The sequence below is a fragment of the Rhinoraja longicauda genome, chromosome 2 (assembly GCF_053455715.1).
Source record: "Rhinoraja longicauda isolate Sanriku21f chromosome 2, sRhiLon1.1, whole genome shotgun sequence".
NCBI classification, from domain to species: domain Eukaryota; kingdom Metazoa; phylum Chordata; class Chondrichthyes; order Rajiformes; family Arhynchobatidae; genus Rhinoraja; species Rhinoraja longicauda.
Genome location: NC_135954.1, coordinates 41,727,973 through 41,790,193, shown reverse-complemented (window position 1 = coordinate 41,790,193; position 62,221 = coordinate 41,727,973). Strand labels below are relative to the sequence as shown.

The following is a 62,221-nucleotide window of genomic DNA, read 5'->3' as shown; positions in this document are numbered from 1 at the left end:
AGTCTCCATTTATTGAAGTTTTTAAAAAGTAAATGGGTTTGTCACAAAACTAAAATTTAAAACTAAAGTTAAAACTTGAGTTTAAGGTTGGATGTACAACTATACTCATTAACTCCCAGATCTATCCTCATAATCTTTATATTTGTAATTCTCTTTTTTCTTTGCTTTCTCTCTATTAGTTTATTGTCTTTTTTTTCAGTCTCTTTTCATCTTTATTTTTTCTTTAAAAATTTAAAAATTGAAGCTATGTAAGAATTCTATAACCAGTTTGTCGTTTATTATTATTTGTACATATGCTTTAAAAAAAAAAAAAAAATTAAAAAAAAATAAAAAATCTGGCCAGCTCCTGCCTCATGCCTCTATAATCCCCTTTGCTATACAGTAATACTGACACTTCCGATTTTCCTTTCTCCCTCTCAATTTGTATAGTAAAACATCATATTGTGATCACTGCTTCCTAATGGCTCTTTTCCCTCAAGTCCCTTATCAGATCAGGTTAATTACACAACACTAAATCCAAAATTGCCTTCTGCCGAGTAGGCTCCAGTACAAGCTGTTCTAAGAATCCATCTCGGAGGCACTCCACAAACTCTCTTTCCTGGGGTCCATTACCAACATGATTTTCCCAGTCTACCTGCATTTTGAAATCTCCCATAACCACCATAGGATTACATTTGCGACATGCCGATTTTAGCTCGATTCAACTTGCACCCTATGTCGAAGCTACTGTTTGGGGGCCTGTAGATAACTCCCATTAGGGTCTTTTTACCCTTACAATTCCACATTTCTATCCATACTGATTCTACATCTCCTGATTCTATGTCACCCTTTGCAAGGGAGTGAATATCATTCCTTACCAACAGAGCAACCCCACCCCCTCTGCCCACCTGTCTGTCTTTTCTATACGTTGTGTACCCCTAAATGTATAAACACTGCTGTAATTTCTACACGGTGAAACCAAAATGTATAAAAATAACTTTTAGTAAAATCTGACAACGTGCACTTTCACCACGTGATTTTTTTCTATTACAAATCTCAAATTGTGGCGTACATAGGCAAATAAATAAATGATGGGTCTTTGTCCCAAACAATATGGAGGGCACTGTATCTCGGTACATTGAGTCATGTAGCACGGAAACTGTCCTTTGGCCTAAGTCTTCCATGCCGACCAAGATGCCCCATCCAAGCTAGTCCCATTTGCCTGCATTCGATCCATATCCATTCAACCTTTCTTATCCATGAACCAGTCTGGGTCATTGAGTCTTTTAAATGTTATTGTACTTGCGTCAACAACTTCTGGCAGCTCATTCCACATATTCACTACCCTATATTGTCTATGTATGAAAAAAATTGCCCCTTAAGCTATTAAATCTTTCTCCTCTCATCTTAAATCTGTCCTCTGGCTTTATGATTCCCCTATCCTGGGTAAAAGACTGTGCATTCACACTATCCTTTCCCATCATAATCTTATACATCTCCATAAGATCACCCTTTAGTCTCCTGCTCTCTGAGGAATAAAGTCCGAGCTTGCCCAATCCCTCTCTATAGCCCAAGGCCTCAAGTATAGGTACCATGCTCTTAAATCTTCTCTACACCTTTGCAAGCCTAATGAATATTATCAAATTTAACTTCACTTATCACTTAGGGTGGCTGTACCCTACAATATGCCCCAGGCAATATTGTTTACCAAATCTCACTCTTGTTCACAAAGATTCCTATCAAAATTTGACAAATATCACAAATCAAAGGCACAATGCACATAAAGTAAAAGGTGTTTGAATATATTCACGTCTCAGTCTTATTTCAATGATCGGACTTCATCAGTACCTCTTTCCAGATGAAATATTAGGTATTTACACCCAGTGACAGGACTTTGGCATCATTTGTTCTCCTACCAAGTCTACCAAAACAAGTTTTATGGTAATTTTTCTCGGTGCTGCTTATACCATGCATTACTAAAATTGGTTTTATCCAGAACTAAAAGTGGTCAAAGCAAAGCTAAGTTTCCAACTCAACTGAACAGGTATGAAATTTAAATTTTCATTCCTGCCATTTTTTGAAACTTTCAAATGCAAAACCAATATCTTTGACATCTGGGAAAAGCATCATATTTTATTTTTCCCATTCGTTCAATACACCTCTGATATATGGTTTATTATATATAAGGAATATATTAGCAGACCTCCCAACATTTGATTTTACAAATTCATAATTTTGATGTCCAAAATTCAGAATTTTACAAGAAAATTCATAATATGGCACGTAAATACAACTTTTCAGCAAAAAGAAAGTATGCAGGCCAAATGCACATACGCGTTTGCGCTACATTCATGTGTGAAAAACGACTATTATTTCCAACAGTCTGTACTTCTTAGACTACATGTACGATGTCAGGCCTATCATGAGTATATTCTGCTATTTATAGAAAGGTTATTGAACAGAAACACTTTTTACAACACAAATAAATTTCTCTTTTGTTTTGTTTTTTCTAATTTGCTTTTTACTTATACATCCCAATTCTCTAGGTATTGAATAAAAGAACAATGGTCATAAAATGTATGACTAAGTTATGAAGAGTTCCATTTAAAACTGCACATACCTAATTTCATTGAAGACATACTTACTCCAGTGGTCTTTAACAGCAAATCATAACGGTCCACCCCCCTCCACACCTACTCCCCCACCAGTACCCTCTACCCCACCCCCCTACGCCCACTCTACCCCCACCCCTCCCCCCTTTCCCGCCTCCACTCCCTCCTCCCCACCACCCCTCTCCTCCCCCTTTTCCCCCCACCCCCATCCCACCCCCATCCCACCCCACGGCGAGGCTAGGCCAGTGGCAAGGAGGGGCCAGTGGCGAGGCCGGGGCATGTGTTTTGCGGAAAAATGTGAGGCGAAATTGGTATGGCGGAAATGAAATATGAAAGCGGAAACTTTCCGCCAAATTCGGAAGGGTTGAGAGATCTGTATTAGTCTACTTTCATACTTGACTTCCTTGGTCTTAAGTTCACTGCTTTAATTTTCCATTTTAAGCGCTTAATTTCCTGCTTTTGGTGCCTCATCTCAAAAAATATACAATTAGTGTAGGAATGTACAAATACTGGTTTAAAGAGTCAGAAATTGCAAGATTAATAAATTAAACTTTTTTGGAACAATTTATGCAGAACCTGTAATATTTTGACAAACTATAACCTCTTCACATGTGTCCCCTGCCTTCCCCAGCATTTTTATCAAACCCAAGATCTACACACTCTCTTGTAGTGTACTTAATGGTAACTGTAACTTTAAGAACTGAGTACTAAAATGGTATGTGTCATGTGATATATTCAATATCTTATCGGTCTCATGACTGTGTGTGAGTATGCGCAGTGTACTTTTGTAAAATAAAGGCCCACTCTGGCAATAGCATGTCCCGAAAACCTGTGCATTGTTTCTACATGCTGAAGCTGTAATATCTTACAATGACGACGAAGATCCCATAGAGTTTGTGAATCAACCTTTAAATTCAGTGCAGGACTGTTTTGCAATATACAGTATTGTTTAACATTTTAAACAGCAAATACGGAGCTGTGTCACAGGCGTTTGCAAACTGGATACAATAGGCTGCATATCTTTCTATGCGTGGGACTGTAGTTTAAAACAGCAGGTGTACAAATCCTCTAAAGTTTGTCAGGCTATCTTTGTGTTGTGTCAAGATGGCATCCTTGGGATACATAGGCCGACTTTTGACAAGAACCATGAAGCCTTTACCTCGTACTGTGAGGGAACGGAAATGTTTTTTATTTCAAATTACATTATTGAAGCTGACGAAAGAGGATGATGATCAAATGCAGGTAAGAGCACAAAACAGGGCCATCCAGGAACAAAAGAAAGCCATTCTATTAACTAAAATTGGTCCTGAAGTTTATGAAACTCTCACCAACTTCCTAGCCCTAGAGAAACCAAGGAATGTTTCATTTGACTGTTCTTTCAAAACTTGATGCTTATTTCAACCCCAAGCCCAGAGATTGCAGAAAGTTACAAATTTCACACAAAAAAAACAGAACTACGTTATCTCATTGACGAAGTTGGCTCTACACTGCAATTTTGTGACATTTCTGGATCGGGCTTTGCACGATAGATTTGTATGTGGAATGCTGGATGAGCAAATCCAATCAAAATTATTGAACACATCAGCCCTTACCTTTGATTCGCATGCAAAATTGCTTTGACCATGGAGATTGCATCTCAAAGGGCACATGAGTTTCGACCAACAAAAGTTCTTGAAGGGAATTCAAAATTCAGTATGTCAGTGACTAGCTAGTTTCTTACTGAAATATCGTACGACGCCACAATCTACCACAGGGTATACACCAGCTGAATTTCTCAAGGTTTTTCTGTGAAGGTCGGAGAGAAGCAGCAGCCAGAAGCAGTGAGAGCGAGTATTGGCTGGAAGTAGGTGAGTCAGAGGGAAAGAAGATTTAAAAAGTGCGCCAAAGGCCCGGTTCAAGTGTTCTCTGTGAATGTCGGAGAGTAACAGCAGCCAGAAGCAGTGAGAGCGAATATTGGCTGGAAGTAGGTGAGTCAGAGGGAAAGATTTAAAAAGAATGCCAGAGGCCCAGGTTTGAGTAATTTACAAATTAGCCCTAAAGTAGTTGATTAGGTAACAGATAAAGTAGTGCAGCTGTAGCAGTGGCCTCGTTGGGAGCGATGAAGTACCTTGGGAGGTAAAGTGTGAGTCTTTGGCCTAAAGAGTCTTCGGCGAGGAGGCGACACTTGATCAAAATTTGTGCTTTTGTCCACTGAAGCAATGGCACGTTGGTGCAGCGTGTTTCCTGCAGGATGTGGGAAGTCAGGGACACCATTGGAGCTTCCGGAAACTATACCTGCAGGAATTGTGTCCAAGCACAGCTCCTGAATGAACGTGTTGGGGAACTGGAGAAGCAGCTGGATAACCTCAGGGCAATCCAGGAACACGAGAGTTTCCTGGACAGGACCTACAGTGAGGTTGTCACGCCAAGGATACAGGAAGAGCGAAGGTGGGTGACTGTGAGAAAGGGGAGTAAACATGGAGTGCAGGAGACTAGTTGCTGTGTCTAATGAAAACAGGTACAGCCCCTTGGGAACTGTCAGGGCAGACTACGCTTCCAGTCTGAGCGGAGGACTGGTCAATGGCACCAATCCTAGCGATGAGACTCAACCAGTGAGACCGACATTGGGCAGAGTCATAGTGGTGGGTGATTCCATTGTCCGAGGTGCGAAATGGAGATTCTGTGGCGGCAGGCGAGACTCGAGGATGGTCTGTTGCCTCCATGGAGCCTGGGTTCAAGATGTCTCGGACCAACTTCAGAACATCCTCGAGAGGAAAGGTGAACAAGTGGAAGTAGTTGTGCATGTGGGCACAAACGATGTTGGGAAGAAGAGGAAGGAGGTTCTGCAATGTGAGCTTAGAGAGTTAGGAAGAAGACTGAAAAGCAGGACTTCTTGGTTATCTCTGGATTGCTTCCTGTACCTCGTGCTGGTGAGGGCAGGAACAGGGAGATAGGGGATCTGAATATATGGCTGGGGGGCTGGTGCAGGGATTTTAGATTTATCTATCACTGGGATCTCTTCTGGGGAAGGGGTGACCTGTACAAAAGGGACGGATTACACCTTAACTGGAGGGGGACCAACGTTCTGGCAGGCAGGTTTGCTAGTGCTACACGTGTGGGTTTAAACTGAATAGCGGGGGGAGGGGTTAACAAATTGAGAGTATAAAGATGGAGTTAAAGGGGAAGTGAGTACAGGAAAAGTTGCAAAAGACTCCCGAATTAATGGGAAGGAAAGTTCCAGAAGGGATAAGAGAGTAAGGCCAGGGCCAATAGAGACCGTTGTAAGAGGGGAGGTGAATACCGAAGTTAAAGTGTTGTATATGAATGAGCGAAGAATAAAAAATAAAGTGGATGAGCTTGAGGCTCAGTTAGATATTGGCAAGTATGATGTTGTGGGAATTACAGCGAAATGGCTGCAAGAGGACCAGGGCTGGGAACTGAATATTCAGGGGTATACGTCCTATCGAAAAGACAGACAGGTGGGCAGAGTGGGTGGGGTAGCTCTGTTGGTAAGGAATGAAGGGGTGACATAGAATCAGGAGATGTAGTCAGTATGGATAGAACTGAGGAATTGTAAGGGTAAAAAGACACTAATGGGAGTTATCTACAGGCCCCCAAACAGTAGCCTGGATATAGGGTACAAGTTGAATCCAGAGTTAAAATTGGCATGTCGCAAAGGTAACGCTACGGTGGTTATGGGAGATTTCAACATGCAGGTAGACTGGGAAAACCAGGTTGGTACTGGACCCCATGAAAGGAGTTTGTGGAGTGCCTCCGAGATGGATTCTTAGAACAGCTTGTACTGGAGCCTACCAGGGAGAAGGCAATCCTGGATTTAGTGCTGTGTAATGAACCGGCTTTGATAAGGGAACTCGAGGTAAAAGAGCCATTAGGGGCCAGTGATCATAATATGATAAGTTTTAATCTACAATTTGAGAGAGAAGGAAAAATCGGAAGTGTCAGCAATACAGTTGAACAAAGGGGGCATGAGGGAGGAGCTGGCCAGAGTTGACTGGAAAGAGACCCTAGCAGGGAAGACGGTGGAACAACAATGGCAGGTATTTCTGGGAATAATACAGAAGTTGCAGGATCAGTTCATTCCAAAGAGGAAGAAAGATTCTATGCGGAGTAAGAGGCGACTGTGGCTGACATGGGAAGCCAAGGACAGTATAAAAATAAAAGAGAAGTATAACATAGCAAAGATGAGCAGGAAGCCAGAGGATTGGGAAACTTTTAAAGAACAACAGAAGATAACTAAAAAGCAATACGGGGAGAAAAGATGAGGTAAGCTAGCCAATAATATAAAGGAGGATAGTAAAAGTTATGTGAAGAGGAAAAAAAATAGTTAAGACAAATGTGGGTCTCATGAAAACAGAAGCAGGTTAATTTATTATGGGGAACAAGGAAATGGCAAACGAGTTGAACACGTACTTTGGATCTGTCTTCACTAAGGAAGACACAAATAATCTCCCAGATGCACTAGTGGCCAGAGGACCCAGGGTGACGGAGGAACTGAAGGAAATTCACATTAGGCAGGAAATGGTGTTGGGTAGACATGGGAAGCCAAGGACAGAAGGCGATAAATCTCCAGGGCCTGATGGTCTGCATCCCAGGGTACTTAAGGAAGTAGCTCTATAAATCGTGGACGCATTGGTGATCATTTCCCAATGTTTCCAATGATAGCAGTAACAGGATCGGTCCGAGTCAGCATGGATTTACGAAGGGGAAATCATGCTTGACTAATTTTCTGGAATTTTTTGAGGATGTAACTAGGAAAATGGACAAGGGAGAGCCAGTGGATGTAGTGTACCTGGACTTTCAAAAAGCCTTTGATAAAATCCCACATAGGAGATTAGTGCGAAAAATTAGAGCACATGGTAATGGGGGTATGGTTATGACATGGATAGAAATTTGGTTGGCAGACAGGAAACAAAGAGTAGGGATTAACGGGTCCCTTTCAGAATGGCAGGCAGTGACTAGTGGGGTACTGCAAGGCTCGGTGCTGGGACCGCAGCTATTTACAATATACATTAATGACTTAGATGAAGGGATTAAAAGTAAAAGTAGCAAATTTGCAGATGACCGACAGTTCATCTGGTCCTTCCTCAGTCCAATGATATTTTACAAAAAAAAAGGAACATCCCTGATTTGCTAGTTTTTTTGTCATTCAGGGATGTGTGTGGAATGCCGTTTTAAAAAATACAAAATTGTACAACAAAAACATTTGAGAATTAAAAAAAAATTATATTACTGTTATTTGGGCCTGATGGCCACGCCGGAGACCTGGGTTCGATCCTGCCTACGGGTGCTGCTTGTATGGAGTTTGTACGTTCTCCCAGTGACCTGGGTGGTTTTTCTCCGAGAACTTCGGTTTCCTCCCACATTCCAAAGACGTACAGGTTTGTAGGTCAATTGGCTTGGGTTTGTATACTTGGTATAATTGTAAATTGTCCCTCGTGTCTAGAATAGTGTTAATGTGCGGGGATCGCTGGTCGGTGCGGACTCGGTGGGCCGAAGGGCCTGTTTCCGCGCTGTATCTCTAAACGAAATCAGAATTGTACAAAAGAAATGGGCACTTCATCCCAACGCATAATGCCGACAGTGATGCCTATGTATGCTAATCCTATCTGTCTGCATTCGGCTCACATTCTTCTCCACCTTTTCTGTCCAAGTACCTGTTCAAATGCATTTGAAATTATATATTCACATATTCTGTCTTAAATTTTATTTTGTAAAGTGGTCAGTATAATTACACAATAAATTGTTCTGCCGCATTAACAAAGATATTAGTGCCTTTACTTCTTTATGGACAACGAATTATACATTTCTGCATTACAATTTTATCTGCAATTCCAAATAATTTTGTTGAACAGTGGGTAGTTAGATTAAATAAACTTTTAATGATAATTATAGGTAATGGAAATGTGCCCTACAGAATTCACAAATCCAAATCAAAAAATTTGAGATGAGGTATAAAATAAGCTCTTATAGATTTTAAATGGGTAAAAAAAACGCAAAAAAGTTTTGCCAACTTATGTTTAATTACTGTTTGAATATACCCAGAAATTGTCAGAAGGCAGGAGGTAAATGCCAGCTATTAATCACTGTAGTTGAAGAATAGACTGAAAATGCTTGTACTGGTCAGCAGCCACCACTGGCCCCTCAAACTGAGGTCTTGTTGGATTGCTCTTAATTAACTGCAGTGGGTCACATTGTCATTGGCTTAATATGTACAAATATTCCAGTTCACGCTGCAATATTTGTACACGTCATAAACTTGATCCACGTTTAGGTTTAATTGTTTAGTCCCCCAAATCAATCAAATCTCTAATAAGCTTAGTTTAAAAAAAAATCCTAACCCTTATCCAAAGACACTAGTCATTTCAAAGTAAGCATAGCACTCTTGCTCAATTTTATCGTCATCCTACCAGCTGGGAAATTATTCTGAGGAAAAGGTACTGCTTCTAAACGTAATTATTGACATTGAATTATACAGAGTGCATTATTATTATTATTGAGAAAAAACATCCTTCAGGAACACATCTTCACTTATATAGAAGGGTCTCGACCCGAAACTTCACCCATCCCTTCTCTCCATAGATGCTGCCTGACCTGCTGAGTTACTCCAGCATTTTGTGTCTACCTTCACTTATATAATATGGGTTTCAATGAAAAATGGTTTCATGTTATGGGGGAAGAAAATGCGATATGCGCAATTTTCTAGGAACATCTTCCGCAACATGGAGTCAAAGCCACTTTCACATATTTGAATAACGGAGTAATTCACAAATTATTTATCAGTGCTGTGTGTGTTAATGGCTAAAAGATTCTATGAACTTTGCATCTATTTAAATACTAATAGCTAAAATTGCAAAGAAATCTAGCAAAACAAAATTTAAATTAACAATATTTTAAAACGGGTATCAAAGTATCTTTTAGTGTACAGCATATTTCTTACTCCACAAAATCCATACAACTTATTTTGCCTCTACCTGGACGATAAATGTGAAATTGTTAAGAGCTGATCACTGAGTTAGTAATTAAAGAAAAACATTAAGAGTGTAGAAAACGAGACAAATGATATACCAGTTGCTTGAAATAAAATTCAATTCCAAATGAAACAAACTATGAGGCTCTTAAATTTGAGATATCTGAAATTAAGGAATTGTACGAAGAATGATGAGCTCAAGGTTTACTTCAGGTTTTAGCCATTGAGAGATGTTTACTAATAGAAACATTCAAATAACAATTCAAGGCTGATTCACTTATTTTCGCAGTTAGTGCTCACTGGCTATTGACCAACCTTGAAATGTTAATTGAAATGAAATATCGATATGAAATGGTCTAAATACTATAAATCAATGAGAACTTTTAATCAGGCACTCATTTTCTTCTATGTACTTTTGATTAATCACCTTCAAAACCTAGCTCTTTACCTAGGGGCTATAGCTCATGCCAGTATAATTCCATTATTTCAGTTTTCAAATACTTCCTTTGTTCATAGTCATCAACTTCCCATTCTCTTCATTATCCAGGGCCACCAAATCAAACAGCCATGCTGGGGATAGAAAATGTGCCAAAAAGGAGTCTACTGCCAGGCTGAATGGCGAGTTCAGCATCACTACTAAAGGAAAAGTCATGAAGAATCACTTAGAAGCATGCAGCATGAAAACAGACCCATTGGGCCACCAAGTCTCTGCTGACCATCAATCACCCATTTACGGTAATCCAAAGACAGAGTGCTGAAGTATCGCAGCAGGTCAGGGAGCATCTCAGGAGAACATGGATGGGTCACATTCCAGGTTAGGACCCTTCTTCAGGCTGATTGAATGGAGGGGGAAGGGGGAAGAAGCTGGAAGATAGTAGGGGCAGGACAAAGCTTGGCAGGTAATAGGCCGACACAGGTCAGAAGGATGAGGTAGATTATTTGATAGGCAGATGTTGGATAAAGGCCAGTGATGAAAAGATGAAAGGTGTGTAACAAAAGAATTAAAGAGCTGCAAATTGTGAAGCTAGAGGAAGGAATGTAGGTGCAATCATGAAGGAATCATGTATTGTCTTCCCACTGACTAGATAGCACACAAGCACTGTTCACTGTATCTCAGTACACATGACAATAACCTAAACTGAAACTAAACTGGAAGGGGAGGAGAAGCGGCGAAATAGATGCGAGTTCAGATAGGGAATGGGGGTTATATGGGGGAAGGAGGAAAAGGGGAAGGTTTAAGTAGTTACCTAAAATTGGAGAATTCGATGTTCATACTATTAGGTTGCAAACTACACCAATCCAATTTCTTTTTTCCGAAGTTCTCCCCACATTGTCAAAAATTCCTCCCAGTCTCTACCACTCAGTAAAGGTACAGTGTTCGAGTTGGCAAAGTGGGCTGCTGGAGGCCCTGAAGCAGCTCAGGGTTCAAGTAAATCAGGCGCCGCTCCAAATGGCTGAGTGCGTGGAACGGATGCAGCCTGCAGCGGCAGAGCAGTAGTGGAGGACATCAACACATCATCCGGCCAGGGCCAACCCTGCAAATCCGATGGCAAGACAAAGGGCCTTAATGGCCAGCTGACACTTAATATTTTTTTTATTTCGGACTTCAAGGGTACAAGATTGTGCCTAACATGGCAAATATTGTCCACGGACTCAGTGTGGTCTAGTATCTTACACCCTTATATTTAGTATGAATGTGCCTAATGTATAGCAAGATTGTCACTGAACTGTATGCAAGAAAAATTCACTGTACCCAAGTACATGTGACAATAAAGTACCATTGAACCATTACATAAGGTGCAATTTAGAGGTCAATTAATCATTCAACCTGTATGTTTCGGATGTGGGAGGAAGCTAGAGCATCTGGAGGAAATCCAATCACAAAGAACATACCAACTTTACACAGAACACAGGTTCAGGATTGAACCCAGATCATGGAGCCGATTGGTAACAACTCTACTAGCTGTGCTACAATGCTGCCTTCCAAAAAGCTATGGTCCATTGGCAGATTTGGTTCTTAAATTGGGTTTTTTTCACTACCTATAACTTATGTTCTTAAAAATTCCAAAAATCCACAGGTCTAAAGTCTTCGAAGCATCGTTTGCAAGTTATGCAAGCCCGTTCTTTCAATAGGATGACTTAATACCCTCATTGCAAAACATGCAGAATCCAAATACCAATTTTTATCAGTTTGAGTCTTCAAAAGGGCATCAGTGGACTGGTCAGAAATTGTACTACTAGACAAAAAAGCTATATATATCACACTGAGGTGTCAGTTCTTGTCCATTTACTAATTTGAAGAAGTTTTGAACAAATCACTAGTATTACCATTATACGTGTGGTAACAACATTTCAGTCAGAGCACACTGGTTCACAATGAGGAGAGATTTAAGGTGGTCCTCAGGGACAATATTTTCACTCAGAGAGTAGTCCACACCTGGGACTAACTGCCAGAGGGAGCTATACAAGTCTAGTTTTGGTTTAGTCTAGTTTATTGTCATGTGTACCGAGGTGATTGACATTTAGTGCAAGATAAAGCCACTAGAGTCCAATCAAAGATAGTCTGAGGGTCTCCAATGAGGTAGATTCAGGACTGCTCTCTAGTTGTGGTAGGAAGGTTCAGTTGCCTGTTAACAGCTGGAAAGAAACTGTTGAATCAGGAGGTGTTCTATACCTTTTGACCAATGGGAGAGGTGAGAAGAGGGAGTGGCCAAGGTGCGACTCGTCCTTAATTATGTTGATGGCCTTGCTGAGGCAGCGTGAGGTATAAATTGAGTCGATGGAAGAGAGGCTGGTTTGTGTGATGGTCTAGGGTGCGCTCACAATTCTCTGCAATTTCTTGCGGTCTTGGATGGAGCGGTTCCGAAACCAAGACTTTTTGGACAGATATGGATTGGATGGTTTTGGACAGTTAAGGGCCAAATGCAGGAAATGGGACTAGCCCAGAATACCAGCTTGGTAGCAAGGACAAGTTGGGTGTAAGGGCAGATTTTCATTCTGCACAGCTCTATGATTAAATCCTTTCATTTTGGGCTCTATTATATAAATCTGTAAAATCATGAAGGAATTCAGTAGGATAAACAGGAATTAATCACTTCTTCCCTCCCCATTTGCCGATGCTTGAAATTCAATCGTCACTTTTAACATCAAGAAATTCAGGGAATATTTTATATAAAAGCAGATGGTTAGAATATTAATTCCAATAATATTGAGTAGATCAAGTAAATAGCAAACATACGTTTATGAGGCAGTATGGCAAATACAAAAAACGAAAATGAAAAAGCTATTCTGCAACAATTAGATGAAGTTTGAAGAGATTCTCATGGAGCAAAAGCACGTTTTGGAGCAAATGACCTGCTTCTTTTCCATAATTTCAATGCAGTTCCAAATAAAAATTATATCTAGTTTCATAAACATTTACGCATTTGAAGATTCACCACCGAGATTAAAAACAGTTTATCTATACAACACATTTTAAATATAACATGCCTTTACATAATCATCTGAGGCTTGACGTTGAGATCTGTGCCTATTCATTGGCATATATGTCCATGACTGCGTTTGCACCCCACGATCAACATAGTTCTGAAAAATAAATGTTTAAAGCAAAGCATTTATTTTTGGGTGGAGTGTAAAGACAAAAGTCCACTTTCTGGAAGTAAAATACTTTCAAATAATGAATTCATTAAGGAGCGTTTGATCCTCAATGGGACAGAGGCCACTGTTTTATATTTAATAATCTGTATTGAACATGCTCTTCACAGGGAAAGAAACAGGTCATTTAGTCTGATTTGTGCCATTAGGTATACTCCACTTGCACATTTTCCTCCTCTTCATCTAACTAATCAAAATGATCTACTGAGAATAAACTCCAGATGCTGGAAATCTAAAACACAAAACAAAAAATGCTGGAAGATCTCAGCAAACAGTTCTCTTTACAAATATATATTCCAATACTACTTCAAGGTACCTTCAATTTGCACCTACCACTCTTGACATTCAATATCAGGAAAGCGTGACAAGATGCAGAAACATGCCATGTCATCTTTTGAGTTTGCTTCACAGATAGCAATAGCAATTTTCCTGCCTATATTCCTAGGATTTCCTTCATATTCAAAATCTATCAATCTCTGTGCTAAATGAATTCAGTGGGTGTCTCTGGAATTTGCTCCTGTTGTCCATTTTGGAACAAAGCTGCAAGTGATAGAGCCATAGATAAGATCTAAGATGGCGCGGCCAAGTCCAGTCGCCGTCGTGGCAGGTCCGCGGAGAATGTGTGTTTTTTTTAAAACTTGTATGTTCATTTTAAATTTATTTTTAAGTACTAACACACTAGCACTAATAACGTATAACCGGAAAACTCTCGTGAAACTAAACCTTAGCGTAAACGTAGACTTATTAGACACTGTACTCACCGATCCGGCGTGGCCGTCAAAGATCAAGAGAGCGCGCCGCGGCAACAACAATGGGAGCAAGGCTTCGAGAAAAAGTCAGAGAAAACTTCGAGGAAAGCGGGGGGAATTCAGAATAGGCTGAGAGCCCAAGCCTTCCGTCCACCTCTGCCCAGCATCCTTCTGGCAAACATCCAGTCCCTGGAGAACAAGCTGGATGACCTCAGGGCGAGGATCAGATTCCAGCGGGACATAAGAGACTGCAACATCTTTTGTCTGACCGAGACATGGTTGACCCCGCTGGTGCCGGATCAGGTGATCTGCCCAACCGAGTCCTTCACTGTTTTCCGTGCGGACAGAACGGAGGAATCCGGGAAATCCAAGGGTGGAGGAGTTTGCTTCATGACCAACAATAACTGGTGCAACCCTAGGAATATTAAGACGCTTTCTCGTTCCTGCTCGCCGGACCTGGAGCATCTGACTATCTCATGCCGTCCATTTTACCTTCCCCGGGAGTTCAGCTCGGTGATCATCACAGCTGTCTATATTCCACCGCATGCGGACACCGACATGGCACTGTCGGCCCTGCACGATGTGTTGTGTCGACACCAAAACTAGAACCCTGATGTGGCTGTGGTGGTGCCTGGAGATTTTAATAGGGCAAATCTCAAAAAGGTCATGTCTAACTTCTGCCAACACATCACGTGTGTCACCAGGGGGGGAAAGAACTTTGGACCACTGCTACACGCCGTTCAGGAAAGGCTATAAGGCCGTTCCTCTCCCTCCTTTTGGAAAATTTGACCACGCTGCCATTTTCCTACTGCCAGAGTATAAACAACGGATAGTACGGGAAACGGCGGTGACGAGGGACATAAAGCGGTGGTCTGACCATTCAGAGGCCATGCTGCAAGATGCACTGAGCGATGTTGACTTGAATATGTTCCAAGCAAGTTCCAGAGACGTCAATGAGTTTGCGGAAGCGGTTACGGACTTCATTGCAACAATAGCCGATAACATCGTCCCCACTGTAAGGGTTAGTATCTTTCCTAATCAAAAACCCTGGGTGGACAGGTCTATTTGCGTTGCCTTGAATGCTCGCACCACTGCTTACAACTCCGGCCTGGCATCAGGCAATATGGACAACTACAAGGTAGAGTCCGACCGACTGCGAAGGGTGGTGAAGGACGCAAAAAGGAGGTACAGGGACAGGATGGAGTCGCAGATGGAGCAGCAGGACACCAGGCGTCTTTGGCAGGGGCTACGAACTATAACTAACTACCGGTGCAGCCCCCCCCCCCCCCCCCCTCAACCAGAAGTGCTGGCACCTCCCTAGCTGATGACTTGAACTCCTTCTACGCACGATTCGAGAAGGGCAACATTACCCCTAGCTCGCCGTCTAAAAACAACACGGCCAGATTGCTAAGACAGACAAATTTGTTTATCATTGGCAGTTGCTTCTCATCACCTACTCCAAACCCAATCTGATACTTCTGGTTTGCCAACCACCTCGTCATGAATGTTGAAGTTCAAATCTCAGTAAACACTGTGCCTTGTTACTCAATGCTTCCAATTGGTACACAATATGAGATTATACAGATTCAGCTGAAGGTGGACCAGACATGATAAACAATGTGGAGAAAACTTCTGGCTAACTGAGCTGCTGCTTGATTACATGGAGTCCACATTCTCCAAAGCACTCTTTCAGTTGCATACCAGTGCTCTGCTATTTCTGGTAAGTCTGTCTTGCCATATGTACTCAGGAGTTGTGATGGTATCTGGGATATTAACTAATGATTGGTTTATTAAGCCATTCAAAATGTTCAAGATGATTTTTTGTAGACGGTGCATCTTCTGGCATTTGTTAAAAGTATGAAGGAGAGGACAGCAAGAATTTAGAGAATTCGAGAGAAAGTCATTCTTCCTTATATGGAATAATCATTAGATAAACAGAACTCTGCTTCAATGCTCTCTGACAGAAGCCTTATCATTTGGAGGCATGCAAATAAACAAATGAATAGCACTTAAGTGGCCATAAAAGTAACCAACCAAAAAACAAACAGTAAATCTGTCAAAACTGCTAGTTAATACAAGGTTGTTTGACCAGAAATGTTAACTCTCCATTTCTCTTTCCACAGATACAGTGTTACTTGCTGAATGTTAAGTATATTGTTTTCATTTGATATCCAGCATCTGCAGTCTTTTGATATTCAAGCTAACAGCAGAATTTGCAGAACATCCTGAGCTGGTCAGGGAAAGCATTAAATCCAGTCTACCAAGCAGCCTGACCCACTGCAGTTCGCCTACCACCACAAAAGGTCTATGTGTGATACCATCTCCCTGGCACAACACTCATCCCTGGAACACCAGGATAAGAGAGATACCCGATAGTCTTCTATTCATAGATTAGACCTTTCCTTTTAATACCATTATCCCATCCAAGCTCATCACCAAACTTGTGGGACTTGGAGTCATCACTCATCTCTGCAACTGGCTCCTCGACTTCCTGACCAATAGACCACAATTAGTGAAGGCAGGGGACAAATCATCCTCCACAATAATTCTCAAGACTGGTGCTCCACACTTTCAGCCCCCTTCTTTACTCCTTATGATTGCGAAGCCAGGTACAAATCCAACTGAATTTGCAAATTCACAGACGACACCACCTTAGTGGGCCGTATATCAAATAATGGCGAGAAGAGTACAGGAAAGAAATAGAGAACCTCGTGACCTGGTGTCAAGACAACAACCTCTCTCTCTCAATGTCAGGAAGAGAAAGGAGATATGATCGACTTCAGAAGCGAAGTGGTACATATAGTGCTACCCATAGTGGTATACATTGACTGGTTAAAAGAGATGGTTAAAAGCTTCAAGTTCGCTGCAGTAAATATCACCAGCAACTTTTCCTGGACTACCGATATTAAAGCAATGGGCAAGGAAGCACACCAACTTCTCTATTTCCTTAGAAGACTTTGGAAGTTCGGCATGTCCCCAACAACTTTTATCAACCTCTACAGATGCACAGTAGAAAGTATTTTATCAGGATGCATCACAGCATGGTTTGGGAACATAATATAGAGAGACCTGATAAGGGAATCTCCACTGACCAAGTTGGATACCTGAGATAATCCCATTTGACCTAGTTGGGCCCATATCCCTCCAAGCCTCTGATCAATGCACCTGTCTAATTATCTTGTAATAGGTCCAGTCTCTATCACTTCCTCTGGCATCTCATTCCATAAACCCACCACCCTCTGTGGAAAAAGTTTGCCCATCAGATCCCTTTTCTAACTTTCCCCTCTCACCTTAAGCCTATGCCTCAAGTTTTAGATTCCTGTAAGCTGAAAAATACATTTCACTTTACTAACTGATAGGTAAGCAGTTATTAAATTATATATGCTACAAAATTCTCCTTGAATATGGGAAATATTAGCTGTTCTCACATGATCCCCATGGCACCAATATTACCAAGTCTCTATTCATAAAAAACCCCAACTCAAGTTATTCAAGGAGCTGCGATAGCCAGAAGCTATTTTGCCTTAAACCTGCCTAGAGTCATCACCAGTGGCTTATTTCATGACTCTCCCATTTCACCCTTCAATCAATATGGCTCAAGAAAGACTTGCAATGGAATACACTATTGGATGGGCACAGCCTTCATACTGGAACAGTTTCACAATGCCCTAGATGGTGCAGTTTGCTTGATTGTTGACCGTTACTAGAAAACACTTTCTGTAGTTGCCATGTAGAAATCCACAGGATTCCCTGCAGCAATTCACCACCTACCCCACCCATACCCTCCCCACCACCACAGAATCACACATTAGACAACTTTGCCTTTAAAAAAACGCAATTGAGGTATTAGAACTATTACATATGCTAGTTCACTATCCAGGCTTGGTCATATGCAGTTTTAGTTTCATTGTTGCTCTATATTGGAGCTTCCTTTCTGTCATCAATATGGAAGTATTATCATCACAAATACCATACAGGATCAAGACTCATTATCACCTCCTTTGGATAACTAGGATGAGTAAAACATGGCCTCTTTAGTTCCATCCTCATCCTGAAAACAAAATGGAAAGGAGGATGAACCATAGCAATTTGCCAATCTTAATTTGACAGTGTCTCCTTTTCCCTCTAAAAAAAATAGAACAATATTCACAGCATAATCACTTTGGCAGCTGATACAATCTTGGTTTGTCTTTACATTAATGTTTATTTATAATCAAAGGTATCCATATTTTTTAGGTTCCCTTTCAATTACTTTCTCCATTGTCCAAGACTGCGTTGTTCAACACACAACCAATTCAACCTCAAATGATCAGGGATAGACAATCACTTTTACCAGTGTTAACCTTCAAAAAGTTCAAGAAATAATTTAAAACAGAAATTAACTTCCTCGGGGTTATGTCCAAACAGCTGCATTGATGAAGTAAGAGGTGGTTGTGTGTGGAAAGAGGGGCAATGAGGGAAAGGAATCAAAATAAAATTTCTCATGTATCAAGCATTCTAGGAGGCCTTTTACATTAAAACTACCTGATACACTTAAAATTTAAATCAAATTTACACTGCAAAAAATAGAATTGTGAAAGACTGCATCAATATTTGACATTCAAAAAGTATCAAACAGTGATAGACAAACAAACCAAGGTAGTATATAAAATATTCCCCTTCTCCCAGTATATTACTGCATGCTTCATGTCAACTTTCCCCTAGAAGTTTTGTATTTTTACAAAAGGATCGACATTGCAGTTTCATAAAAGCAGATCTTTAAAGATTAGTTAATTACCTTTTCCACAGTATCTAGAGATGAAGTTGAAGATGGCTGTGCATCACATTCCCTCTGCACAAACACAGTTCCTGGATTAATCATTTCAGGACAAGGAAAATTTACATATGCCCCCGTGGTAGGCTAATAATGGGAGAAATGGGGAGGGGAAGGGGGTGGAGAGTCACAATTTTTTTTAGTTCCTTACATTTAAGCTTATTGAGAAAATCTATGTAAATATGTAGAAACCTTAATTCTGTTGTTTGAAAAGTAATTTGAGAGTTAATTTGAGTTCATACTCAAATGTTACATTAATGGTGCAGTCATGGAGTCATATAGCACAAAAACAGGCCTTATGGCAAGCTAGTCCCATTTGTCAGTCGTTGGCTCACATCCCTCTAAACCTTCCCTATCCAGGTACCTTTCCAAGTGTCCTATAAATGCTGTTATTGTACCTGCCTCAACTACTTCCTCTGGCAGCTCGTTCCACATACCCACTGCACTCTGAGTGAAACACCTCCCTCTGAACATCATTTTGCAAGCACAGAACTTAATTGATTGAAAGGAGGAACTGAGGCTAGAACCGTGACATAAGTATGCTACAAAATACAATAAAATTATTCTTTTTACATATTAAATATCAGAAACCCATAGACACAAAGCTAGAGTAACAGCGCTTCAGGCAGCATCTCTGGAGAAAAGGAATAGGTGACGTTTCAAGAACCTTCTTCAAACAGGATCAGTGGAAAGAGAAACGAGAAATATACAGGTAGATGGTGATATAGAGAGAAAAAACAAATGAATGAAAGATGTGCAAAAAAGTAATGATCAAGGAAAGGTGGAGCCCACAATGGTCCAGTGTTGGCTGTGGACTAGGTGATAATGAGTTATAGAGACAGTGAAACTCAATATAACTAGGGTGGGGGAGGGATGGAGAGGGGATGCAAGGGTTACTTGAAGTTAGAGAAAACAATATTCATACCGCTGGATTGCAAGCAGCTGCCCAAGCAAAATATGAGGTACTGTTTCTCCAATTTATGTTTGGCATCACTCTATGACAATGGAGGTGGCCCAGGTCAGAAGGCCAAGTATAGGAATGCAAATATTTTAGGTTACTTCTAGGATATTTCCCAGAAGTAAAAGAAAACGGTCTATTATTTGTTAGGTTGCAGTAATTTTGAATGCATGTTTATTTTCCCATAGTAAATAAGTGGAATGTTTAGGCTTCATAGAGAACCTTCATGAACCTTTCAAATATATTCAAGTAATTAGACTTTACAAATAAAACATTCAAAGCAATGGAAAAGCACAGTATTTTCTCTGCACATCAGTAACAGCCAGTTTCATTTAATTGATCACATCATAAATCAACTTGACCATGTCCTCCACAGGTTGCGAACACCCATCTTACACTCAGACTGTACATAACAAGTTATTTGGGAGACCAGTGGGATGGATTTGCAAGCTGCTGATGGATTGCAAGAATCTTCTGCCATGTGGGAACTTGTTTCATAACTCTAGTGCAAGATTGGGATCACAACACATGCTCCATCTTCATAACGTGCAAATGAAACAAACCAGTACCTAGTTCCACACAGAATATAGACATAACTGAACATGGTTAATAGTTCCCCAGCAACAATTCCATGGATAGGCGAGTGCAACTTGAACATTATAGCCATACAGAGCGGCACGATGGCGCAGTGGTAGATTTGCTGCCTTACAGTTCTTGCAACGCCAAATACCCGGGTTCGATCCTGAATACAGGTGCTGTCTGTACAGAGTTTGTACATACTCCCCATGATCATGTAGGTTTTCTCAGAGATCGGTTTCCTCTCACACTTCAAAGACATACAGGTTTGTAGGATTAACTTTATATAAGTGTAAATTGTCCCTAGTGTGTCCCTCGTGTGTGTGTAGGGTAGTGTTAATGTGCAGGGATCACTGGTCGGTGCGGACTCGGTGGGCCAAAGGGTTTGTTTTTGCTCTGTATCTTAACAAAACTAAAAATACAAAAGTACAAGCAGCTGGAATTGTGTATCTCTAGATGAGCAGAGGGAATAAAGGGTCATGCATAAGGAGATCAGGGCGGTAAAAACAGGCATGAGAATGCTCTGGCTGATATGATTTGGGTTAACCAAAAAGATTATCTTCCCTCTCCCATCAGGCAAGAGGTATAGAAATGTGAAAAAGCACACTTCCAAATTCAGGGACAGTTTCTTCTCAGCCGTTATCAGGCAACTGATATTGTCTTTCCGCTGACAGGTTAGCACATGACAAAAGCTTTTCACTGTAGTTCGGTACACGTAACAATAGATTAAACCAAACTAAGGTTGTTAGTTAACAGATATGATATACTTGGGATTACAGAGACATGGCTCCAAGGTGACCAAGGATGGGAGCTCAATACACAGGGGTACTCAATATTCAGGAAGGATAGACAGAAAGGAAGAGGAGGTTGGGTGGCTTTGCTGGTTAAAGAGGAGATTAATGCAATTGTAAGGAGAGACATTAGCTTGGGTGCTGTAGAATCTGTATTGGCAGAACTGCAAAATAACCAAGGGCAGAAAACACTTGTTGGCGTTGTGTACAGACCATCAAACAGAGGTAGTGAGGTTGAGGATAACATCAAGCAGGAAATTAGGGATGTGTGTAGCAAAGGTAAAGTGGTTATCATGGGTGACTTTAACATACATATAGATTGTGCTAACCAAATTGGTAACAAAGCAGAGGACGATTTTATGGAGTATACATGGGATGGTTTTCTAAGCCAATATGTAGAGGAACCAACTAGAGGGCAGGCCATCCTAGACTGGGTATTGTGTAATCAGGAAGGATTGGTTAGCGATCTTGTTGTGAAAATCCCCTTGGGCAACAGTAACCATAATATTGTAGAATTCTGCATTAAGATGGAGAGTGACATGGTTAATTAAGAGACAATGGTCCTGAACTTAAAGAAAGGTGACTTTGATGGTATGAGATGGGTAATGGCTAGGATAGACTGGCAAATGATACTTAAAGGGTTGACGGTGGATTAACAATGGCAAAGATTTTAAGATCGCATGGATGAATTACAACAATTGTTCATCCCTATCTGGCGAAAAAATAAAACAGTGAAGGCAGCTCAACCGTGGCTAATGAAGGAAAATTAGGGATAGTGTTAAATCCAAGGAACAGGCATATAAATTGGCCAAAGGAAGCAGCAAACCGGATCACTGGGAGAAATTTAGAATTCAACAGAGGACAAAGGGGTTAACTAAGACATGGAAAGTAGGGCATGAAAGAAAGCTTGCAGGGAATATAAAAACTGACTGTAAAAGCTTCTTTAGATATATGAAGAGGAAAAGATTAGTGAAGACAAATGTAGGGCCCTTAGTCAGAAACAGGTGAATTTATAATGGGAAACAAGGAAATGGCAGACCAGTTAAACAAGTACTTTGGTTCTGTCTTCACTAAGGAAGACACAAACAATCTCCCAGAAATACTAGGGGACCGAGGATCTAGCGTGAGGGAGGGACTGAAGGAAATTGACATTAGTCATGAAATGGTGTTGGGTAAACTGTTGAGACTGAAGGCAGATAAATCCCCAGGGCCTGATGGTCTGCACCCCAGAGTACTCAAGGAAGCGGCCCTAGAAATTGTGGAAGCATTGGTGATCATTTTCCAATGTTCTATAGACTCTGGATCAGTTCCCGTGGATTGGAGGGTAGCTAATGTAACCCCACTTTTTAAGAAAGGAGGGAGAGAGAAAACAGTAGACCAGTTAGCCTGACATCGGTAGTGGGGAAGATGCTTGAGTCGATTATTAAATATGTAATAGTCGCGCATTTGGAAGGCTGTGATAGGATCGATCAAAGTCAGCATGGATTTATGAAGGGGAAATCATACTTGACCAATCTTCTGGATGTTTTTGAGGATGTAACAAGTAGAATGAAGAAACAAGTAGAGCCAGTGGATGTGGTGTATCTGGACTTTCAAAAAGTCTTTGACAAGATCCCACACAAGAGATTAGTGTGCAAAATTAGAGCACATGGTATTGGGGGAGGGCATTGACATGGATAGAAAACTGGTTGGCAGGCAGGAAGCAAAGAGTAGGAATTAACGGGTCCTATTCAAAATGGCAGGCAGTGACTTTTTGGGGTGCTGCAAAGCTCAGTGCTGGGACTGCTGTTATTTACAATATATATTCTTAGCTCTTAGGGCTAACAGAATCAAGGGATATGGGGAAAAAGCAGGAACGGGGTACTGATTCTGGATGATCAGCCATAATCATATTGAATGGCGGTGCTGGCTCGAAGGTCCGAATGGCCTAACTCCTGAACCTACTTTTTATGTTTCTAAAACTAAACTATTAGAGGGAAGATACTGGCATGAATAGAAGGTTGCCTGTCCCGCTGAGTTACTCCAGCATTTTGTGTCTACCTTCGATTTAAACCAGCATCTGCAGTACTTTCCTACACGTTAATTTGCAGGTTGAATTGATAGCAAGGAAGGCAAATGCATTTATCTCAAGAATATAAAAATAGGAATGTAATGCTGAGGCTTTATAAACACTGGTCAGACTGCATTTGGAGGATTATGAGCAGTTTTGGGCACCATATCTGGGGAAGGATGTGCTGGCCATCTCAATGCAGCACATCCTTCCCCAGATATGGTGCCCAAAACTGCTCATAATCCTCCAAATGCAGTCCAAAGGAGTTTTACCACAACAATTGATGAGCGTTTGACAGTACTGTGCCTGTACTCGCTAGAGTTTAGAAATATAAGAGGATATTTCCACTGGTGGGAGTCTAGGAAAAGAGGGCATAGCCTCAAAATAAATGGAGGTACCTTTAGAAAGGAGATGAGGAGAAATTTCTTTACTCAGAGGGTGGAGAATCTGTGGAATTTGTTGACACAGATGGCTGTTGAGGTCGTCATTGGGTATTTTTAAGGCGGAGATTAACAGATTCTTGATTAGAAAGGGTGTCAAAGGTTGTGGGGAGAAGCCAGGAGAATGGGGTTAAGAGGGAAAGATAGATCAGCCATGATTGAATGGCAGAGTGGATTTGATGGGCCAACTGGCCTAATTCTGCTTCTATGACATGAACATGACCTGGGGTTGCACTAAATAAATTTTTGCAATAAACAAATAATAATTATGCTTGAGCCTCAGGTTTATTTTATATTTTATCGAGTTTATTTTCCATATTGCTTGACTTGAATACCATTGGATCTTGCAGAAATTGAATTGTTGAGTTTAACATCCTGGTTTAACTACACGTGGCCTTGGTCGGTCTATGTTTTTATTTAAAATATGTTGCTGATGCATTTCTGACAAATGAATAATTCTCAGAGCTCCCTCAAAATTGGGGAAGACAATTCCAATCTTAAACTAGGTACGTAAAAAAGAAAAATGTTGAACCTAAAAATCAAAAGTAGAATTTTATGTATTTAACATTTGTCTATTGACATCACCTGAGGTACCATCCATCTCCAATGACCTCCTGGTGACCACTGCGTTGCTGCCTGTAATGATTGCATAAAAGTCAAATGTCTCAAAATATCATAAGACAAACTTATTTTTCTATGTTTAACAGGTGTAACAAACAACAAATGTTAAACATTACACCAAGGCTTATTACATTGTTTTTCTGAAGCTTTACTTTTACCGTTTTCTTCCTTAAATCCTCCACTCAACTAAAGCACAAACTACTGTCTTCTAATAAATTCTCTACAAAATCCAATTAGTAATTTTTTACCAGAAACATTTCTAATTACTGCCACAATGTACTAAATATTTTACATTAGACAGGAATATAATACCCCATTATACAAATTATTACCTGATAATTATACACAGGATGTGGATAACCCACTTGGACTTGTGGTAACGCCACAGCAGGAGGACTGGGATACGAATAAGCCTGCAGAACAATAAAATCACAGATAACTTATTCTCCTTTCCACAAATAGGGAACATTTTAAACAGACTACGTGGTTCGCGATCACACTAAATCTAAAACATTTAAGATTATCAAAAAGTAATATACAAATAAAACAAGAAATCAGTTTTGTTTAGGAGCAAGGTTAATGATTAAATATTAAAGCACCCTGTTCAGTCAAAGCAAAGAAGGGAGACCCACTGGCCCAGTTGGAGAAACTCAGGTCAGACAGCATCTGTGAAGGTAAATGGACAGTTAACTTTTCCAGTCAAGACCTGTCCTCTGCGCTGCTGGGTCTTCTGGTTGCAATCTATTTCAATTCCCCTGCCCATTCCCATACTGATCTAACTGCCCTCTGACTCCATCTGCATCTGGATCCACCTATTGCTTGCCAGCTCTTGCCCCACCTCTCCATATAACCTTTTTGTACAGGTCCACCACCAATTTTCCAGCACCCTTGGTTCCAGAGCCTTGCCATATTATCTATTTTGCCAGATCAACAGAGGTCACGTAATAATGAAACAAAACATCTCTCACCCCACCCATATCTCTAAAGTACCATGGACAGCTTGACACTTAAATAAAACAAATATTAAATGCAAATTAAATTTACACCAAAACTTGCATTTCTTGCATGGGCAACCCTGGCTTCAGTTACCCTCAGAAGTCCTGATGTGGGTCGGATCTGCACCCGCCCGTGGAGTTGAGGCAGTTTTCCCAGCATGACTACCAGGCTAACCCAGGCGACTCAAGATGTGGCGAATCTGTCAAAAATATGGTGGGACGGGTGTGCCCAATCCTGCCATCCATCACAGGCCTCTGAGTGGAGTCCAACGGTACTGGACGGAGCCCTGGCTGCAGGGGACAAATTCACCCTGCAAATTGGCTACGGAAGTCCTGCTAAGGTCGAGATCGGCCATCTCACCTGTCCTGGGCATCACATTTGCGAAGAGACTCCAGGGGGGAATCCTCCCCATTGCGAGAGCATGGAGTTTTATCACCAAGAACGAAAATTTATAAAGTAGCAAGATATTTCTGTTTTAAACATCAAAATGTTCTCGCAATTTTGTCCGGATTAAAGGAGGTGCCAGACTACCAGTTGCTGGGGGAAAAAAAATGGATGGTGGATCTATACTGACTACCTAGTCTATATTCAAAGTCCAGACGAAAGGACTCAACCTAAAACTTCGACTGTCCGTTTCCCTCTGCAGATGTTGCTCCAATAATGTGCTTTGTGTAGTTTCAGCAGGCTCGTGACTCTTTCTTTCCCCCCACCTCACCACATTCAAACAATGCCGCATTTCTATTTCAGGCTTTGCATGTCTCAATTCTCGCTGTAAATTCTATAGCCCAAAGATCTCCAGATCTCCTTGACACTGGCATCTGTTGGCACTACCTGCTATCTATGGATTATTAAACTGTCTAGAATGCTGCACACAATAACATTTGCAAATTGTCTGCGTATACTACAAAGCATCCATAGACATCCGATGTAAGCAATGGACCTGGCCTGGCTGCCAGCGGAGCGAGGAGAGACTAGCCACACACATTGGAAATATCCCAGGAAGTGCCACGGCCTGTCTACTGAGGGCCCGCCCGGAAGGCCCGACTCGCCAACGGAGACTGGGGAGTTGCGCGGTAGGCCCGACACCAATCCCGGCAGTGTACCCATGGCGCAGAGCAGAGCCCGCCCGGTAGGTCCAGCCCACCGCAGACCAGGGACTCACCGGCCATGGACGAAAGACCCATGCCTGGAACCCACCCCAAAGGCCCGGCTCACCCGCCACGATCGATGATCCATGGGAACCCACCTGGAGGACCTGTAAGCAGACCAGCTGCGGGAGGGATTACAGTGCGTCATCAGGGAAATGGGCCACTGGTGAGGCCGACCCTGCAACACCGCCAGTACAACAGACCTTCATGGTCAGATTAAGATCCCTGCACTTACAACAGGGACTTGAAAATGCCACCAAACTGGTGACTCTATATACTGTCTCAGTGTACAACTGCTATACACGTACTGTATCTGGGATGCTCATTTAAAATGTATCTAAGTGCTCATGTATAGTGATACCTGTATTGAATTGTATACAAAAATGAATTTTGCTACTTTCGTACATGTGACTAAATAAATTGCATTTTCATATTTTTCACCTTTATCCTGGCATTTCTGCACTTCTCGTGGCAAATAATTGCTGCTGACCAGTACACGGGTATATGCAGTAGAAGACAATATTTCTACCCAAATACTAAGCAAGATTGATTGAATTAATTGAATTGATTGATTGAATTCATAGGGTGACAATGGATAGCACTGGTCCCTTATATTCTTAAAATGCAAAAGAAATATGATTATAAAATGTCAAACAAATATTGCTGAGACATTTGCCAGATTAAGACAATCCTTAATCCTTAAGACATCCTCCCAATCGTGAGAGCATGCAGGTTAATTGCCAAGAGCGAAAATATATAAGGTAGCAAGGTTTTTTTTAAAAATCAAAATATATAAGGTAGCAAGGTTTTTTTTTTTTAAATCAAAATGTTCACACAATACACCTCTTTAACTTGCCTGTACATATTGAAGAGCTGACCCAGGAAATCCAGGAGATGGAAAATAGGTGTCCGTGTTTTGACACACACATGGAGCTGGCGATGTAATAAGGGGAGCTGGTCTTGCCTGGACCAAATGAATTGGATCTTGGAAGAAAAACAGGTTTAGAAGTTATTTAAGTCACTAAAACAAAATGTAAAACTTAATGCAAGCAATACCAAAGCTACATGGCATTCAGGTAACAAATTCACCCTAGTGGAATTTTACAAATCACTAGTCAAAAAACGGAGAAATGCTATGAAATTCACTCTTATAGATTTTGTTGGGGGGGGGGGGGGAGGAGTGGGAATTAAACAATCACAACATGCAAAAGCAATAACAAATTTCATCTATTTTTGTTTTTTCACTTTACATTTTTTGACACGAGTGCAGATAATGAGACTTTTATAGTAGAGCAAGTTTGTTTTGCTGCCTAGCAGTTTTTATTCTATCTTATTTACTGTTATTTGTTGCAAGTTTATCATCAAACACTTACCTACATGTGCTTGCCTTCATTCAAAAAAATGGCTGGAAGGTGATGAGTGGAAATGCAAGAAAACTACATCCACCTGCTTTTCTTTTAATCTCTAATTTAAGGGCCTGTCCCACTTAGGCGATTTTGAAGGTGCCTGCCGGTGACTAGGTTGTTGCCGACAGTTCGCCGGGGTGTTGTGGGCATGATCGTGAGGAGTCTTCCAAAGATCGTAGTGGATCATGGTGCGTCGCCAAGAAATCAAACGGTTAGAAATCTCTCGGCGACAGCTGGCTTGTCGCCAGGCATCGTAGCTTATTGCGGTCACTGTCGCCTGCTGTCCCCAGATTTGATAGGTTCTCTTAAGATGCATTTAGATGCACATATTAAAATAAGTAAAGTGATTTCAAAGTACCATAAGATGCTTGTGTTTAACCAATTTAATTATCATCAGGATATTTGACAGGTAGATTGGAGGCGACAGTTTAACGTTCAGGTAAGCGTGGGAATTTTTTAGATGTTTTTGGACTCAGCCATTACATTTAAAGTGGGCTCCAAACCCAGATATTCAACCCAGAAACCAGATATGCATCTCCCTTACATTTTCAAAGAATGCCCACACACTTTTCACAAAAATCCACTGAACCACTTTTTAATTTTCTTTTTTTTAATACTGCTATTAGTAAACTGGAAGTAAATCCGGTTTATTCCTTGTTACAGTGAAGCTTGGTTTTTAAGTAACCCGTACAAGGTGTTATAGTTCAAAACTCTCAAGTACTTACTGACTTGTCAGTGATTTTAGCGAAAACCAGGACGCTGGAGAAGCATTGACAGCGTGGGAAAAGAAAAGTTCGGCGATCTGCTATGACTTTGACAGTCGCCTACAGTCGCCAAAAAGATCGCCTAAGTGTGACAGGCCCTTCAGTTTATAATCATAGCCTAGAAATGGACCATTCGGCACCCTGAGGAAACCAATCCAGTCACAGATCACAGATCACAGTTCCAGAGGCCAGGATCTTTGGTGCTGTGAGACAGTACTCATACCAGATGTGCCATTATGCTGCCCTGTGTCTCTGCTTATCACCTTCTAGCTTTACATTTTGTTTTTTGCTCCAGATTACAGCATCTGCAAACACACGACTCCTAATGCAGATGATCGTCACTTGAGGAATTTGCTTTGGAAACTGTCAAGGCAATCTCTTAAATGACTGCTGCCATGAAACAGCAGTGTCAACTACTGTTGAAAACACCTTGGAGGAGCACATCCTCATTTATAACTCAGGATTCAAATGGGAAATGAGGTGATGTATTTTGGAAAATCATGAAACAGATGGTTTTCTAGAAATATAATTTCTGTAATGCAGGGATCGTCTGAATGGCAAAATGTTGACTCTCTACCCAACTGAATATGCAAAAATAGAGTGATAGAAATCCAGCCGAAATTCATCTAATAATTTCCTTTTTTGTTACTAATTATTTTAGTCGAGTGTTTAATTATGATACGTACCGAAACGGAAAATGAGACGAAGAGGAATTTCTTTAGCCAGAGTTTGGTAAATCTGTGGAATTCATTGCCACAGACAGTTGTGGAGGCCAAAACCTTTGGCACTTTTAATGTGTAGATTGACATGTTCTTGATTAGTAAGAGCGTCAAAGATTACGGGAAGGCGGCAGGAGAATGGGGTTGAGAGGGAAAAATAAATTAGCAATGATCAAATAGCGGAGTAAACTCAATGGACCTAATTATGCTCCTATGTCTGTGGAACAATTAATTTTTCACTTGCAGATCCGTAAACAGTACTAAATAGATAACAGAATAAACAAACAAAAAATTAAACATTCATGCAAAACAGAACAAAAATCCGAAGTCCCGAGTGCAATCAAGACAATTCGTGGTTTAGATGGTGTTTGTAGTGTTCAATAACCGGTTTTCAGATGGGCGGTTTTCAGACTTTCTTCCCAATGACAGGAATGAAAGAGTGTGGCCAGGATGATGTGGATCCTTAATGATGCCGGCTTTTGAGACAGCACCTCCTATAGATCCCTTCAATTGTGGGGAAACTAGTACACATGATATGCTGGGCTGTCTCTACTACTTTCTGTAATCTCTTTCATTTAATTTGTCAAATTAGGTCATAATGCAACCAGTCAATATGCTCTACGGTACACCTGTAGAAGTTCAAGAGTATTTGTCCTAGAAAGACCTTCACAAAGATGCACGACCTAGAATTTGGTTCACCACTCTCCACCACTGATCCGTCAATGAAAACAGACGTGGATAATCTACATTTATATATTTTGCATTGTCGTGGCATCCAAAAGGGTTTCATAATAAATGCCATAGATTTGAACAATAATTCCTCTTTCATTAAAAAAGACAATAAAGCAGTCATAAAATTGCTAATGCTATTGAAGGCTGCAATAAATCTCTTGAAGGAGAAATAGGCCTCCAAGGTCGTACTCCAATTCAAGTCCTTAATTTTAGTTTGATCCTCAATATGTAGCGAATCTTCATGTTTGTGCAGGGAAGGCTGATACATGGGGCAAACGCAAATAATAAACCTAGTGTATCTTCTGTTGCCTGTCTCTAGCCCCTATTTTTTTCTGGAGACCTGTCAGGAACCTATGGTAGACACAAAATGCTGGAGTAACTCAGCAGGACAGGCAGCATCTCTGGACAGAAGGAATGGGTGACGTTTCGGGTCGAGACCCTTCTTCAGACTGATGTCAGGGGAGTGGGCAGGACAGAGATAGAATGTAGTCGGAGACAATAAGAATGGTGGGAGATCTGATGGAGCGAGAGGGAAAGCAAGGGCTATTTGTAGTTAAGTCAGGAACCTATCCCTGATAACATGATCCATTTTAGATCCCCCAAAAAAGACAGTATGGGTGACTGCTGCAACACGAGTAGGATGCAAGCCAGTCATGCAAAAAATTCAAACTACTGACTGTTCCTTCTGCTGCCAAAACCTTGTATCTCCATAAAATGATTGGCTATTAGTTACTTACCCCTCAGTCTTCTTAAATGAACCAATATTCATTTTTATTTGATTGCACCTCTGCAAATGCTCAAGTTTTACAACATTTGTTTAATATGAAGAATGAAGTGCTTCTTGTACAACAGAAACAAAAAATACTGGCAACACTGAGCAGATCATACAACATCTCAGTCATAAGAATTATGTAGCATGGAAACAGGCCAACCATTCAGGAGACGGTAATAGTAATTCTACTTGATTCTCCCCACATTTTCATCAACTCTTTCCAGGTTCTATTACTCACCTATAAACTCAGATAATTTACACTGGCTCATTAACCTAACGATGCACACATCTTTGGGGTGTAGGAGATAACCAGAGAAAATATAGTCACAGGGACAATATACAAACTCCACAGGGACACCATGGAATTCAAGATCCTGGCTGCTGAAAACAGAGGTGTTAGGGGTTATGTGGAGAAGGCAGGAGAACGGGGTTGAGTGGAAAAGATAAATCAGCCATCACTAAATGGCGGAGCAGACTTGATGGGCCGAATGGCCTAATTCAGTTCCTATCACATGAATCTACTCACTATGCCATCATGTCACTCATATGTACTATCTTTTCATTTATTAAGAATTCATCCACTTAGTTTAGCCTTCCAAGTGCATTATCTCATACTCCTTCAATACATGTTAATTAAAAAAATGATTACAAAAGAGCCATCAAATGGCTGCTCACACTTCTTGAAAAGAGTTATCAATGCAAGAAAATGGCTATACCCAAGATGCCATCAGATCCTCACTGAAATAAAATTTCTTCATAAATACAATACAGTGAACCCTTGTTATAACAAATTATAGTGAGGGAAATGGTGACCGTTATTGTTAATTGTTCTCTATAACCATGTTGGGGCTTATCATTGTACAAGTAGTAGAAATAAACAACTGCAGAAGCAGGTTAATACACAAAAGAGCACAAAGTGCTGGAGTAACTCAGCAGGTCAGGTAGCATATCTGAAGAACATGGATAGATGGCATTTCGGGTTGAGACCCTTCTTCATACTTTCTGTCTGTTACCGGGCCTGGAATCCAGGTGAGTTGACAGACAGCCTGATTGCGGCTAGGGGAGAAGTGAGGATCAGCGGAGTCAGTGTTGTAGCCTAGGGGCAGCCAGAATGCAGGCACGGTTCGGTCGTTGCGGCGGCACGTGAAGGGGGGTGGGTTGGCTTGGAAACTATCAAGGAGGGCAATGCAGGCCTGCAGTCGCGTCCACAGAGTGGCCTAGAAGCGGCTGGGGAGGCGGTGAGGGCCGGCGCTGGCATCAGCAGTCCAGAGCGGAAGGGAATGTCAATAGGTTTGCCGGCTGTAACCAAAATCCGTTATAAAGATATCCAGATAAAAACAAGGGTTTACTGTACATGGATAAATATGCCTGTCGATGCAGAGTCAAGCAACACATTGAGAAACAGAAATGCTGCAGTCTCCTCGAAATATTCTGTGGCGAAGATGATAGAAACATAGAAACATAGAAAATAGGTGGAGGAGGCCATTCGGCCCTTCGAGTCAGCACCGCCATTCATTGTGATCATGGCTGATCATCCACAATCAGTAACCTGTGCCCAACTTCTCCCCATATCCCTTGATTCCACTAGCCCCCAGACCTCTATCTAACTCTCTTAAATTCATCCAGTGATTTGGCCTCCACTGCCCTCTGTGGCAGAGAATTTCACAAATTCACAACTCTCTGGGTGAAAAGGTTCCTTCTCACCTCATTTTTAAATGGCCTCCCCTTTATTCTACGATCGTGGCCCCTGGTTCTGAACTCGCCCAACATTGGGAACATTTTTCCTGCATCTAGCTTGTCCAGTCCTTTTATAATTTTATATGTCTCTATAAGATCCCCTCTCATCCTTCTAAAATCCAGTAAATACAAGCCTAGTCTTTTGAATTTTTCCTCGTATGACAGTCCCGCCATCCCAGGGATCAATCTCGTGAACCTACGCTGCACTGCCTCAATTACAAAGAATGTCCTTCCTCAAATTAGGAGACCAAAACTGTACACAATACTCCAGATGTGGTCTTACCAGGGCCCGATACAACTGCAGAAGAACCGCTTTACTCCTATACTGAAATCCTCTCGATACGAAGGCCAACATGCCATTAGCTTTCTTCACTGCCTGCTGTACCTGCATGCCAACTTTCAGTGACTGGTGTACAAGGACACCCAGGTCTCGCTGCACTTCCCTTTTTCCTAATCTGACACCATTGAGATAATAATCTGCCTCCTTGTTTTTTGCCGCCAAAGTGGATAACCTCACATTTATCTACATTATACTGCATCTGCCCACTCACTCAACCTGTCCAGGTCACCCTGCAACCTCCTAACATCCTCTTGGCAGTTCATACTGCCACCCAGCTTTGCGTCATCTGCAAACTTGTTAGTTTTACTTCCAATTCCTTCATCCAAATCATTAATATACATGGTAAATAGTTGCGGCCCCAACACCGAGCCTTGCGGCACTCCACTCGCCACTGCCTGCCATTCTGAAAAGGACCCGTTTACTCCTACTCTTTGCTTCCTGTCTGCCAACCAATTCTCTATCCTTGTCAACACTCTACCCCCAATAAGTATAAGAAAATAACTGCAGATGCTGGTACAAATCGATTTATTCACAAAATGCTGGAGTAACTCAGCAGGTCAGGCAGCATCTCGGGAGAGAAGGAATGGGTGACGTTTCGGGTCGAGACCCTTCTTCTACCCCCAATAACATGCGCTCTAATTTTGCTCACCAATCTCCCGTGTGAGATCTTATCAAAGGCTTTCTGAAAGTCTAGATACAGTACATCCACTGGCTCCCCTTCATCCATTTCACTAAAATGTCACTACTGTGATACCCACACAAAGTGCAACTCTAACAAAATCTCGATTGCGACAAGGAGAAATTTCGTCACTTAGGTGTGAATCATTGGAATTTTGTAGCCTCTGGAGGATTTGGAGACTTTACAGTAATGTTCATTCAAAACAGAGATTACAGATTTCGACCATGAACTGTTGATTCCACGAACATTCACAATTAAGGAAACATTTTGCAAGCCAATTAAGATACCAGAATTTACAGGAACGGGAATACTGAAAATATTTTTGTATTTTTAGAGCAAAAATTTATTATCATACATTCTCTTAAAAAGAAATGTCAAAACATAACTGTGATATCCATACATGGTGACAAAGTGGGAATTCTTTTAAAGCAAGCTATTGATCAAAATTATCTATTTGAACCAATTGACCCCAATGAGAGACATATTCAGTTTAGCTTTATTATAAATAACACATATTTGAATAATCAAATGTATTTAAGGCAGAATTCCACTTACATGAATCCTGTTGCTTCCTGATTGCAGGTCCTATCTTCAATTTTTTCCCTTTGAAGTTAATCTGTGACTACAAGCAAAGCAAAGAACAGATTATTTTCATACCCTGGATTATAGCATGATAGAATAAATTACAAAAGGCACTCCATTCTCAGGATATCTGGTAATATGACGAAGTAATTCACATTGAGCACAGGATGAGAGAATTTTTCACCACTCTGAATTAGATCAATAACATTCACCTGATAATCAAATTAGATAATGATCACTTCTTCATAAATACAGTACATGAATAGCTTGTTAGATGCAGAGACAAGCAACAAAGTGAGAACCAAAAATGCTGTAGTACCTTGAAAAGATCCCATGTCAAGGAAGATGAAAGACAATGTGACCTTGACCTCCATGGATAAAAGTCCTGCTAATCGTCGGCCTCATCACGGGCGACTCTGCCATCGTCGGCCTCATCACGGGCAACGATGACAGGGCGTACAGAGAACTGATCAAGGAGTTTGTGCACTAGTGCCAGCGGAACCGCATCCGGATCAACGCGGGGAAAACCAGGGAGATGGTGGTGGATTTCCGCAGGCGCAGCCATGTCCCCCCCGACACCGATGAACATCCAGGGAATGGACATCGGGAGGGTGGACTCTTATAAGTACCTGGGTGTTTACCTCAACAATAAACTTGACTGGACCGAAAACATCAATGCGCTGTACAAAAAGGGCCAGAGCAGACTTTATCTGCTGAGGAGACTCAGGTCCTTTGGAGTGCAGGGGTGTGCAGTGTTTGTACAACACTGTGGTTGCATCAGCCATTTTCTATGGAGTGGTCTGCTGGAGCAACAGCATCTCATCAGCGGAGGGGAAGAGACTCGACAAGCTGGTTAGGAAGGCCAGCTCTGTCCTGGGTTTCCCCCTCGATTCAGTACAGGCGGTGGGAGAGAGGAGGATGATGGCAAAGTTAACATCGCTGCTGGACAATGACTCCCACCACATGCAGGACACTGTCACTGCACTGAGTAGCTCCTTCAGTGACAGACTCCTTCACCCCAAGTGTGTGAAGGAGAAATATTGGAGGTCCTTCCTTCCCACTGCTGTGAGACTGCACAACCAGCACTGCTCCCAGCAGACGAGTCAACAGTAACAGTTAAGGAATACACAGTAAATTGATGACAATTTATCCTTATCTTTATTTTTATTTATAACCAATGATCTCTTGCTATCCACTTTGCTGCTGTAACATTGCAAATTTCCCCGGTGTGGAACAAATAAAGGAATATAGTATTATTATTATTATTAAGGTGCTCTCCCAAAATATCTGATAAACAGCTTTAATAATAACCTTAAAGTTGTGCACCTGCATATACACCGTTCAAAAGGGATCGAGTTAGAATGTCGTACCTGAAGATTTTCTGGGGCAGGGACTCGGCAAATGGGCATATTATTGTAAATTCCATATTAAATAGAAATATTCTCAGAACCTAAGGCCAGCCTCCCTATTTAAAACGAGAATGACATTCTTCCTTAAACAACAGTAGAAGCAGGCTTAAAGGAATAAATGAAAGGAATGTATAAGAAAATAACTGCAGATGCTGGTACAAATCGATTTATTCACAAAATGCTGGAGTAACTCAGCAGGTCAGGCAGCATCTCGGGAGAGAAGGAATGGGAAGGAATGGGTGTTTTACTCCCAAGGAATGAAAGGAATGAGTGTTTTACTCCCAATCAGACCTCCCAACATTTGATTTTATGAATTCATAATTTTGCTGTCCAAAATTCATAATTTTAAATCAAAATTCATAATATGGCGCGTAATGCAACTTTTCAGGAAAAAAAGTATGCACGCCAAATGCGCGTACGCTACATTCATGTGTGAAAAACGACTATTATTTCCGACAGTCCGTAGTTCTTGGACTACATGTACAATGTCAGGCCTATCATGAGTATATTCTGCTATTTATAGAAAGGTTATTGAACGGAGATAATTTTTGCAACACAAAGAAAAAATTGTTTTGTTTTGTTTTTTCTATTTTGCTTTTTCCTTACACATCCCAATTCTCTTGGTATTGAATAAAAGAACAATGGTCAGAAAATGTATGACTAAGTTATGAAGAAAGAGTTGATAAATGCGACTCGACTAAGCACACGGAAGGATTTCATAGCGCGTGTCTGTGACCGTGCTAACAAGGATAGCAATACAGCGCATCGATATTGACCATCAGTAATTTAGATCACTCCTATACCATCTGGCACAGCGTTTCTCAACCTTTTTACCCTTGCGGAATCTTTGAAATAATTTCCATGTCTCAGGGAACCCCTACATAAAAATTTGTCACGTCCAGCTCCTATCCACTGACCAGTAAATGTCCACCAATAAACGCGTTTTAATGGACAAAAAGGAGGGTTGATGAATGCAACACATTTGATATAGTCTAGGTGGCTTTTAGCAAGATATAATAAGGGAGCATCTGGGGAAGTGGGACTACCTAAATTGTTCTTGCATAGTCACACATTCATGGAAGACGATTCACTCATTCATTTCACATTCGTGAAAAGTGGTCTTTCAAAATTGTTATATTCAATATTGAATAACAAGGGCCACAATGACCTACAGAAAAAGAAGAAATGTTCTTCATGCTCATTCTGGGCATCAGGAGGGTGTAAATTAAAGGGAAGGGGGTGGGAACTAGAGTATTAAGTCAGAAATAGGAAGGAGTGATGGGAACATAGAGGTTAGGAGTAGTAAATCTCAAAAGGAAGGACAAGCAGGGTGAAGTGAAGGAATATGTCGACGCTGATAGGCTGAATTGCGTTAATTTCAAAGCAAGGAGTATTGTGAAGAAAGCAGATTAACTTGGAGCCTGGATCAATGCTTAGGACTATGAAGCTGGGGCCATCACGTAAACGTGTTACAAGAGAGGCAGCCCAATATTCTGGGGTTTCAATGTTTTAGATGTAATCAGAGAGAGGCAAAACGAGGATCTACAGATGACAAGTAACTAGATAAAACAGGTTACAGGGGGCTGCAGATGATAGAATCTGTTAGGAAAGGTCGAGTATGAAATCAAATAAGGGAACAAATGAGGAGAAGAGGAGGATGAGAAGGATGCCCTACACAAGGAGCGTGTGGGTGAGCGGTTGATGGCATGGATAACGAAGAAACTGGGTAAGAGGGGACTGGTTGTAGTAGGAAACAAACCTCTCTCTTCCCCCCCCCCCCCCCTAGTGCCCTCAACCTCATCCCCTCCATTTCCTGTACATCTGCGCTCATCCCACCGACTCCAGACAGAATAGTGATAGAATCGCTCTGGTCCTCATCTTTTATCCCACCAACTGCATCCAGCAGATTATTGGTCATTTTCACCAGTTACAGCACACTCCCACCACTATCACATCTTCCTCTACTCACCCATTTCTACTTTCTGCAGGGAATATGCCCTGCAATTCCCTAGTTCACTTATCCCTGCCATCCTAGGAGGTGCAACAGCTGTTTCTCGCAGAACCCCTAGCGGCCAAATTGACAAATTGCAATTACCAACTGTTTTGCGGAAAAATGCGAGGCAAAATCGGAATGGTGGAAATGAAATAAGAAAGCGGAAATGTTCTGCCAAATTTGGAAGGGTTGGGAGGGGTGCATTTGTGAGGCCAAGCACTGACGAGACAACTGCTTTGCTGAGTACCTGTGCTCTGTTTAACATGACCAGTTAGTGCTTTTGTTGTTGGCCATTTCAATTCCCTGTTCATTCCCACATTGACCTGTCTGTCCTCAGCCTTCTCCACAGTCAGGGTAAGGCTAAATACATACTAGAACACTTCATATTCCATTTCGATAATCTACAGTCCGACAGCATGAACACGGAATTCTTTAATTTCAGGTAATCTGCCCCCTTTCATGACTGTCCCCTTATTCCTCCCCTTCCTCCCCCACACTCTTCTTTCTCACTGCACTTCATCCCCTCTCAGGCACCTTTTTTCTCATCCACATCATCCACCTGTCAGTCTCACACTCCTCTCATCAGGATCCTTATCTCACCTCCCCTTTCCCATCCAACCACCTTTATTGAAATCTATTTCCTCAGCAACAAATCAAGTACAAGTTTTAAGTTTTAATTTCAATTAGGAAATTAGTTTTGTTCTCCCAAAACAAGCCATGAATCAAATTCCTGCCTAATTTTCACCTACAGTTAAAGGAAACATAGCAAATCTAAAGTCTAAATCTAAAATTAATAACAATGTTTAATGTCTTCCTTTCAAACAAGATGATAGTGATTTAGTGAAAGATCAAATATACTGCAGATTTTAAATGCATAGTTAAACTTTAATATCTTAAATAATTTGGTGGACAAACCTACTTACTTCAGAAATAATCTTTTGTATATCCACATCATTGTGAAATGAAACAAAGCCATATCTAAAAAAGAAAGCTGGTTTAAAATTCATGCATAAAACTGAAGGAACATATAAAAGGGCCAATTGCCACTTGTCATTCATAAATTCAATCATGCTTTATCTTTAAAATATAGTTACTACTATAAACCCCACTGTTTTGTTTGCCAATTTTCCAAAGCTAATATATTTTCCATGACAGCATACCCCTTACTTATAGTAAGTACCTATTAAATGTTTTTTGGAAAGTAAAAGTATCTACATTTATTACACCCACTTATTTCCCTTTACCCATTCTGCCTGTTTACTGAAATTCGGCAAACACCAATTCATCAACGAGGCCGACTGCTTAAATATATTTTGACTTTCTACGTATCTTATCTGTACATAATGGGTTAAAATAGAACCAAGAGGAAAAATATCTCACTATACTGTTAATATATTCTGCCAGAATCCAAAGTTTAGCCAATGAACACTTCCGTCCAAATTCTCAGGTAGAAGAATGTGCACAATAGTCTAATTCGGATGAGAAATGTCTTACCCTCTTGAAACACCACCTCCATCACTGATTATTTTAACCTGTTTCACAGCACCATATCTTGTAAAGAAGCCTCGCATTTCATCTTCACCCATCTATTATGGAAAATAAAAGTCAAATGCTTAAGACTTTAAAATTAGGCAATCTCAATATTATCCTTTGGATCTGTTCAGCTATGCAAAGCTACTGAGATCTCTAATTGATTCAGTTTTAAGACAATTGAAGAACAAATATACAATTTACTTGGGAATAGAAGACTTAAATTGTCTTCACATTGGTAGTGTAGCGGCAACTTTAGTCTTCCCTATAAAGCCCAAAAGCTTACCGTTTGACGAAGGAAAGAGAGCGATATTTCTTCCACGCAGATAACAACAGAAAGATCTTCACGACGTCTCAGTATCATTAATCGTTTATTGAAGCAATAATACAAAGATTGGTATATCCACTGTCATCAATCTGTTTCTTAATCTGGTAAAATCTTATTATCATCGTCGTTCCTTCACGACCTGTTACTGCTAAGACCCTATATCTCAGCAGTCTTTATCGTGATTCATATGGCCACTAAAATCTTATTATCTTAGCAAGCTCCTGTAGTTACTGTACGACCTGTTAACCCTATGTCAGCAGGTTCCTGATGTGTCACTGAAGCATTACATCAGTGCTGGATAAATTATACTCATAATCTGGCCCCTCCCATGGCTCCTCCCAGTCAAATTTGCAGATGATATTAAGCTGGGGGGTAGTGTGAATTGTGAGGAAGATGCAATAAGGCTGCAGGGTGACTTGGACAGGTTGTGTGAGTGGGTGGATACATGGCAGATGCAGTTTAATGTAGATAAGTGTGAGGTTATTCACTTTGGAAGTAAGAATAGAAAGGCAGATTATTATCTGAATGGTGTCAAGTTAGGAGGAGGGGGAGTTCAACGAGATCTGTGTGTCCTACTGCATCAGTCAATGAAAGGAAGCATGCAGGTACAGCAGGCAGTGAAGAAAGCCAATGGAATGTTGGCCTTCATAACAAGAGGAGTTGAGTATAGGAGCAAAGAGGTCCTTCTACAGTTGTACCGGGCCCTGGTGAGACCGCACCTGGAGTACTGTGTGCAGTTTTGGTCTCCAAATTTGAGGAAGGATATTCTTGCTATGGAGGGCGTGCAGCGTAGGTTCACTAGGTTAATTCCCGGAATGGCAGGACTGTCGTATGTTGAAAGGCTGGAGCGATTGGGCTTGTATACACTGGAATTTAGAAGGATGAGGGGGGATCTTATTGAAACATATAAGATAATTAGGGGATTGGACACATTAGAGGCAGGAAACATGTTCCCAATGTTGGGGGAGTCCAGAACAAGGGGCCACAGTTTAAGAATAAGGGGTAGGCCATTTAGAACGGAGATGAGGAAGAACTTTTTCAGTCAGAGAGTGGTGAAGGTGTGGAATTCTCTGCCTCAGAAGGCAGTGGAGGCCAGTTCGTTGGATGCTTTCAAGAGAGAGCTGGATAGAGCTCTTAAGGATAGCGGAGTGAGGGGGTATGGGGAGAAGGCAGGAACGGGGTACTGATTGAGAGTGATCAGCCATGATCGCATTGAATGGCGGTGCTGGCTCGAAGGGCTGAATGGCCTACTCCTGCACCTATTGTCTATATATGTAGGCCAAGTATTAACCTCAAGACAACCCCCTGGAGTCCAAAAATAATACAACAGGATACAAAATAATATAATGTGCTAAAATAGCTAATAAACACAAATGGCTCCGACAGGTGCATGGCCCCAGAAACAATATAATGAAACATGGTACAGAATTCTGGTCAGTGGGCAACACTGTAATAGTGGACAATGAGATTGAGAACTTTGAACAAAGTGCAGTTTGAGTTGATCACCTAGTCAATGCAAGAAAATAGTAACAAGGTACATCAAAATCTCCAGTGTCTGTATGTGTAATAATGGTGGAACACTGAAAGCACTTGAAGGTCAAAACAAAGTTGTTTGCAAGAGATCCTAATCACAATTATTATAAATTGAACTTCAGTAAGGAAAATAATTATAAAGATTAACTACTGTGGTAAGTGCAAGACTAAAATACTTACTTAGCATAACTTAAATTGGGAGCTTCCTATACATTTTTCTTTTCCCATCATTTTTGGGTTCAGCATATAATTTTCTACAGCCACGTATCTAAGGATTTGCTTACATGGTACAATGACTCAACAGAACAAAGAGCAATATTTTTTCCAATTGCTCCTCCAATTTTCCAATTGTTTCAGGATACCATGCAAAACAACATTATTTTCTACCCTTCCTCTCTCCAGTATAAATTGATTGATATAATAATACATGTTATTTTCTTTTTCCTGTTGATTAGCAGCAAAAGGCAACAATTACAATACTACAATAACTTGCAAAGGACCAGACAAGGAAATTCTACGAAATTTGCACTAAAAGTGGTGCATTTGGCCTTCATAAGCACATTTTCCTACAATCCCACTTGTACTTTCTTTACAATAGACAATAGACAAAGAGGCCATTCGGCCCTTCGAGCCAGCACCGTCATTCAATGTGATCATGGCTGATCATTCTCAATCTTCCAATTTGAACAATATCATTAGCCTTCTTTACCACTCTATCTGCTTGAATTGCCACTTTCAGGGATTATGGATTGGAGCACAACATCCCTCTGTAAATCAATACTTGACATGATTACCAAGACCCACCATTAGACTGAAATAGGCAGCATATTTCTGAGGAACATTTGGACACACAAGGGGTAAATCCACCACTGTCTAGAGGAGTGAGATAACTTGATAAACTATACAAGATCCTAATGAGACTTGACAGGAGGATGTGGACGTTTCTTATGGGAGAAGTTGGAATCAAGGAACAACATATAAAAGGGATTACCCATTTTGAAGTGAAATTTTCTGAATCCTAAGTCTTTGGAAGTTGGAAGCAGAATGTGAATATTTTAAGGCAGAAGTAAATAGTTGCTTGACAAGCAAGGGTGAAAAGTTACTGTGGGTAGTCAAGGATGTGTTCAGATTGCAATCACATTGTCCACAATCATATAAATGATGGAGCAAACTATAGGCTAAGTGGCCCAATTTACTCATAATTCAGTGAATTATACCCAATACCAGCATGTCGCTTCATTTTTATTTGCAAAAGACTATAATAATGCAACTGGGGGAAGTATAACATTATGGCCCATGATCTAAGATTGCTGATCTTCCACAGTTCCTTTAGGATAGTATTTTTCTAGCATTGCCACACCCCAGCCCCATTACCATTTTTCTTGAAGAAACCATGCCTTCGGGTACCTACCAGCAGGTCTGTCCTCACACTTGATACATAATGCTGGTTAACTTTAAAACCTGCCATTTTCAAGAGCTTTAGCAATTCACCCAACTCCAAGTTCTCCCCACTTCATTTCATTACCATCTAACTATAAGACTGGCTGCTCGTTACAATAAATAAGTCTCCAGGATGGGGAAAACTGTGCAGCCAGACAGATGGATAAACAACAACCTCCATCACACACAGCGGAAGACTAAGGCTTGACAGGGTCAGAATATCAAAATATCAAAATATGAAGCAGCATCTTAGTGCTGAGTGATAGCATTGTCCACTCCAGTTTGCTCAATAGGAATCCCCTCGGGCAATTACATTTCCTCAGTGGCTCACTCCACTCAAATCTATGCAGCTGCCAGATTATGTTGTGTTTCATCATTGTGAGAGTGCCAGAAACATGTTGAAAACCCAGCAGCAGACAGGGCAGGAATTCATACCATTGCTACCATTGTCACCCAAGAGCTTTCTCAATTCCTCCTTCATGCTCTCATGCATTTCAGAAGTTACCAATGTTCTCCCCAGTCTTCAGGCCTGTTACTATTTTCAGAATGTTTACCTTTTTGTTCAATTTTGTAATATCCTTCAGTTCCTTAAATAGATGCAGAAAAAAGTTTTCAACCTATTTTTTCCCAATGGAATTTATTTTTCTTGAAAACAAAGTGGAAAAGAGTCTCTTCTTCTTACTTCTGCAGTTGAAATGCTGTATTCCACATTAGTTCTTCTCCTCAGAAGCATGGAACAATAGAAATACATGTAACTCCAAACGGGGAGAATAGCTGCTTTTTTTGGATAAATTTAGTCTGATTTTTGGCAGCAGAGAAGGTAGTTTGAGGGAATCGGGTCCTGTTGGGTCTCTCAATTACAGAGGTGCAAAAAATTGACCGGATGACAAATGTATGATGAAAACATGACCTATGAAAACTCAAATCAAACAGAATAAATACCCTGGAATAACTACTTCCAAATAAAGAGCGCTGCTGAACTTTTACTATAGCTTAACATATCTGTAGTTATGTTAAAATTATTTACACAAGACAGATTTTATGATGCATGTATTTTTGAATGCTCTTATGGCTTTAGATGTGGAGATATTGAGCAGTTATGATTTAATTTAATCTATTTTACATGCTTCAATGCCATTGCATGTAAATGCAAGCTATTCTACTGACCTATCTGTGGAATAGCTTGTATTTACACTTCAATGGCACTAAAGATTTACAACTCCCACAGCAAAGAACATAACAGGTGAGCAAAAGCAATCAAAATAATCAAAGAATACCTCAAAATCAATTCCACCAACAAAAATTGTGTTTGGCATGATTCTTCCACTTGGCAAGACATATCTTCGATTCACAGCAGATCCTGCAGAAGACTGGCTGTCCAGTTCCTGACTGACGTCACTATCTTGTGCTTCAATGATTCTTCCAGACTGGAAATAAAGGAAATGTTTAGGAATTCATGAAAATAAAAACTTTTTTTTGTTAATTGAAGATTCATTTTATGTGGAGTTTTTCAGGGATGTAACTGGTGGAATAGAAAAGGAAAACCATTCGATGTCAAGTATTTAAATTTTCTGAATGCTTTTCAAAAGTCAAGAGCAAAATGAGGCCATTAGGCCCATAGCGTCTACCTGTAACCTTAGATACCCTTACTAATTAAGAACCTATCAATCTCTGTTTTAGAAATACCCACTTAGCCTCCACAGCCATCTGTGGAAATTAATTCCACAGATTCACCATTCTGGCTAACGAAGGTCCTCCTCATCTCCTTTCTAAAGGTCTATCTTTCTATTCTGAGGCTACGCCCTCTGGTTCTAGACTCTCCCACGCCGCATTCACTCTATCCAGACTTTTCACTATTCAGTTTCAATGGGGACCCCCTCATCCTTCTAAACATCAGCATGTACAGGCCCAGAGTGCACAAATACTCATCACACCTTAACGCAATCATCCCCGGGATCATTCTTGTAAACCTCTTCTGGACACTCTCCAACACCAGTACATCCCTCATCAGATACAGTGCCCAAATCTGCTCACAATATTTCAAATGTGGTCTGACCAGTGCTTAAAGCCTCAGCATTACATCTGTTTTTATATTCTAGCTCTCTCAAAATGAATCCTAACGTCTGAAGAAGGGTCTTTTTGTCTTCTTCCCTCATAAAGGATATATTTACCATGATGAAGTGCAGCAAAACATTCACTAGACTAATTATGGAAATGACTAGTTTGACATATGAAAGGAGATTGAGTGGATAGCAGGAGGAATCTTAAGAAGGGCTCGACCCAAAGCGTCACCCATTCCTTCTCTCCGGAGTTGCTGCCGCTGAGTTATTCCAGCTTTTTGTGCCTGTCTTCGGTTTAAATCAGTATCTGCAGTTCCCACTTACACTAACATTGTATTTGTCTTCCTTACTACTGATTCAACCTGCAAATTACCCTTTTAGGAATCCTGCACCAGCACTCCGTCCCTTTGCACCTCTGATTTCCAAATCCTCTCCCCATTTAGAACAGTCTATGGCTTTATTCTTACTACCAAAGTGCGTAACCCCATACTTGTTTTCAATCTGCCACTTAATTGCCCATTCTCCCAATCTGCCTGTCCTTCTGCAGACTCCCTGGTTCCTCTACATGACCTGCCGCTCTACCTACCTTCATATCACCCATAAACTTGGCCACAAAGCCATCAATTCCATTTTCCGAATTATTAATATACAAAGTGAAGAGTAGAGGACCGAACGCCGACCCCTGCTGAACACCATTATTCACTTGCAGCCAACCAGAAAAAGCTCCCTTTTGCCATTCAGCCAATTGTTTATTTATGCCAGTAATTTCCCTCTAATACCATGGGCTCTCATCTTGTTTAGCAACCTCATGTGAAGTACTTGAAAATCCAAGTCAACAACATCCACCAATTCTCCTTTGACTATCCTGCTTTTTACTTTCCCAATGAATTCTAATGGATTTGTGAGACAGGATCTCCCCTTCACAACACTATGTAGAATTCAGCCTATTTTATCATGTGCTTCTAAGTACTCAGAAACCTTATCCTTAATAATGGACTCAAAAATCTTACCAAATCTTACCAAGTCAGGCTAACAAACATAGTTTCCACTCTTTTGTCTCGCTCCCTTCTTGAACAGTGGAGCAACATTTGCAATTTTCCAGTCCTCTGGGACCACTCCTGACTATTTTTTAATGTTGATCTTTCAACAATGACTAGTCATATAGCAAGAAAAAAGGCCCTCGGCCCAGCTTGCCCATGCTGACCAACATGTCCCATCTGCACTAGTCCCACCTGCCTGCATTGTGCTAATTTTCCTCTAAACCTATTCTATCCATGTACCTACCTAAATGTTTCTTACACACTGTAATAGTACTTGTCTCAACTACCTCCTCCAGCAGCTCATTCCATACTCCTACCAACTTTTATGTAAAAAAAGTTGCCCCTCGGGTTCGAATTAAATCTTTCCTCCCTCATCTTAAACCCATGTCCTCTGGTTCTCAATTCCTCTACTCTGGGGGAAAAAATTACCCTATCTATTCCTCTCATGATCCTGTACATCTCACCCCTCATCCTCCTGAGCTCCAAGGAATAAAGTCCTAGCCTGCTCAACCTCTCCCTATAGCTCAGGCCCTCAAGTCATGGCAACATCCTTGTAAATCTTTTCTGCACTCTTGCCAGCTGATCATCTTTCTTTTAGCAGGGTGACCAAAACCAAACACAATATTCCAAATGTGGCCTCACCAATGTCTGGTACAACTGCAACATTACCTCCCACTTATATACTCAACACTCTGACTGATAAAGGACAATATGTTAAAATAATTCTTGACCACCTATCTACTCGTGACACCACTTTCAAGGAACTATGTACCTGCACTCCTATATCCCTCTGCTCCACAACATTCCCCAGAGCCATGTCATTCACTGCGGATGTCATGCAGGTACAGCAGGCAGTGAAGAAAGCCAATGGAATGTTGGCCTTCATAACAAGAAGAGTTGAGTATAGGAGCAAAGAGATCCTTCTGCAGTTGTACAGGGCCCTAGTGAGACCACACCTGGAGTACTGTGTGCAGTTTTGGTCTCCAAATTTGAGGAAGGATATTCTTGCTATTGAGGGCGTGCAGTGTAGGTTTACTAGGTTAATTCCCTGAATAGCGGGACTGTCATATGTTGAAAGACTGGGGCGACTAGGCTTGTATACACTGGAATTTAGAAAGATGAGAGGGGATCTTATCGAAACGTATAAGATTATTAAGGGGTTGGACACGTTAGAGGCAAGAAACATGTTCCCAATGTTGGGGGAGTCCAGAACAAGGGGCCACAATTTAAGAATAAGGGGTAGGCCATTTAGAACAGAGATGAGGAAAAACTTTTTCAGTCAGAGAGTTGTGAATCTGTGGAATTCTCTGCCTCAGAAGGCAGTGGAGGCCAATTCTCTGAATGCATTCAAGAGGGAGCTTGATAGAGCTCTTAAGGATAGCAGAGTCAGGGGGTATGGGGAGAAAGCAGAAACGGGGTACTGATTGAGAATGATCAGCCATGATCACATTGAATGGCGGTGCTGGCTTGAAGGACTGAATGGCCTACTCCTGCACCTATTGTCTATTGCTCTGGTTTGACTTCCCAAAGTGCAATACCTCACATTTCCCTGTATTATATTTTATCAACCATTCCTCAGCCCATCTACCCAACCGATCAAGAAGCTCCTGCATTTTTTGACAACCATCTTCACTACCTACAATATCACCCACTTCCGTGTCATCTGCAAACTTACCAACCATGCCTTGTACATTCTCATCCAAATCATTGATATAGATGACAAACAGCAATGGACCCAGCACCAAACCCCGAGGCACACCACAGGCCTCCAGTCCAATAAACAACCTTCCACCATCACCCTCTACTTCCTTCCATGAAGCCAATTTCAATTCAGTCAGCCAGCTCTCCTTGGATCCCAAGCGCTCTTATAGAGCAGCCTACCATGCGGAACCTTGTTCAAGGACTTAAAGCCCTCCATTTCTACCTCAACTGCCAACTTCTCTCCATCACTGAGGAGAACTGGTCTAAGGGCTTAACCTCTTCGACTCCTCCCACTTCCTTCAAATGCAACGCACTAGTATGGGCCCCAGCTATGCTTGTCTCTGTGTAAGGTACATCGAACGATCCCTGTTCCAGGCTTACACTGGTCCTATCCCTGAACTCTATCTCCGCAACATTGACGACTGCATTGGGGCTACCTCCTGCACCCATGCAGAACTCATGGACTTCATTAACTTCACCACTAATTTCCATGCCGAATTCAAATTCACTTGGACCATCTCCGACATATCCCTACCGTTTCTTGATTTCACCGTCTCCATCACAGGAGATAGACCATCAACTGACATCCATTATAAATCTGTAGACCCACAGCTATCTAGACAATTCTTCCCACCCTGCCTCCTGCAAATACTCTATCCCCTACTCCCAATTCCTCCATCTACACCGCATCTGCACCCAAGGTGAGGTGTTATATACCAAGACATCTGAGATGTCCTCAATCTTCAGGGAACGAGGGCTCCCCTCTTCCAGCATAGATGAGCCCCTCACAAGGGTCTTCTCGATATCCCGCAGCTCCGCTCTTGCTCCCCCTCCCCCCAGGATCAACAGGGACAGAGTCCCCCTAGTCCTCACCTTTCATCCCATCAGTCGTTGCATACAGCACATAATCCTCCAACATTTTTTCCACCTCCAACAGGATCCCACCACGAGACACATCTTCCCATCTCTACTCCTTTCCACTTTCTGCAGAGATAACTACCCTGGAGGTCCTGCTTTTCAGCCATTTACCTTATTCCCTAAACTCATGTTGCAGAACCTCCTTCCTCTTCCTACCTATATTGTTTGTGCCAACATGAACGACAATCTCCGGTGTTCCCTCTGCAACTCCCTGATTAATTCTTCCCTTCCCACCCAAACCACCCTCTCCCCAGGTACTTTCCCCTGCAACCCTACAAGATGCAACCACTGTCCCTATACCTCCTCCCTCAACTCCATCCAAAGACCCCGACAGTCGTTTCAGGTGAGGCAGAGGTTCACTTACACCTCCTCCAACCTCATCAACCGTATCCGCTGTTCCAGGTGTGGACACCTATATATCTGCGAGACCAAGCGCAGGCTCAGCGATCGTTTTGCTCAACCCCTCCGCTCAGTCTAGCTAAACCTACCTGATCTCCCAGTTGCTAAACACTTTAACTCCCCCTCCCATACTGACCTTTCTGTCCGGGGCTTCCTCCACCGTCAGAGTGAGGCCCAGCGCAAATTAGAGGAACAGCACCTCATTTTGCGTGGGCAGCTTACACTGCAGCGATAAGAATACTGACTTCTCTAACTTCAAGAAACACTTGCTTTCCCTCTCTCCATCCCTCCCCCTTCCTTGTTCTCCAACCAGTCTGACTGTCCCCCTGATTAAATTTTATCTCTCTGCTTCGTTGTCAACTTCTCCTAGCTAACACTGATCTATTCTACATTTTCATTGAACTTCACATGACCTTTGATGTCACTTTTACACACCAAACACTTCCTTATCTCGGTGTCTCCATCTCCCCTGACTCTCAGACAGAGGAAGGGTCTCGGCCCGACATCACCCATTCCTTCTATCCAGAGATGCTGCCTGTCCTGCTGAGTTACTCAAGCATTTTGTGTCTATCTTCAGTGTAAACCTACATCTACAGTTCATTCCTACACTTGTCAAATGCCTTGCTGAATTCCATTTCAACAATGTCCACAGATCTGCCCTCAAACCTTTTTGGTCACATCTTCAAAAAAACTCAGATTAGTGAGACATGATTTGCCACATACAAAAGCATTCTAACTATTCCTGATCAGTCCCTGTCCATCTAAATGCATATATATATTATCCCTCGGAATACTCTCTAGTAACTTTCCAACCAATGATGTTAGACTTACTGGCCTTTAGTTCCCAGGCTTTTCCCTGCAGCCCTTCCTAAATAGAGGTACAACATATGCCACCCTCAAGTCTTCTGGCACTTTACCCATATTTAATGACTCATAAATCTCAGCCATGGTTCCTGTAATTTCCTCTCTAGCCCCCCCCCCCCCCAGTGTCCTCGGATATATCTGTCAGGCCTTGGAGATTTGTCTACATTTATACATCTTAAGACTTTCAGCATCTCCTCAACTGTAATACTGACTGCCCTCAAAACACTTCCATTGACTGCCCCAAGTTCCTCAGTCCCTATGTTTTTCTCCCCAGTAAAAATTAAGAAATAATTATTGAGGACCTTTCATATCTCCTGTGGCTCTACACATATTTGACCGCTTTGATTGCTGAGGGACCCTATTCTCTATCTGATCACTCTTTATTTTTAATGTATTTATAAAATCTCTTGGGATTTTCCTTAATATTATCTGCCAGAGCTATCTCCCATCACCTTTTTGCCATCCCGATATCCTTTTTTAGATTGCTCCTAGGTTCCTGAAACTCCTCCAGGAATACACTTGACCACAGCTGTCTATTCCTGCCCCATGTTCTGTGGTAGCAGCTGAACCCCCAGGATGGTATGCTGCCTCCCTGGTGCCAGGGTCCAGGATGTCTCGGAGCAGCTGAAGAACATCCTCAAGAGGGAGGGGGAGCAGCCGGGGTTTGGTGTTCATGTTGGCACAAACAATATAGGTAGGAAGAGGAAGGAGGTTCTGCAACATGAGTTTAGGGAATAAGGTAAATGGCTGAAAAGCAGGACCTCCAGGGTAGTTATCTCTGGTTTGCTTCCAATACCTCATGCTAGTGAGGGTAAGAACAGAACGATACGGGAGATGATATGTGGCTGAGGAGTTGGCTGAGGGCAGGGATTTAGATTTCTGGACCATTGGGATCTCTTCTGGGGCAGGGGTGACCTGTACAAAAGGGATGGGTTGCACCTAAACATCCAGGCAGGCAGGTTTGCTAATGCTACACGAGTGCGTTTAAACCCTTGTTGGTAGGGGGGTGGGATCGCATACAGGACAGAGGCAGGTGAGAGGTTAGAAGTTGGTATGGAAGGTGGTGAGGGAAAGGTTAGAGGACAGAATAGGCAGGAGAAAGGCAAAGGAGGAAGAAAGGTTGGTTTAAACTGCATGTGTTTTAATGCATGAGGCCTGACGGGTAAGGCAGATGAGCTTAGGGCATGGATAGGTGCGACTGGGATGTTGTAGCCATTACTGAAACCTGGTTAAGAGAGGGGCAGGACTGCCAGCTCATTGTTCTGGGATACAGGTGCTTTAGGAGAGACAGGGGTGAGGGTAAAAGAGGATGGGGGTGGGGGGGGGTTGCGTTATGGGTTAAGGAGGACATCACGGCAGTGGTGAGAGGTGACATTATGAGAGGTTTGTCTAGTGAGGCTATGTGGGTGGAGCTGAAGAACAGGAAAGGGATGCAAGAAAATAACTGCAGATGCTGGTACAAATCGAATGTATTTATTTCACAAAATGCTGGAGTAACTCAGCAGATCAGGCAGCATCTCAGGAGAAGGAATGGGTGACGTTTCGGGTCGAGACCCTTCTTCAGACTGATGTCAGGGGGGCGGGACAAAGGAAGGATATAGGTGGAGACAGGAAGATAGAGGGAGAACTGGGAAGGGGGAGGGGAAGAGAGAGACAGAGGAACTATCTAATGGAGAAGTCAATGTTCATACCACTGGGCTGCAAGCTGCCCAAGCGAAATATGAGGTGCTGTTCCTCCAATTTCCGGTGGGCCTCACTATGGCACTGGAGGAGGCCCATGACAGAAAGGTCAGACTAGGAGTGGGAGTTGAAGTGCTCAGCCACCGGGAGATCAGGTTGGTTAAGGTGGACTGAGCGAAGGTGTTGAGTGAAACGATCGTCGAGCCTGCATTTGACAATAGACAACAGGTGCAGGAATAGGCCATTCTGACCTTCCAGCCAGCACCGCCATTCAATGTGATCATGGCTGATCATTCTCAATCAGTACCCCATCCCTGCCTTCTCCCCATACCCCCTGACTCCGCTATCCTTAAGAGCTCTATCTAGCTCTCTCTTGAATGCATTCAGAGAATTGGCCTCCACTGCCTTCTGAGGCAGAGATTCCACAGATTCACAACTCTCTGACTGAAAAAGTTTTCCTCATCTCTGTTCTAAATGGCCTACCCCTTATTTTTAAACTGTGGCCCCTGGTTCTGGACTCCCCCAACATTGGGAACATGTTTCCTGCCTCTAACGCGTCCAACCCCTTAATAATCTTATACGTTTCAATAAGATCCCCTCTCACCCTTCTAATTTCCAGTGTATACAATCCTAGTCGCTCCAGTCTTTCAACATATGACAGTCCCGCCATTTCGGGAATTAACCTAGTAAACCTACACTGCACGCCCTCAATAGCAAGAATATCCTTCCTCAAATTTGGAGACCAAAACTGCACACAGTACTCCAGGTTCGGTCTCACTAGGGCCCTGTACAACTGCAGAAGGACCTCTTTGCTCCTATACTCTCAACTCCTCTTGTTATGAAGGCCAACATTCCATTGGCTTTCTTGTTCACAACCAAAACCGTTTGCAAGTTGGAAATGCGGCCATGAACAAAGTTCCAAAGCTGTAGAAAATGCTTGCTGAGATGCATTGTCCCATACAAATAGATAGGCGGAAGAGGTGTATTAAACCTAATTTTGCCATTCTTAATAAAATGCAGATATTAACAAATTTAGCCCACGCCTATTTTGTGTTAATGATGTTATTCTTTTTAAATACTTTACGACAGAAATGTTTTAAAATCCTATTGGCACTTTTTGAAAAGGACCCTGCTGCTCGCCCATACAGCATCATTAGAGCGAATCCGCAAAATTGTTCCCACCTCACCCACTTCCTCAAGCAGCTTGTTCAATATACACACCACCGTCCGTGTGAAAAAGTTGCTCCTTTCCTTTAAACCTATGCCCTCTGGTTTTAGACGTCCCTACCTTGGTAGACTTCCTTGCTTGTTATTCATCTTATCTATGCCCCTTATAATTTTATAAACCATTATTATACAGTCTCCCTCCTAAACTCCAGGCAAATAAGATCCAATGTATCCAATCCCTTCCGCACAAATCAAGACCTCCTGGTAAAATTGGCATAAATCTTTTTTGTGCCCTTTCCAGTATAATCACATCTTTCTTATAGCAGGACAAACAGAACTGTACACAGTACTCCACATGTAGCCTTACTAATGTTTTATATATCTGTAACATAGTGTTCCAACTCTTGAGCACGATACCATGACCAATCAAGGCAAGCATGCCCAATGCATTCTTCACCACTCTGTCTACTCATGTCACCACTTTCATGAAACTATGTTCCTGCATGCCTAGGTCTATGTTCTATAATGGTGACAAAAGATTAGCTAGCTATATTCAGAGAAGTATTCCTTATGGTTGCAGATTAAGTGAAATTAAAACTTCATATATGTTATGTTGCCCATTAATGAATAGAGATATTTTTATTAAAAGTATAAGTTTTTGATCAGGTACAGCACCTTGCTTCTAAAATTGTATGCAGAAAAACTGATGTTGCAATTAGAATTACTATTTAAAAGTTACACATTTGTTGCTGGTAGCATGACATCTTCTTACAAGTATCCTTATTCAAAGTCAATAAAGTATCATTCATTCAAAGTCAATGAAATATGAACAATGTTAGGGATTCCCAATTTAATTTAAAATTAATAAAGCATTGTGACTTAAGTGCATGAGTTTGTAAATATGCACAGAGTAAAACCTTTACATAGCCAATTGCATTTCACTTGCTTAACATCCTAATGTCTTTAAATCCTTAACATGATTCATGTATTCTATCAGATGTGGCAGAAACTTCAATATGGCAGATTAAACTTCCTATGACCAGGTGCAGGAAGGTGCTGAAGAAAGGAGCTGGACATTGTGCGGAGCAAAGACTACAAGTACCAGAACATGATACTTTTAACTGACTGGACATCATGCAACAAAAAGCTTTTCAATGTATCTTGGTACACACGACAATAAACTCAACTAAACTTAGGCAGATGAATGAACATACGGGAGAGAGGAATGAAAATAGGTGATATGGTTATCAGTGGTTTGGCATCAACCATCATATTTTTGACAATGTGGGGCATCTCACTTTAGTAGTTCAAAGCACTAGTGTACGCTGTGAAAATGTGTTAAAATGGTACCAGGGATGAGGACCTACATTTATCCAAAATAAAAGCTGATACTATTTTACCTAGACCAAAAGGTAATATGGAAATTTAAGGTAGTGCACAAAATTAATTTAGCTGTAGCTTCCTTCTAATAAATTCTACAATCAGAGTTGAGACATTTAAGGTAATTGATGTGGGTAAAGAGTGAAGAAAATATATTTTTTAACATAGATAGCACATTGATCATAACTGAACAAGTGAAACATTTCAGTGCATGAGACTTGTTGATTTTCTCCATAAATAAATCTTTCGGAAGCACCTCAACGGCTAAATTGTCACCATGAATTAGACAATACCAGGTTTTCCAGGCATTATTTCACAACTCCCCTCCAGTGTGCTCAAAAATCCATCCTTGGATAGTTCCACATCAATCAACTGACCATTAACAACATTACTTCCGACTGATCCTCAAGCATTTCAAACCACTGACCTCTATTCCAAAAAACAAAGTGCATCAGGCAGCATTTGTTAAGGGAAGTGGGCAGGATTGGGACACCACTTCAGACTGAAAAGGTCAACAAGCATCAGTCGAAAGGGTCCTGTCCCAAAATGTCTGTTCATTTTCCTCCACAGGTGCTGACTGACCCAACAAGTTCCTCCAACATTGTTTTTTCCTCAAGATTCCACCACCTGCAGTCTGCTGTCTCCCCTCTCATTTGTTTTCATCCTTCTATACTATCCCCATCCCTATTCTTCTGATCAACTGGTTTCTCCAAACATACCCAAAAACATTTGTCTTGAGCGCTAAAACAAAAATTAAAACAGAATTTATGCTATAAAGCGTAAACTTCCGGAAGATTGTTTTTCAGATATCTCATCTTCACCCCGATACCAACAACAACCATTGTGAAGCTTCTCCTGCCAATTAACTCCGCCCTCATAAAAAACACCTTTTGACCTATTTTGCAGCTAGCTTCTCACTTTGTTACTAATGTGCAATGAATATGGCACTTTGATTTTGCAAAAAAACACATAAAATATCCCAAAAGGGGTGATGCACACACAACCACCATTAGCATCACTTTACCTCAACAATTTTCTGGCCCAAACCCATATCCTTATGCGCTTAACATCCAAAAATCTATCAATGCAGCTTGAACATAATCGAACAGTCTTCAGAATCCTTGCGTACATAATTCTAGGATTCATTAGCATCTCGGTAAAGACATTTCTTCTGATATCAGTCCCGAATAGCCGAATTTTGGAAATGTGGTCTTGATTCTATATATAATTGAGCCAGGGGAAATATCATATCCACTACATCTTTCCTGTCAAGCTCCTAAGAACAGGCATGCGAGTGAGGTAAAAAAAAAAGTGGAAAAGAGCCGATCTTTGGTTGTACAGCGGGGGTCAAAAAATTGGAAACTTTACACAAAATTATCAGTTTCAAGCCTCTTTTAGTGCATTTCAAAGTAAAAACAGACATTACAAAATAATGTGAATATGTCACTGTATACTAATAACATTTTGAAGTAAATTTGTACATTAATTGATAATAGCCCAAAAAGGTGGTAATTGGCTTTTCGGCTGTTTTATACTTTAACCCCGTCTTAATTAATTTAGTTATATAATCTTGCACTTAAATTTAATATTTACTCATTACAGTTCCACCACTGATATTCTGGCACTCTTGGTTCCAGAGCTTTGCTGGTTTATCCAGCTGGCCAAGGAAGTCGACTATGGGGATAGATGTGCTGGCTCCAGCTGGGCTGGAGTTCCAGAGCCCCGGCCACAGGTTGCAAATTCAACCCACCGATCGGCCGTGGAGGTCCCGATGAGGTTGAGATTGGCTGCCTTGCCCAGCCTTGGTGCCACATTTCCGGGGAGACTTGGCGTGGGGGATTTCTCGCGGAACTCCTAGCGACCTCTAGTGGAACCCTAGTGTTCATTACAAGTCTATACATCGTTTATTTTCTTTTTTTTCCCAATCCGATTTCTCCGTTGGTAAACGCGGTTTGGGCAAAGTGAAAAACACGGAAATCATGCAAAAAGCGCAGAAAATGGATTTTAAAAACGCGGAAATCTGCGGAAAATTCACATGCCTGTAAGAATTTAATTTGGGAGAAAACACAATTCTTTCTTCCAAATTCTAGGTAACAGAGCCAGCTTTAGACTTTTAGAGATACAGCGTAGAAACAGGCACTTTGCCCCACCGAGTCCACGCCAACCAATGATCACGCCGTACACTAGCACGACCCTACACACTAGGGGCAATTAACAGAAGCCAATTAACCTGCAAACAGAAGCCAATTAACCTGCAATATATCTTTGTATTGTGTTAGGAATCTGGAGCACCCGGAGAAAACTCATGCAGTCACATGGAGAACATACAAACCCTGTATAGACAGCACCCGCAGTCAGGATAGAACCCGAGTTTCTGGTACTGCAAGGCAGCAGGTCTACCACTGTGCCACCACTAATAGTTTTGGACTGTTTTCTCTGGAACGTCGGAGGTTGAAGGGAGATTTGAAAGAAGTATATAAGATTGTGAGAGGTATAGATAGGGTAGTCAAAACCTTTTCCCCCAGAGCAAAAATGTCCAATACTGGAGGCACAGTTATAAGGTGACAGGGAAAATGTTTAATGGAGATGTGTGGGGCATGGTTTTTTTTAAACAGAGGGTGGTGGGGGCCTGGAATACATTGCCAGGGGTGGGGGTGGAGGCAAATATGATAAATCTCATACAATAGTGGCAAGTTTCTTGAGCAAGGCCTTATTGCAGTACGTATTGGAGAGAATTCCTGAGGTCTGAAAGACTATTGCCCTGAGAATCGTACAATCCTTTATAGCATTCAGATTACAGTAGTTATATGTAACAATAGTTACTGTAGTTAGATGCTACAGTTTCACAATAGATTATCAAGATCGTATTCTTCTTAATTGGGGATAGTGATCCATTAGTCATAGATTTATACGGTACATGCCTGACTGCCTCTCCCCATCCTTCTTGTAGATAACTTTTCTGGGCTAACATTCCTTAGCCTGTGAAAAGCACTACATTTTAACTCCCACACATAGCTATTTTTTCTAATTAACTCCGATGAACTCTTGTCTTGCAGCTTAAGCACTTACCTACTCTAAATACTGTACTGGTCTTTTCTAACCTGACTGTTTAAGTACCTTTACTAGGTTAGCCTAATTTTCAATCATCCTCTTCCAGTGAGGCACTTGGATTGGCCATATTACAAACTTTCCCAATTTTCTTATGATTGTTGGATATTCCTCCTTTACTAACATTTTCTTATGATTCCATCTGCCAACTCTTTCACCATTCATTATCTATAGCCGCTTGAAGCCTCTCTGAAGCTTCTTCACAAGCAACACCCTCAGCAAAAGTGGATGTACACTTGTTGCCTCATTCAAATAATTGCTATAGGCTGAAAAAAACATTACTATAGATTTCAAACAGCAGTATTCAACTATTCACAGCCACTCAAATTAAAATGACCCATTTACTCCCACTTGTTTTTTTGTCCCCAAACAACACCAACGTATTTCTCCCTTACCATATCTTTGTATTTACGAGAATGATCCCAGGAATGATTGAATTAACATATGATGAACATTTGGTGACCGCACTAGGCATGCACTTGCTGGAGTTTAGAAGGATGAGGGGGAACTTCACTGAAACTTACCGAATAGTGAAAGGCCTGGATACTGGATGTGAAGAGATCTTTACCCACTGGTGGGCGAGTCTAAGACCAGAGGCAATGGCCTCAGAATAAAAGAATGTACGTTTAGAAAGGAGATGAGGAGGGATTTCTTTAGTCAGGGAGTGGTAAATCTGTGGAATTGATTGCCACAGATAGTGGAGACCAAGCCAAAGGATATTTTTAAGGTGGAAACTGACAGATTTTTGATTAGGAATGGTTTCAGGGGTTATAGGGATAAATCAGGAGAAAGCTGAGAGGAAAAGATAGATTAGCCATGATTGAATGGCAGAGTAGAATTGATGGACCAAATGGCCTAATTCTGCACCTATAATTTATGCACTCCAGTTTTATTTGACAATCTCCTATAAGCACCATATTGAAGGCCTTATGAAAATCCAAACACATCACATGCATTACTCCCTCTCCACCTTCTATTAAAGCCTCAAAAAAGTTGTCAAACAGTATTACCCTTTCATAAATCTTTATCAGTTCTATCCAGTCATTCTTTTGCAAGTCTCCTATTATCATTTAATCTGTAATAGATTTTAATAAATTGTGTTTCCTTACTGTTGATGTCAGGTTAACTGACTAGAAGCTCTCCATTTCCTCTCTTCCTATCATACCAAAAAAAGAATGTGGGAAATTATTCTAGAGCCAATGGAATTTTTTGGTCACCTCTTTGAAATCCTTGCAATGCAGATGATTAGGTGTTAGGGATTTAATTAGCTATCAGTTTTGGTGCAATTGACAAAAAATAACGTTCATGGCAGATGAAACAAATAATCTCTCGTTAATCATAGGTTATAATCTGCGATTTAACGTTTAAATGTGACCAGTGAAATAATTTAAGTTCGCCTCACGTTAACAAGCTCCCCTGACTACTCCATCCCGTCTCTCCTCCCCATTAATCTATTTTCTAATCAGTCAGATTTCTGAAAATAACGGCTAAAAACCTCAGATTATTTGGGTGAATTGGCTTTGTTCAAAAGGCAGCCAGCACATACAAGTACAATGTTTCAGAACTTCGCAAAAACAAAATTCTGCTGTCTCTTTCAACCCAACCATCTTCACCTCAAATTATGGAAACATCGAAAAGCACACACTGCTTCAAGCAACGCCATACATGGTGCACATTTCCAGAGTTACGATGAAAGTAATTGAAATCACACCCTGAAATACAAAACACGACGCAAGTTTTTGTTGCCATCTCTGGTGCTTTTACCATTTCGGCCATTTTTCTCAGTTCCCACTCCTTCTCACCGACCAGAGGACAGCACGCGTCGGTGCCGCCGCGCCCACTATTTATACCCAGCTCCAACCAACTGCAGCCATTTCAAAAAGTAGGGGGAAGCCGATGACTATTGACTAAATATTTAATTTAGTATAAATATTCATACGCTTTTGGTAAATGATCATAATGCTAAAAGTAAACAATAATTATGTTGAACTATGGAACATCTAAATGTCAAAGCAGGGTAGTCAATGTGGAAGTGAGAGTGTTTTCGAGGTATCCTGAGGAGGTATGTGGTGGTATCGCCTCAGGCCGCGCGCTTTAACCGACGAGGAGCAGATTCCGCCGCGCGGCCAGTGGTCGCCATCTTGAATCATGAAGAACCGTTTAACAACCGTGGTTCAAAAATGGAGAGAGGAGATAAAAGTTGCCATCGTTGACCCCAAGTTAATGGTTAAATTTCATGATCATTCCTCTTCCCCAATTATGGCCACCGCTATGCATTTAAACCATAGAATTTGATCGAGAGCTAAAATCTGGTGGCGTCTTCTCTGTTGGGGAGCTATGTATCATCTTAATTTGACAACTCGTTTTTCCCAACTTGTATTCTTACATAATGTCATTGGACATTTTGAGTGAAGAGTTTCTGGTTATACTTGCTGCTTCGCACCTTCGACGCTGGAGTGAGTCCGTGCTCTAAATCCTGGCCGCCCCCTTGCACGTATTTAATCTCCACTCAAACATGTTGCTCACTGAAAGGGAAGAGTCCGCTTTTGGCATCGTTTGATACCTTACATCGAATGTGTCGCTCTCTGATAATGAAGAGTACGGATATGATACTTTGACCAGTCATTTGTCAGATGGGATGTGATGATGGACTAGGATGGAAACGTGCCCTTGTGGCAACCTGATCATTGATGGGGGGGGTGCGAGGCTTGGGCTGATGAACAACTTTCCTATGAGGTACCTGTATTAATTTCGGTCCGTGCGCCGGTTGGCACAATTTCTGATCAGTACTTGAGCGGGTAGGGAAAGCTTTACTCCGCTCAGCAGCAGGGAGGCCGCATCTATTTTGGTCGAGGTGCAGGAAGCGACGCACTGATGGTGCTAATCTCGAAAGGAGATGGGGCAGCAGGAACGGAGAGCACTCGCCGAGGTGCCTGCACTCTGGGGTGGAGGAGTCACGTTCAATAGTAATAGGAGCAGAATTCCGCCCAACAAGTCTACTCCGCCATTCAATCATGGCTGATCTATTTCCCCTCTTAACCCCATTCTCCTGCCTTCTCCTCATAACCCTGCAGTGAAGGGCCACTTGTCACGGGGAGGTGGGTGGTAGTCTGTTCACGGAGTGGGTGCCAGCCTTCTCATCGCAAAGTCACCATTGTGGCCACAAACCCTGTTTGGGGGAGGAGGGTGTCATTGACCAAACGGAAAAGGGAAAACTCCCGTAGAAACAACACCGCCTATAGAGCAGAATGAGGATGCTCTTGTGGGTACAAGTGCAGGGGACCTCTTGGGCTCCCTCAATTTTTGGATTGGGAATTCAGGGTGAGGAAACTAGCATGGCCACTAAACACTGCCCAAAAGCTGCCTGGTAGAGCCAACAAATATTCAACAACAGTCTGAAGAAAGGCCCTGACCTGAACCGTCACCCATCCATGTTCTTCAGCGATACTGCCGAACCCGCTGAGTTACTCCAGCATTTTGTCTTTTTTTTTGTAAACTTGCATCTGCAGGTCCCTGTCTCTGCAACAAATATTTCCCTGAGTTCTGGGTCTGTGGGCAATGGTAGTTTAGGGGAGGGTTACCCCTCTTGTGATCTGACCCCAGGTGGATTTAAGGGCCATGATCACTGATCACTGGTGCTATTCTTTGACCTGACACTTGAGGCAGGGGAGACAACCTGTTCTGCTGCCTCCAATAGGACACATTTGCTAGAGGGCCATAGGGAGAATTAATTCACAATTGATAGTGAGGGTGGGATTATGGTAACAAGAGTGCCATCTGAAGTACTCGCTGCAAGTTGTGTGTGGGGATTTTGCCACTGGCAGTGGGCAAAATATGATGGACACACAGTGAATGGAACTAGGGATGTTTTAGAGTCTGTTACCAGTGATGAGGTGGCCACCCTGGTGTGTCCTCCTTAGTGTCTACTTACTCCCACAAGGAACATGGAGATGTTCCTGGAATAAAAATTAGATAGCCATGTACAGTTGGCCAGATCTGGCGCTGCTCACGTGGCCGGGGTATGCTATCCTGAAACAAGAGCATCGGTGAGGGCACAGTTACAATCAAATAGCACAGTTTTACAAAATTTCTCTTTGGACTTCCGACAGAGTGAAGAGAGTGATTCCACTCTTTCCCCTCACATGTCAGTGATAGTAAAGTATTCTTAGCATGAGGATAATCATACCAGGCCGCACCATCACTACAGTCATGAGTCTCTCTGCAAATTTTACAATCGGTCAGTTGTCAAGGAAGGGTGAACCTCCTGCAGGAAACACTCACCACTCCAGGAGTCCAAAGCACCTATCCCTTGGAATAACTGGTGATTGTGGTTCTACATAAGTCATCTCATTTCAGTAGGTGGCGAGACCCAAATTAGACCCAACATTTCAGCCAGAGGTCTTGCTGGTCAAGGACTTTAGGTCAGGCAATTTATTGCACCTTGCTTGCCTTTAAAATATGTGAACATGTACACTCCCAGGCCTGTCGCAAAGCAAATGTGCTTTGTCTGTCGTTAGTCTGTGCATTTGTGCATCAGTCTGAAGAATTTATTTCACAAAATGCTGGAGTAACTCAGCAGGCCAGGCAGCATCTCAGGAGAGAAGGAATGGGTGATGTTTCGGGTCGAGACCCTTCTTCAGACTGAAGAATGGTCTCGACCCGAAAGGTCACCCATTCCTTCTCTCCAGAGATGCTGCCTGTCCCGCTGAGTTACTCTAGCATTTTGTGTCTAACTTTGAGTTAAACCAGCATCTGCAGTTCCTTCCTACACAAGTGTGTATTCAAGAAGTATCCACTCTCTTGAGCTCTCTTGATACCGGTGAGTGTGTCAAGGAAGATTTCAATTGCAACTCCAAGGAGAGGAATTGCTTCATTCACTGGTGCAGCTAGCTGGAGGAGGAGAAGGCTCTCAAATCTCATTTACCTCCTCTATCTGGGAGTATACGAGATTTGTTAAGAAAGACTAGATGATGAACTGCCAGAAACTGGAAGCAAAAGTCACCACTTAGCTTGGATACTGATCAGAACTGTTCTAAGACCTTCCCATATGGACCGAGCACTGATCATAAATCAACTGGTGACTTCCATGCTGAGGTATCAGCTTGTTATCTTGGTTTCACTCCTTGCTTTTGCCACCATGGTTCAAAAGAAACTAGTTGATTTTTTTCTGGAAAAGGAGGAAACACTGCGTGTTTACTGCACTTCTGAGTCTCTGATTGAGGAGGGCGATCAGACCCAGATGGTGACCTTCCACCTTCAGACTCTGCCACATTATCTTATACGTAGAGATATATGCAGTGGCTATGCATTTCTTCTGAGAGAGGTACTGGCTTCAGGGTGACACAAGCCCAGCAGCTAGCATTAGCTTCAGGCATGTGAATTTTCTGCGTTTCCGTGGATTTCAGCGTTTTTAAAATCCATTTCATACCTCACTCACATACCTGTAGCTTTGAGTTTCCTGTCTTTTACTGAGTTCTGTGATGTGGACTTTTGTCAGAATACTTTCAGATGGCACTTCTAACTGCCCATTTATCTGTAATCTATTCTCACTCACATCATTAATTACATCCTGATTTTCCTACTACC

The 62,221-nt window shown here is 41.7% G+C and overlaps 1 protein-coding gene across 1 annotated transcript; it reads right to left on the bottom strand.

Annotated features, from left to right (window-relative positions):
• Positions 1-16,341: 16,341 nt before the first annotated feature.
• dazl (deleted in azoospermia-like) lies at positions 16,342-47,646 on the bottom strand. The gene is made up of 10 exons (XM_078422310.1): positions 47,635-47,646; positions 43,596-43,745; positions 38,982-39,073; positions 38,411-38,465; positions 34,059-34,125; positions 27,211-27,338; positions 24,543-24,623; positions 24,175-24,225; positions 18,739-18,861; positions 16,342-16,452 (listed from the first exon to the last, which is right to left on the bottom strand). The coding sequence occupies exons 1-10, from the start codon at positions 47,644-47,646 to the stop codon at positions 16,342-16,344; spliced, it is 870 nt and encodes a 289-aa protein (XP_078278436.1).
• Positions 47,647-62,221: the final 14,575 nt, after the last annotated feature.

Coding starts and splice junctions, on each gene's coding strand:
- dazl (XM_078422310.1), bottom strand. Junction 24,624..27,210: donor CAGCTCTTCAATATGTACAG/GCAAGTTAAAGA, acceptor ATTGTTCTGCAG/GCTTATTCGTATCCCAGTCC. Junction 24,226..24,542: donor ATCCTGTGTATAATTATCAG/GTAATAATTTGT, acceptor CAATCATTACAG/GCAGCAACGCAGTGGTCACC.